The sequence below is a fragment of the Sceloporus occidentalis genome, unplaced genomic scaffold, assembly GCF_023333645.1.
Source record: "Sceloporus occidentalis isolate IW3139 unplaced genomic scaffold, rSceOcc1.0.p SCAF_37, whole genome shotgun sequence".
Lineage (NCBI taxonomy): Eukaryota > Metazoa > Chordata > Lepidosauria > Squamata > Phrynosomatidae > Sceloporus > Sceloporus occidentalis.
The window spans coordinates 470,742-542,830 of NW_028317017.1; the positions used below are offsets into that span (position 1 = coordinate 470,742).

Below are 72,089 nucleotides of genomic sequence, written 5' to 3' on the forward strand. Positions count from 1 at the left end.
ACAATATATAACTTATGTGGGTACACTAAATGGGTGAGGAGAAAATTACAGCTGAACACAAGCACCACAAAAGTGTCAAAACAGCCTCGGTCCCACAGGGTACAAAACGAAAAATGTGCCCGGTCCTTAAGGGGTTAATACAGCTTGCTAACGTTTGCATTTTTTTGGTTCCAAATTGAAATCCTGTATTTAAGGTTGTCAAACACTGGGGAATATGACATTATAATCTCTGAACACGCATCATGGCAAGATAGAATAGGTCCTATTATCAAAATGAGTATTCTGATTTCAAAAGCGTCGGGTAGCAGTGGAGATTGTGTGCGCGCATCGCGCAGACGGTCACCGGCTGCCAGAGGAGGATCCAGGTCTCCTGTAGTGCTGCGGGGGATCCTCCTCTCTGGCAGCCAGTGAACGTATGCGCAGGCTGGTACTTCTGCAGGGGCTTCTATGGTGGAGCACCAGAAGGTCATGTCATGCCTGCACTCCATCATAGAAGCCCCGGCAGCAGCGGAGGTTGCCTGCGTGCATCGTGCAGACGTCTACTGGCTGCCAAATAGGAGGATCCTGGTCCTCCTAGCCTTACCGAGTAACTATGGTATTTAGATCTGTTAGAGGTTCACCACTGAGGCCATCCATTTTCTAGTTTGGAGGTGGGGGTTTGGACAATTCTACAGGAGCCTACAAAACAATTACTATACTATACATTTGGCAGGGCAAATACTTACAGGGCTGGTTTAGTTTGTATTCCGTTGCCTCAAATTTTTATCTTTGTGGTTGTTTGTAGAATTGCTTTTCCTGCAACAGGCAGAAGCACAATTAAAATGTAACCATGAGAATTTGTTTTCTGATAGGTAGGGCATTGCACATACACGTTTAAAAACTCCCTAACAAAACCTGTTTACTCAAAGTAAAAAACAGACTGAAAATATACAACCAAGGAAATCTTTATTTGGGGGGGAAAAGGATGCTGCATGGAAACAAGGAACTTAAATTGTCATATCAATTTAATTTTTTCATGTAGGGCAGCTAATGGAATGCCTTCATGTTGTGTACATATGTCATGTACTGGCAGTATGTAGCTTATCTAGGCTTTCATAGCCCTTAAGACTATTAGGAGTTGCAAATAGTTGATTTGCTTTTTAAGTTTTCTTTGCTGCTGTCCCTCAGATAAGTGCATGAAAAATTTGCTGCTGTGAATTGTGTTCTCACTTGTTTTATTAAATGTGTGCATTATTTTGCTGCTGTTACATTGTGGGGTGGTCTTATCGCTAAAAAAACATGTGAAAAAAATGTGCATGGCTGGAGGCTGCTGTTGAGAGTTCTATTTCGGGTGACTCTGAGCCGAATGTTTATGGCAATGCTAATGAAGTCCATTTCTCAGACTTTCATGAGTGTGTCTGGGCGATGAAAACTGAGTCACTGCATTGTGTGCCACAGGCAGTATGATACAGAGTCAGGTTGCTTCTCTACTAGATTGGGCTGAGATAAGAGCTAAAACCCATTATGCAAGAACTAGACTATTAAAGTCACCATATAATCTGATATTAGTAGGGGAAATTTGTGAATCCTCTTTAAATAGGATGTATTCAAAGCTGAAAAAAAAGTTCAATGTAAATTAGCAGGTATACTCACATTGGTCCAGCTGGTTCATCATCTGCAGCACAGCAATGCAAGAATAAAAGAGACAGTTGTCAATACAAGATAATAATCTACATAGGAGTATCTGACACTTGCTTTGTGGAGGCTTCAGTCACTTGAACTTTAATAAATGGCTGGTTATGCAATTTAAAATGAAATTTAAGCCAGATATCAACCATGAAGTACTGCAACTGTAGCGGACAGATTGTTGTCCTCTAGTTCCAGTGGTTCACTCAGAAGATTAATGATAAGACAAACCCAATACTTCAGTTGTAAAATCCTGCTGGTTGTTTTCTTGCAGTGGGGTTGCGGGTGTAATTGTTCACCCACTATTTTGGAGAATCCAATCTACGCAACACTTCTGGTTACTAGACATCACTACTTAGGCATCCTACTTAAACATGAGTGGAGGGTTTAGTCTAAGGTACAGAGTTGATTAATAATTTAATGTAATGTACCATCCCACTTCTTTCCCCGCCAGACTTCAGCTACTTCTTCTCTTGTACCTGCACAGCTTATGGCATGTCTCGATTATTTTGGAGTTCCTATAGTTGAAGGACCCACAAATACTCAAACCTATTTTTTTCTTCATACACTCCCATCTTAAGTTTGGAATCCCTAAAGATTGCTAGCATTTCTACCGCTGTAAAATTTAGGGGATTTTCACTGAAGTCTTGAAGAAATTTACAGCAGGATTCCACAAGGAGACCAGTGCACATGAAGCAAAATGATGAAGGTTACAGTATCCGAAACTGTTGGCACCTACATAAGCAGGGGAGTAATATGATCAAAAATCAGTATTACTCCCTATTGGCAACGCATGGAGTCAACAGGTAGCCAAAAAGAACAAGTATCTTGGCGAAAAACAAAATACAAAAATGATAAATTTTATATATAAAAAGGAAAAGCTATGAACAAATCAACAACTGCATAAACAGTCAACAAATCTTTGCCCACAGATGTCTGCCAAAATTGGCAAATGCATTTGAAAACGGACAGTAAAGTCAGACTGGGAAAGCTACAACGTGCTGTATTGATGCACAGGAATACTACACTTACACAAAGGGCCTGAAAACACACAGCAACCATATTCCTGTACACACAAACAGGCAAAAGACCCAAACCATTCACTGGTAGAAAATGTATTACTTCAGGGGAGAGGGCGTTAACTCACAAAGAGGTGCAAAATCAACACATTTGACATGGGTACAGTACCACATATGTGAAAGCTACCCTTCTTGCCTCTTCCTCACCCAGCCACCTTTGCTCCCACAGAACGCTAACTATGGATCAATACATTTATTTATGCGTTTCTACACCATAGATTCCCAAACCGCTCACACATGGGACATATATCTTATGATGTCCCTTCTTAATTTAGACTCTACCATGTTGGAAGAGTCTTCGGTCCTCAGCAGTATGATGCTAAAATCTGTCCTGATGGTAGTAATTAAAGGACTAGTTTGGAAATGTCCGCTTCGTGGGGTGTGACAAACTATATAAACTGTGGACATTTGTTAAAGTTTTGTGAAGAACTGTTATTTATGCTTTCACAATAGTGAGAGTGAATTACTATAAAATTGCCATACAAAAAAAAATACATGTTCTACACAAGTCAGAACAATTTATCAACGTTAAATGTATGACCTATTAAAAGGCAGACATGCATGCTATACTTAAAATTGCTGTATAATGCGGTTAAAACATTCCTAGAAGTCTACACAGCATTACTATGCATTTCCAACAAACCATGAAGGGATTCACTTAATTGTAAAGAGATGAGAGCAAGGTATTAAGATACCTGGCATATATTTTAGTACAAGCAAACACAAAAATTCAAAGCATTGGGAAGTACATAAATCCATATTAAATAATCGGGTAATGAAGTGTTTAAGAATATAAGACTAGGGTCAACTGGTCCATTTTTCATCACATCAGTATCTATAACAAAGTAAGTAACGGATTATATAAGAACTTATTACCATGGTGTAAAGACATTTAAAGTGGCATTCCATAGTTAAGTTATACAATATACTTCTTCCAGTTACAACCTTATGGCTAAAGAATTCTATTAAAGTGCATTAGGAGGAATCTATTTTTTGTACAGTTTTGTCCTAAAGGCTCCAATCCTCTTAACCTGACCTTTATTTATGTTGAATATCACATATACAATTGTATTCAGTTTTAACATTAAATGCTGCCCAAACAATTCAGTTTCATTGAGGACATCACCTAAATTTAGATTGTATTAGTGCCTTGGTGTATTGCTGCTCATTGCTAGAACGACAAAATTCTGAGTGACATGAGGAGGGAAGAGAGAGGAAGCGGAAGTTAGAGAAACTTTTCGTTTTAAGAAACACAAAATTATCAAAATAAAATAAACACCCCAAACAGAAAATTAGTTGTGATAAGTGGATGAGGGAAACTCAGTGTTCACATTATGGGATTGAGCAGTCCCAACAACGGAAGCAAGATTAGACAAACTGAAAAGCATGCAGAACTCTCACTTACCACCATATAATTTAGGGTTTGATGCAATTGAAGGGGGAAAAAAAAAAACAAAACAAAAAAAAAAGTCACAGTAACCAACAAATATTTGAGAACCTGGTGTCCTGGATTCCCCCTCCCAACCAGGAAAACAAACACCCCTTGAAAGGGAAAACAGAGTTTCTGATCCAATCTGTGCTGCAGAGAGAAGGCAAGCAGAATGTGAAGCAGAAAGGAAACAATGGTGAAAAAGGGTCTGTGTTATAAGGAGTGTGTTCTCTGACCAGTAGGACTCAAATGATTACCCATCTAGCAAGCAGAACAGTCAAAAAGTAGAATGTCATCTTACATATACAAACACAATGTTTCAATAAATGCGCAAACTATCATACAGTACTGTATAAAAGTTTTAGGTAGGTGTTAAATGCTTCAAAAAATTTAGACATTTAACAAAATGCAAAACAGAAGAAAAATCTAAATCCCACCAATATTTTGTGCGACCACCCCTTGCCTTCAAAGTAGCATCAATTATTCTAGGTACACTTGCACACAGTTTAACCCCTTCAATCCCAGGGTTTTTTGGTACCTCAAAGCCCAGAGCAATTTTGCCATTTTTGGGGTATGTCGGTTTAGCGATGATTCTCTTTTCCTGTGAATAGTGTACCCATATAAACTATATATTTTTTCAAGGAGAGATAGAGCTTTCGTTTGATACCATAGTTGGATGATTAGCTGAAAATTTTGAATGAGAAATTTAGTAAAAACTAGCGAAGATTAGAAAAAAACTAATTTTTTTTTTACATTTTCCCTCTGAATCCTCACAAAATTAGGTAAAGTGATGGAAAATCCCCTCCAAGTTTATCAATTCAGGTGTCCTGATTTCAGAAATACCTAATTTATATAGATTTCCCAGACTTTCCCAGCACCAGGGAGCATACTATAAGGTGTACAATTTTGTATAATTTTTATGCCTATGGCTTAACGGGTTTGGGGGTTGTGAACGGGGGCAGGAGGGTTATACTGGCTAGATGTTATGCTAGGGCAATGGGATGTAAGGTTTTTTTTTTTAATTTTTTTTTTATATATTTTAAAAATTTTTTTTTTTTTTTAATTTTTTTACATTTTTTTTATTTTATATATATATATATTTTTTTACACAGTAATGGTTAGAGGTCCTCCTAAGGACCTCCTGAACATGCCAGTGATGTCACAGTGACATCACAGCTCACAATTTTTTTTTAGTATTTATATTGTTTAATGATTTATTTAATATTTTTAAATGCCTAACGTTTTTTTTTTCCCCCCAGCTTTTCTGTTACAGGCCGGGAGGGGGAGTGAGAGAGATGTTTTCTCACTCCCCTCCCCGCGATCCCCCTGCACCGATCACACTGTGATCTCTATGCAGAAAGCAGCGTCTCTGTGCCTCATCGGAGGGCAGGATATCCCCGCAGGGGATATCCTGTCCTCCGATGACCTTCCGGGTTACGTCGGCAGTGACGCAACCCGGAAGGGAATGCCCGATCGCGCGTTTGAAACTGCGCGATCGGGCAGTTTACCGGTAACAGCTTACCGGCTTTCATGCCGGAAGCTGTTAAAGGCGATCGGACAGCAGAAAGCCGGCAAAGCCGGCTTCTGCTGTCAGTGGGGAGTCCAGGCTGTCAAACGACAGCCTGGTCTCCCGTGCAGCGGCAGGGATGTGTCCCTGACGCTGCACGAAGGGCTGGACGTACCGGGACGTCCATAGGGGTTTCTTTGTGGGCGTTTTTTGGACGTCCCGGTACGTCTATAGGGGATTGAAGGGGTTAAAGAACTCAACAGATTGTGCTTCTTAAAGATGTGTAGAACAACAGACAGATTCGATAATGTTGACGTTGGGGCTCTGCGGGGGTCATACCATCCCTTCCACTACTCCTTGTTCTTTATGCTGAAGATGATTCTTAATGACTTAATGGCTGCATGTTTGGGGTCATTGTCATGCTGCAGAATAAATCTGGAGTCAATCACATGCCTCCCTGATGGTATTGCACAATAGACAAGTATCTGCCTGTAGTTTGCAACATTGAGGAGACCATAAACTCTGACCAAATACCCATCTCTATTAGGAGAAATGCAGCCCCAAAATTGTGAGGAACTTCAATGCTTCTCTGTTCCCTGCAAACACTTACCGTATTTGCTCGATTATAAGACGACCCTGATTATAAGACGACCCCCCAAAATCTGAATATTAACTTAGGAAAAAAAGAAAAAGCCTGAATATAAGACGACCCTAAAGGAAAAAAGTTTTACCAGTAAATGTTAATTCATGTAAACTATTTTTTTAAATAAAAGCTATGATTGAGAAAAATATTTTTTTTGTTTTTATTTCCTTGTATTTTCCAACCTGTCCCCCAGTTACGCACATCTGCCCCCAGGCTTGCCACACCAATATGGCACTGTGGCCCATGATATGCCTTTTAACCCTCTATATGTCACTGTGCCCCATGGTATGCCTTTTGACCCCCTATGTGCCACTCTGCCTCCAGAAATGCCTTATACCCCTATATCCCATTCTGGCATTTAGGGGGTTAAAATGCATATTATGGGGCAGAGTGGCATATAGGGAGGTATAAGGCATTCCAGGAGGCAGTGGCATTAAGGGAGTTAAAAGGCATTGTATAGAGCACTCTATAAGGCATTTCAGGAGGCAGAGTGCTCTATTAAATGCCCCCTTAACGCCACTCTGCTTCCTGAAATGCCTTATAACTCCCTATATGCCACTCTGCCCCATAATATGCCTTTTAACCCCCTAAGTGCCAGAGTGGCATATAGGGGTATAAGGCATTCCAGAAATGCCCTATGTCCCCCATTTAACACACACACGCACACACACTTACCGGTGCTTCCAAATTCCTGCTGTATTGCCGGGGCAGCGGGTTGACGTCTCCTTCCGCTGCAGCCGGAAGGAGGTGGAGTTGGCAGCGGGGGGTTGTCTGCGTCCGTCGCGGATACCTTTCCCGGCTGTCAGAGATCAGAGTTCCGGCACCTGTGCGGGGAACTCTGATTTCTGACAGTCGGGGAAGGTATCCGCGACGGACGCAGACAACCCCCGCTGCTAGCCACACCTCCTTCCGGCTGCAGCGGACGTTGTCTACGCGGATCGCGTAGACGTCAACCTGCTGCCCCGGCAATACAGCAGGAAGCACCGGTAAGTAAGTGTGGGGGGGGGAGACAGGAGGATCCAGGTCCCCTGCAGCGGTGCGGGGGATCTGGATCTTAGTCTCCTAATCAGACCTCTATTTGAGGTCTGATTAGAAGACGACCCCGATTAGAAGACGAGGGGTATTTTTCAGAGCATTTGCTCTGAAAAAAACCTCGTCTTATAATCGAGCAAATACGGTATTCCTGTACTGCTCGCTAACCCTTTGGCTAACTGCCTTCTGTTACATCCAAATATTTCAAATTTTCCAAGGTACATGCTGCCATTTTCTGTACCCCAGTTCCTGTGTTTCCATGAATAGTTGAGTCCCTTGGCCTTGCTGACATGTCAGTGTATGGCTTTTTGGCAAAAAGTCTTCCATGGAGACCACTTCTGCTCAGGCTTTTCCAGATGAGTGTTACCAGGGTGTGTTTTTCTGCCAATGCTAGGCTGATGGTACAGCTGGACATCTTCTGATTGTGAACAGAAGCAAGCATGATGCGCTTTCCATCTGCTGCACCAAGTTTTCTTGGTTGGCCACTGGGTCTATGGTCATCAACATTGCCAGTTTCTGGTGGTGCTTTAAAAAAAGCTTGGATAGGACATCTGGAAACCCCTGTCTGCACTGGAAATTCTACCTGGGAGACACCTTGCTAATGCAGTATAACTACCTTGTTACTGAGTTTGGCTGTTCCCCACCCAGTTTTATTCCTCCTACAAGCATTATTTCTTAGATTAATGATTGTGTTTCAACCTACATATTAAATTGATGATTAGCACCTGTCTGGTATAATTGTTTAATCATACACCTAACTATATGCCTACAAAATCCATGACTATGCAATTGCACCTAGAAGAATTGATGCTGTTTTAAAGGCAAATATTCACATTTTTCTGTTGTTCAGTTACATTTTGTTTTAATTATAAAAATAAGCTTATTTACACACGTTTCTGAAAGCACTTATTTTACAGCATTTTTCACGCCTGTCTTTTTACTTTTGCTGTATTTAGTCCCCAGGTCTTTAGATTAGTTACTATGCTGTTATACAACCTTTTTAAAAACTAAAAAAAAGGGTTACTAGTCATCTGAGGTATAGTCTTCAATTGCATCCTGCTAGAGTTTTGTAAAAAACCTTAAGAAAAAAAAATGCACATATGGAACAGACCTCCCAGATTCTAGAGATAATTCTCAGATATAAACTATGTCAATCTCTGTGAAATTGCCAAACTTTGTAAAGTAAAAAAAAAACAAAACGCAAAAAAAGTAAAACTGTGTAAGTTAATGTTATCTTGCACTTCTGAGATCTCCTAAAGTCAAGCAATTAGAGCATTCATATTTGATAACTTAGATCATCTACTGGTTACATGCAATTAGTATGTCGTGCACAGTCCAAGGCCAGGCACAATCCAATAAACAATCACCTACTTCAAGGCCTAGCTTGAACCAGCAAATTAAATTGCACCCAATTACATAGAAAGCTGTAGCTAAGTGTGATGGCAAGAAGTTAAGAATCAAAGCATTTAATATTAGAGCTACAGTCCAGCTCTCTTTTTGCATGGGGTAACTAGGTTAAGCCAAAAGAAAACTTAACATGATCCTTGATGAAAATGCACTGCTGTGGTTTTCTATTTTGTCAGAGGCCCCAGAGCCAGTCAGGTTAACAGAATGAAACTATGCATGCTTAATTCTGTGTATATTCCAATGACAAATAAAATCCAGAAAATGATTTTGGTAACAAAGTGTTAGTTTTACAATGCATTCAGTAAATCCTGCAAACATCCTACTTTTTACACAATGCAAAAGCTATATCTTGATTAGTCAAGATACTTTAGCTGTGTGTCCCATGCCCACAGCAAGATGACATAGGCTCAGTCTTAAAGAAGGAATCATACAAACCTCAATGTGAAAAATTAGAAAACCGTTCATCAAGTTATTCCAGAAGGAACAACTTAATTTCATACAAAGAAATTAAGAACTTACCTGAAATGTGAAAGTGAAAAAAAATGTGCAGATAAGGTTTGCTAGAAATTTTCTGTAAAATTTGAATCAGGCATTCTTAATAGATTCAAAAGAGTTATACTGGATTTTACAATTTTACTTGTTATTGCTTTTGAATAACCAAAATGAAAGCCATGTATGTCAACTTCCCATCTTCCTAGTAAGAAGAGGTCTTTTTTTTTTTTTTTTCTTCAGTTTGCTTTGTCCTCTCCAAGCCTAGGGGTCATTCACTAAAATGGGAGTTGGTTCATGGGTTTGCTTCTCTCAAGAAAAGCTAGAAGTATAACTTTAAATCAACTCTTCGGATATATACCGTATTTGCTCGATCATAAGACGAGGTTTTTTTCAGAGCAAATGCTCTGAAAAATACCCCTCGTCTTCTAATCGGGGTCGTCTTCTAATCAGACCTCAAATAGAGGTCTGATTAGGAGACTAAGATCCAGATCCCCCGCACCGCTGCAGGGGACCTGGATCCTCCTGTCTCACCCGACTTCCCCCCCCCCCCATCATACACACACTTACCGGTGCTTCCTGCTGTGTTGCCGGGGCAGCGGGTTGACGTCTACGCGATCCGCGTAGACAACGTCCGCTGCAGCCGGAAGGAGGTGTGGCTAGCAGCGGGGGTTGTCTGCGTCCGTCGCATAGACCTTCCCCGACTGTCAGAGATCAGAGTTCCCCGCACCGGTGCGGGGAACTCTGATCTCTGACAGCCGGGGAAAGTATACGCGACGGACGCATACAAACCCCCGCTGCTAGCCACACCTCCTTCTGGCTGCAGCAGAAGGCGACGTCAACCCGCTGCCCCGGCTGGAAGCACCGGTAAGAGATGGGGGAGAGCGTGTGTGTGTGTGTGTGTGTGTTAGTTAGTTAAATGGGGGTATAGGGTGTGTGTGTGTGTTAAATGGGGGCATAGGGCATTTCTGGAGTGGCGTTAAGGGGGCATTTAATAGAGCACTCTGCCTCCTGAAATGCCTTATACCTCCCTATATGCCACTCTGCCCCATAATATGCCTTTTAACCCCCTAAATGGCAGAGTGGCATATAGTGGTATAAGGCATTTCTGGAGGCAGAGTGCTCTGTACAATGCCTTTTAACTCCCTTAATGCCACTCTGCCTCCTGAAATGCCTTATACCTCCCTATATGCCACTCTGCCCCATAATATGCATTTTAACCCCCTAAATGCCAGAATGGGATATAGGGGTATAAGGCATTTCTGGACGCAGAGTGGCACATAGGGGGTCAAAAGGCATACCATGGGGCACAGTGGCATATAGAGGGTTAAAAGGCATATCATGGGCCACAGTGCCATATTGGAGTGGCAAGCCTGGGGGCAGATGTGCGTAACTGGGGGACAGGTTGGAAAATACAAGAAATAAAAACAAAAAAAATCTTTTTCTCAATCATAGCTTTTATTAAAAAAAATAGTTTACATGAATTAACATTTACTGGTAAAACTTTTTTCCTTTGGGGTCGTCTTATATTCAGGCTTTTCCTTTGTTTCCTAAGTTAATATTCAGATTTTGGGGGGGTCGTCTTATAATCAGGGTCGTCTTATAATCGAGCAAATACGGTACTATACATTATGAAAGACCAACTGTTGCCAGTTAACCTTTCAATGTGAATAATGTTGAACAGACTTGCAAACTCACACTTTAGTGAATATATAATTAAGCCTCCGTGATAGCCAGTTTGACAGCTCATAACCAACCCTTATTCGCTTCATTTCCTGCAGACACCCTGTTGGTGTTAATGCATTCCCCCACGCCAGTCCACAATGCTAAAACAAACCTTGGAGATAACAAATAGTCTGTGTTCTGCAGCTTAACACACATGCACTCTCATTAAGTAGGCCGATAATCAAGGCAGCAAATACCAACAACATTTCCTGACATGACCATCAGGTTTAGTGTTGGATTCAACACTGCCTACAGTAAAGCACATTCACATTTCAGGTGCAAACGACCATTAGGCAAACTCATAGGTAAGTAGAGAAAGGGTATTATCTGCAGACCTGTTATGACACCTTTAAACAAATAAATAAAGACCACCTAGCATTTTCCATGAGTGAACCAATAGGAGTATCTGAGTGCTACACTCATAGCAGCAAATTACTTCAGAAGACGCCAGTACAAGGAAGGGAGTAGTTATTTTGTTATTTGTTTTTATGTATGCCTTAAACAAATGGTAGTCTTGTATTTCTTTAGTGAAACAGACTCAATTACCTTGGTAGAAAACAGTAACCAAATCAACATGTGGTTGCACAACACTATACTGTGCTTAAATATTTTGCTTCCTTTCCAATACACAGTGTCAATGTCAACCTAGACCAAGTTTAATATGAGGACCCCATAGATGTACATCTACAGATAAGTCCCTTTTAGTCAGAATCCCCACATTTTTGTGCCACCTGTGGCAAAATGTCCATGCAGGTGCATGAATTGGGGAGACGGCATGGACTTCCCCTGCCAGCAACAGCTAGCATGACTTCATGCTGATTGCACCAGTGCTCACTGCACTCTAGCTCACCTGCACTCTTTGAATACCTGAAAACATTGTGAGACCTTCCCTTCCAGCTGTGTCACAGGTGACCCCACCTGGAGTGGGGGAGTAGAGGTATTACTGTAATTGGGGGAATGTTGAACATAGATATAGTTCATTTTTTGCAGTGGTACTTTTCCTCTAGAAATGCTAAGGTAAATTGAAAAAAAAAAATGTAGCTTAGGTTTTTTTTTTGCTAATATTGCGTAGCACATAGGAACATAGTTATCAAAGGTGGCCCCAACTTCCAGAGAAAAATGAAATTTGTGTCTTAAAAAAAAAAAAATCATGGTTGAACATATGGGGAAATGGCCAGAAAACATCTGGTCATAAAGGAGTTAGAGAACTGACAAATGTCTGTCATCGGCAGTTTAATTTTTTGCTTAATGAGTGCTGTATTTAGTATTTATGAATCTACAAAATAAACTTGTAGGACTTTACTCCACTTTTCCATATATAAATCTACCAACTCTTTGTACCTCAGCTCTTTTGGAGACCCCCATCTATTCCTAACCAGGGTTTAGTAAATGCTAAAGGTTCAAGCTAGCTTTAAATTAAACAGTTGTCGTATAGCCCCCCTTACGTACCATCTGGCACCTCATCCGGCCTCTTGCGCTTCTCATAAACCACAATGATGACCGCCAAAATGACTATTTCTGCCACAATTCCAAGGAAGGGCCAAACAGGAGCTAAATGGCTGCGCACACGCAAGATGGTGGTACTGCTGCTCCACCCAACTGAACTGCTTGCATTACACACGTACTGGCCTGGATCTTCATTAATATCTAGGTTGATTATCTTCATCTCGGTGAAGCTATCACTGCTGTTGATAAAGATGCGCCCACTTGCATTATTTAGCTCCTAAAAATGAAAAAGCATTGAGTATCTTCATTAACAAACTCACTTCTCAGGTCAGCAATAATCAAGTTAACAGAACAATAGAATAACGCAAAGTAAATGTGTATTACATCATTTTACATGATCAGTAGCCTTTAACTATGCATTTTGCGGTTATTTTAGAATTTAAAAAATGTCTCAAAGCAGAATAGCACAATATAAACTCACAGGCAGAAAATACTTTTATTAACTGTAAAAAGACAAACAAGCATATGTTATTGATAGGCTCAATAACAAGAGGTATCACCAGGGGCATAACTAGAAGCCTCAGGGCCCCTATGCGAGAATCTGTTAAGGGCCCCCCACACCCCGGACTCCTTGGTGTCTGGCGGGGGCCGGCATTCATGAAATTAAAGAGGCTGGCGTACACTCACCGCGCCGCCCAATGGCCGTGCCTCAGCTCTCCCCCCTACCCCTTTTAAGACATGGGACGAAGTGCTGAGGCATGGCCATTGGGCGGCGCGGTGCGTCCACGCCGGCCCCTTTAATTTCATTAGGCGCCAGAGGAGAAGTTAAATTAGGTATCACGGGGGGCCAGTCCGGCCCTAACAGTTGGCAGCCCCGCGTGCCGCTCATTTGCACCCCGAGTGCCACGCGTGCCGACTCCTGTCCTAGGTGATGGAATACAGCAGCTTGTGCCGGCTGCTGCATTCCATGTGCTTGGGGCCCCCCGTCTGGCAGAACTCCAGGGCCCGGTAGCAGTCGCGACCCTGGATGTTCCGCCACTGGGTATCACTTTGGAGGTCAACCAAGTCAGGTGTCTCTGTAAACTTACATGTAAAATAGCAAACAATCTGCTTTCAAATGTCTCTACAGGACCAATTACATACTCAATATGTCATCGGTTAAACACACTCCCAACACTGATGCAGACCAGATCCTCTGTACTTTCATGCACGTGATCACTTCGAGAGCCAACCGCAGGCATGGATACAGTCACATGACAAAGGCAATGCTTGTAACCACTGCCTTTTTCTCTGTGCTCTGCCTCCCTCCTGCTCGTGATCATGAGATGGAAAGAGACAGAAGAGTAAGAAGACAGCCGTATGCACCAGTGCCCCAGCTGAAACACACATGGTCCATGTACTTATAAATAGGAATGTGGATTTAGTGATTACCAATACCTGGAAATTAAAATGACTGGGGTACTCTGTAAACAGAAATTATAGTAAGAAGGAAGTTGCCTTTTATGTGAAAAAGTTAATCTGGTACATGGTAAGAATACGAATAGTTTTTATTCCTTTAAAAATAAGTGAAGTGGTAGCTTGTATAGGATGATATATAGACTCCCAAAGCAACCAGAGTTTTAGCATCTGCTATTTGACGAAAGTAGCCTGACTTTCTCACTGTAATCTTGATTAGCAATATGTGGTGCTTTAATCTCCATAATGCGAGCTGGAAAAAAAAAAGAAAAACAAGCAACTGGTTCAACTAGAAGTGGAGATATTCAATATTCTTTCTGGGATTCTCTCAAACAATTTGTATACAACCCAACAAGAAAGGAGGGCATGCTAGATTTTTTTTTTTTGTAGACTGTCAGATATCAATATAAAGGCAGGCTGGGGCTCCAATCAGAGTGGTTTTATATATGGACAGGGGTAGATAGAGGAAGATCTTTAGAATGGCGGCTTTTTCTAAAACAAACAAAAAAAAGGCCTGGGCATCTTTAGATGGAGTCGAGGGGAAATTTAAAGGAATGTTTTACTGAAATCACAACACTGCATTGAGTAGTAAGGATTGTCATTCTACAAATATGTTACAAAATTTAGTTTAGGAATTCTAAGCAGACCCTGAATATTGTAAAGATGACTAAATACTAAGCTAGGCGTAAGGAAAAAATGCATCATTAAATGCACAAAAGATTAAATAAGCAATAGTTGGGCTGAAGACAAAACATAGATGTGTAAATGCCGATAAAGTTCCAGTAGTGGTAAAAACCATCAACACAAGGTGCCACTATTGACAGGATATATTCCAGAAGATTGCAAATCGGCAATCGTAGTACCACTTCACAAATAGCAGAGATGGCTATACTAAAACACACACCCTTAAGTCTTGCATAGCAGTAGGGAAACTATAAAGGAAAAGATTGTTAAATATCTGGATGTAAATGATTTGTAAGATCAGAAACAGCATGTGTTAACTGCAGGGATATCCTGTCAAACCTACAGTTGTGTGAAGAAAGAACACCCTCTTTGAATTTTATGGTTTTACACATCAGGACATAATCTGTTCCTTAGCAGGTCTAAAAAAAAATAAAAAAAAAAAATAGGTAAAGCAATATGTGAAAAACAAAAGTACACCCTAAGGTTCAATAGCTTGAAGAACCACCTTTAGCACCAATAACTTGAAGTCCTACAAAAAAGGATTACTTCTGTCTCTTACATAGTTGTGAAGGAATTTTGGCCCACTATTCTTTACAACATTGCTTCAGTTAATTAAGGTTTGCGAGGGTCAGTTTTTTTTGCACAGCTCTCTTAAATTCAATTTCAATTGGGTTAAGGTCTGGACTTTGACTCGGATTACAACACCTTGATGCTTTTTCCCAGCCATTCTGATGTACTTGTGTTTTGGATTATTGTCCTGTCATTGGCTTTATAACTCTTCCTAGATTGATGGGCAGCATCAATTGCTTTTGTAAGATCATTGCTGATGTCTTTCCTCCTTGTCATTGTGTTCACACACACAAACACACAATTGAATGAGTCAGACCAGCAAACTGCTAAAACTTCTGCTTTTATAGAGGTGGCCACACTTGCTGATGATCAATTTATCAATTGCATTTGCTTAGCAGCACCTGTCTACTACTTAGCTTATTAATTCCTATGGGAGCAGTAAGGGTGTACTTCATATTTCACACATGGCTTCTCCATCTTAGCTTTATTTTTGTTGAATAAATCATGTTTATCTGTGGTTGAATTTACCTAATTGTTAGACCTGCTAAGGAACAGATTGTGTTTATGTCCTAAAATGAAAACCATAAAATTCACACACAATTTTTCACACAACTGTAACCGCTTTAGCCAACAGGGTTGGGAAAATAAAGCATGTGGGTGCAATAGATGTAGCATATCTAGATTTTAGTAAGGCACCTGACACCTTGCCTTACGGGAGACTCAAATAGGACTGCAGCATTTTGGTTTGGGTATTCAAATAGGTGAATGAATAAGGCAATGATTGAGTGACAGTATACATAAGGTTGCAGTTAATAGAAAATACTCCGAGCAATGTCTTATTACTAGTGGAAGACCTGAGAGACTGGTACTGGGGACCCACTGGGAGTCATTATTGAGGAATTAAGTGTAATAGAACGTAAAAGAACAAAAACAAAATAGTTGGAAAATGCAAGCAGGATGCTTTAGTGGCAGAAACAGGATAGCAGTTCTACAGACCTCTGGTCAGATATCACCTAGAGTTTTGTGTACAGTCAGCACATCACATTTGAAAACATCAAAAGGGTTTTCTCAAAGTACAAGAGGGAGGTATAGTACAAAAGAGGAGAAATGTTAGGACAAGAGATCACAGTTTTAAACTAGAAAGTCAGAGGCTTAGATGTAATGTAATGAAGTCTTGCTTTACTGAGGTGGTAGACAAGTGGAACAGACTAGGGAGAGGGTATGTATGTGGGCATGTATAAGTTTGTGTGAGCATGACTGTGTATATGAAAGAGTTTGTATGCACCAGGATGAATGTGTAAGTGTTCATGTGTTAGGATAGATGTGTGTGAGCATGAATGTGTAAGTGTTGCAAGATGGGGAGTGTGTAAGCATGGATGTGTATATATAAGTGGTGTCAGTGTTAGAATGAGTGTGTGTGTGTTGGAATGAGTGTTAGCATGTGTACATTTGTGTAAGCGTGTTTACTTGTGTGCACAGGAGTGCACCTTTCAAGGGACAAAGGTGGCAACTCACAAGCTATTTGGGAGCAATGGTGGCACAAACAAGCTGCTTGGGGACAATGATGGCACTGATAAGTTGCTTGGAGTCAAAGGTGGCACATGCTTGGTGATGATGAGGGAACCTGGGACAGTTTTCACACCGGGGCCCCATGGTTTCTAGTTACACTTCTGGTAAATCCACTAGAATCTTCCATCTAAGTCATATACAATAGGTTATTTCCAAACATAACAGTTTGCAGTAAAGCAGGAATTGGTTGAGGAACTACATAGAATGTATAATAGTAAGATTTTAATACAAGAAGCCTTGCAAAAATGTACCAGTCACTGCAGGCTCCTTACCACAATTTGCGTGTCATCCTTTTTATACCAGGACCACTCCGGGTGAGGATATCCTACACATTTGCAGTGCAATGTTGCTTCCTGTCCCTCGTTCTTGTTTTCACTTTTTTTGTGGCCAGTAATTTCAGGGGCCGCTGTTGGTATTATAATAAAATAAAGTTAAGCACATTTTACTAAAAATATGTATTTTTCATCCAGTTACCATAAACACGCTAAACTTTTGGTCTGACACATGTACAAAGAAATTAACCCCTTTGCTTGCCATTGCTGCCAATTGTGAAAGTTGTGCAATAGTCTTAATATTTTGAGGCCCACTCATGTAGCTTCTTAATTCCTATGGAATTGTGTGCATAAAACAAAATAAAAGTGCTGCATAAATGTGGAAACATTTTACACTTATACTACTCACCTTTAACTTCAATTGTAGCATTGGCAGGAGGAGAGCTGTTGGGGAAGGTAAAGACACATAGGTATTCCCCAGAATCCTCAGCCTTTGGTTTTCCAATCCTATAAAACCACAATAGGAAAAAATAAGACATGCCTTGACTGAAGCTTTAACAACAACAAAAAAATGACACATACATACATGTTATATATACACACACACATACATATATATATATACACACACACACATGAAGTTAAACAGTTCCATGGTATAGACAAGAGGGTTACTATCACTTTAATCTGCATTATGTAATAAACTGTAGTATTCGATGATAGATAAACTTTAACCATACATGCTACTAGAGGTGATATTGCTCTACTCTGGTCACCATTTTTAACAAAGCACTGTTAATCCTTGATGCATAAACTATAGTAAGCCATGTTTACAACTTTTTGCAGGCGCTATGCTTTAGGTATAATCACACCTAACAAGGTTTCTGATGTCCTTGTGTTCCCCATCTCACTACCTGGTCAAATTCATTTCAATCTCCTACCTTTCCATTCCAGTGTCTTTACAGCTACCCTAAACCACCTATTTAACCTACACTACATGGACAAAAGTATTGGGACATCTGACCATTACACCAGCAGGTACTTTTATGACAATGTATTTTAAATATTTAGCTGTTAATATGAAGTTTGCCCCCCCTCCCCCCATTTGCAGCTATAGTAGTTTCCACTCTTCTGGGAAGGCTTTCCAACCCCCCCCCCCCCCATTGGGCCCAACCGATGAAAAACAGCTCAATACCAGGAGGTGTGTCTCAATACTTTTGTCCATATAGTGCATTTCCGCTGGCATGTTCCCATACCTCTTTAAACATGCACTCATAGCTCCCATAAAAAAAAAAAAAACCCACTGCATTCTACCCTACAGCCTCATCTAACTGCAGTTCTGTTTCCTCCCCTTCAGCAGCCTCCAAACTACTAGAATGTTTAACATAAAATAAATAAAAAATTAAAAAAAAATAGCCTTAACCAACACATTTTTCCAAACCAGCTTATCTTTTGGAAACCAATAACCCCATTTGGATTCAAGCCCCACCACTTTGCCTAACTGCTCTTGACTGCTTGCCCGCTCCCATAAATTTATCCTTCATAAAAGTCTCTGAAATTGCATCCTGGATGTTGTCCCACTATCTGAAGGTTTAAAATCACCAGCTGAGCTTCTGGTTATACATAGTCTCCAGTATTCACAATCCCAGATGTTTTAGTAACATAATTCTATGATCTACCCAACAATCTATCTAGGTGTTACATTTTATAATATACCATTTGGATTATTGTACCACCCCACTAAACTGGTCTCCCAGCTCTGCCACTTCTCATGGCAGGAAGGATTCAGAACACCTGCCAAGCTATTTTTTTTTAATCTCATAACCTCATCCGATACTACTGTATTAGTCCCACCAGCGCCTGCCCATACCATCTAAAATTAAACTAAATCCCCTGACCCATAGTTGCTTAGCCCTTTATACTGTTGCCCCTTAAAATCTCTGTTTATCTAACAAAAAAAAAACCCAAAAAAAACTTTGCTCTTCCTGTGACTTGTGTCTCACTTCAACCATTATTGCTTCATCCTGGTTATGTATCCAGGATTTCACTCATGCTGTACTCTGGAATTCCCTACCTTGTTCTGTCAGACTTGCTCCTATTTAAAATTCCACCTCTTCAGAGAAGCAATCTAGCCTCCCAATACCCTTACCTGCATCATGAAAAGAAACCATCTGTTCACCCCAACTTTAAGATGTCCACCCCATCTACTTCTTCAGATGACCCCTGCTACAGATAAATCATTCTCGTTCGCTATTCTACTTTCTCATTTCCCATCAACCTCATAGATCGTATGCTGCAAGGGCAGGGCCCTGATCGACTTCTTTACCAGTATGTATTTGCATTTTTATCAGTTTTAATGAGATTGTTAATTCTCACTGACCTACTAATATATACTCACTGGCCACTATTAGATATACCTTGCTAGCACTAGGTTGGAACCCCTTTGCCTTCATTCTACATGGCATACTTTCTACAAGGTGCTGTAAACATTCCTCAGAGATTTTGATCCATATGGACATGATGGCATCACGCAGTTGCTGCAGCTTTGTCAGCTGCACATCCATAATGCGAATCTCCCAATCTCAAATCTAATGGATTGAGATCTGGTGACTGGAGGCCATTTGAGTACAGAGAACTCATTGTCATATTCAAGAAACCAGTTTGAGATTATGGGAGCTTTGTGACATGGTACATTATCCTGCTGGAAGTAGCCATCAGAACATGGGTACTCTGTGGTCATAAAGGGATGGACGTGGTCAGCAACAATACTTAGGTAGGCTGTCTAGTTTTAAATGATGCTCAATTGGTACTAAGGGGCTCAAAGTGTGCCAAGAAAATGTCCCCCACACCATTACACCAGCAGCAGCCTGAACCGTTGATACAAGGCAGGACGGATCCATGCTTTCATGTTATTTACGCCAAAGTCTGACCCTGCCATCTGAATGTCGCAGCAGGAATCGAGACTCAGACTTCCAGTCTTCCATTGTCAAATTTTGGTGAGCCTGTGCAAATTGTGGCCCAAGTTTCCTGTTCAGGAGTGGCACCCGGTGTGGTCTTCTGCTGCTGTAACCCATCTTCTTCAAGGTTCGACATGTTGTGCATTCAGAGGTGGCATTCTGCATACCTTGGTTGTAACGAGTGGTTATTTGATATACTGTTACCTTTCTGTCATCTCGAACCAGTCTGCCCATTCTCCTCTGACCTCAACAATGCATTTTAGTCTACACAACTGGCAATCACTGGATATTTTCTATTTTTTGGAGCATTCTCTGTAAACCCTAGAAATGGTTTGCGTGAAAATCCCAGTAGATCAGCAGTTTCTGAAATACTCAGACCAGCTTGTCTGGCACCAACAACCATGCCACGTTAAAAGTCACTTAGGTCCCCATTCTTCAGCAAGTTGCCTTGCCCACGTCTACATGCCTAAATGCATTGCCTTGCTGCCAAGTGATTGGTTGATTAGCTATTTGTGTTAACAAGCAATTGAACAGGTGTACCTATACAGTGGCCAGTGAGTGTACATGGTGCTAGAGAATGTACAGAGTACTATAAATTAAGTGTAATGACATGATTTGTTCTGTTGGAATGACTGTTTGAGCTTTTGGTGGGCTACATGGCTTCTCTGTGGCAGACCTGAATCTGCAGAAAACATTCCACATTACAGCATAGGATGGATTACTTTTAAAAGCAGAGGCAGGTAAGGATGAGAAGCCAAGCCAATCTAACAATGAGCAATCTAACAATAGATTGCCTTACACCGAGTCCTTCTTTGGGAGAATCCTAATGCAAAGACATAGTATGTGCTGCCAAAAACAAAGAAGGGAAAGGATTTGGGAGTAATTTCTGGGAAATTAATACAAAATAAAAGGTAGGCAAGCAAAGTAACAATAAGATAATTGGAAGGTCTTCCAGCAAAAGTGATAGAGATTAATATAGTAAAAGGAATTTAACCATTCATGGGGCAGGCATACAGGTGTCCTAGAGATAAGACAAGACAAAGGACAAAACTAGGTTTGTGATTTTAGGCACACTAGATGGTTATGAAATTCTGTTTTATTTTTTTGTCAACATTAAGAGGATGCAATTATATACCTTCCACACTGGGCACCAACGGATCTGATGGAAGGTTTAGACTTTGTCCGTTAGCGTATTTCTCACATACCTCAACTCCATGTAGTAATCATTTAAGGCATTCTTCCGGCTGTCGGGAATTTCTACTCCATTCTTAGTCCAGTGACTGCTCTCTGGTGCAACCATGCTGCCAGTCAGTGTGAGGTTGCATTGTAACAAAATAGGGCCACCATCTTTCCTTATAGTAACCTCTTCACTGGCATTGATTTTTGGCTCTGTAAGCACAAAAGTGTACATTGGTAAAAAGTCCACACTTACTTTGCTCTAACCACCACTTTAATATGAAGCAGTAGTTTGACATGTACATTGGGTAGCGATCAGAATGTAGAACAGGAAAATATGACTCATTAAATTGACAATTACTCATGATTATGTGTCAATGATACACATGACAATGATACACAAATCATGGGAATAGTCAAAATACAAAACAAAACTGTGTGGAGTCATGTCACAACAAACCAACTTACATCATGTTCCTAATACATTTGTAGAGCATTTGACATATTTAAAAGGGACACTTCAGCCATCACACGCACTTTAATGCATATGATAGCTGTGTGGTCCCTTTAAATTCACGTGGTGGCACTTTTGCAAATTCATTGGGGTAATTCTGCAGAATACCCCATATGAATTTGCCCCCCTCCACACACCCCAGCTAATATGTCTTGCAGAAAAATGCTTCGAGTGGCCTTTTCAGACTCCAGTAAGCATGCATGAAAAGCCCTCACCTTCCCTGTAACTTGACAGATTCCATATAAATTACCTCAAGTCAACTTTATCAGATGATCTGAGTGATGACATAATTGTTGCGGTAATGTCTGTACATTTAGGGGAATTACACAGGACATTCAACATGTTTAATTAGTCCTGTTCCTCATCTATGAAATTTAGCACACTAGCTATACAGCGGTCAGACACAAACAGTTAAAATGTATACACCTACTGTATAATAAGAGCCCCAAATTACTACATGTTGTTTCTTACTGTTTAGGTAATAGTATTTATACTTGCAGCAGTTGTATAAATAATAATAAAAAAAATATGACATGTTACTGCAGTAGTTTCCTTTCAGTATTTTTTTTACGTGATGCCATCAGGTTTTGTATGGGAGGGAGATGAACAACTTCATCTCAAACCCCTCTATATTTCAAGTCCACTACATATTATTGTTAATTTGCAAAAGTTTTTTTTGGTTAAGAAATTAAAAACATAACATATATACATATAGACACAACAATGTTACAACAGCGATGTATGGATATGTACCTGTACTAGTGTATAGTATACTCACATACACATTTTTTTTTCCCCTTCTCCAACCCTTACTTATTTCTGTCCATGTGGCATCAAAAGGCATGTAGGGTCTCTATTCTTTTGTGAGAAATGTTTACTTTACTGTACTGTTGGGCATTCAAATGTTACTCTCTTAAAATTGTGTAATCACTGCAGGAGTTTATTCACTAAGCAGAACATTGCCTACGGAATTTACACAAGTTACTTTATAAAGAAGCCCAGAGATTTTCTTTATTAAAGGGGACAGTTTACAGTCCTACTAAAGAAAAACACATGGTACTCTGAGTATTTAATATGTATTCAGATAAAAAAAAATACCCAAGGTACAAACTGCAGCTGCTTTTATCTGTGGTCTGAAGATTCTTTCCACTCACTGGCTGCTTGAAGCAGGCAATTAGTGGCAGGAAAGTGTTTCCTTTGAAATGTATTTGAAATTACCACAAATGTGCATGAACTGCCCAAATGAAATTCAAAGCTATATTTAACACTTACTTTCACCTTATGAACTATTTTTATAGTTTATATATATTAACCCCACTAGAAACATGCTACCTCCGCGTGTGTGTGTGTTAATATTATACAGCAAGAAACTAGAGTTGCATGGTATAAACTATATATAGCATATATATATATAGTCGCCACAATCGTGGTGATCGCTGGGGCGCAGCTGCTGTGCAGACCAGCACACCCACTTAGAGCCCGCCCCCCAAGCCTATGATCACTCCCACGGAGTGATTCTGTAGACTGAAACCGCGATTGCTGCTTCAGGAAAGGGGGTTGACACTTGTCCCCACAAGCTTGTGGGGACTAAATATCAGTCGATGCTGTGCTCCAATGGAACATCAGCATTGAAAGAGTGGAAAAAAAAAAAAAAAAAAAAAAAACCAGCACTGACCTGAAAGTCCAGGGTGCTTCCAGGTCAAATGCTGTGAGTTTAGTAAGTGGGCTGATGATGATCAGATCACTCCTGACCAACTGTTAGTTTTAAAAAAATCCTGGCTCCTAGGTTCACAACAAACTTGTAAAGCCCTGGTTTAAATTCCCTTGATGTATTAACCTCTACCACTTCTGAAGCTAGCCATTCCATTTATCTCCCAGCCTCTCAGTAAAGTAAAACTTTCTTATATCACATCTGACCCTCTAGTTTTAAGATCCTTTTTTTTTTTTAAATTACCCTTTTAAATTCTAATTTCCTCATGTACTTTGCTAAATCCCTTTACGTTCTTAAATGTTTCACATCTCCCCCCTTTTCTCCAAGCTTCACACATTGAGACCCCTTAGTCTTTCCTGATATTTTTTTATGCTGCAAATCACTTACCATATTTGTAGCTTTCCTCAGATCGCCCTCTACTATGTGTCAATATCCTTCTGAAGATATCTCCAAACTGTATATAATACTCTAGGTGGGATCTGATCAGAGCTCTGTAAAGTGACAAAACCACCTCCCTCTTCCTGCTAATACTCTTGCTATACAACCCAGCATCTTGCTTCTTATTGTTATTGGTTTTATATAATGGACTAAGTGGGAGATATAAATATGAGCATGGTATAGTATTTATTCTTTATCTTCTTAGTCCAGGATGTGAAGAGGGCTGTATTTTTTTATTTAAAATTATATAATCTAATCATGTAGATGAACCTGTATGAAATGGAGATCTCCCTCAATGAACTGATAGGATTTTGTATCTTCATATCATGTGAACACTATGGAATATGATTGTGGACAATCAGAGGTATAATGAATTGTTATGGCATGAATAATTTGCTTTGTGGGATTCGTTAGAGTATTATGCTCTATTTCCGTGTTAACGTGATTTTACAAAATTACATTTTGACAGACATTGTTAATAAATAATGATGGATCCAGGTTACTTCACCTTTAGACACGTATATACACTTGCTGGGATAATGATACATATGTCTGGTATATGCAACGTAGTAGATATGACATCATACAGCAATCGTGGATGAAACTATTTTCAAAAGGTAAAAGATAAAAATGGCCCCTACAGATGATATTTGATAGGAAAGGTAGCAGAGTCTATTGAAACATTGGGCAATCTCTCGGTCTGCCTTTTTGTTTTATAATTTCTGCTACTATAGAATTTTTTTATACCGATTATGTGAATATGATGAAATTAATACATGCTGTGATTTATATATCTGTGCAGGTCTTATTGTGTGCAGCGCTATATTTAAAAAATAGATTTACTTTAAACCATGTTTATATGTAAACGAAACCATCCCCTGGCTGAATGCCCTGCAGGAAATACATTTGGCGAAATTAATCTCAATGCATGTGATTTACTCACCTCCAATCAGATCCAGTGCTGGCTGCACAGAATACTGCATGCAGGGGATCTGTTTGGACCCCAGGGCACATATGTAAAGTCTTCCCATTGATTTCAATGTGAGCACTTTCCAGTCACTGATTGGCTGCTTAAGCTGTCAATCAGTCACAGGAACATATATGGATTTTGGTGGAAGTAGTTTTTAATGGTAAGAAATTTCAGATCAAAAACAGCAGCATTGTACAGATGATAAACATTAGATCAAACCTTACAATATTTAGCTGTAATGACTTATTCACTTAAGTTGAAATAGGTTCATTGTATAAAAACAGAGGATTTCACTTCTTTAAGTTGTGCTATCTGAGGGATTTGTATGGTCTAGCTACAACCCGTAGCCAACAGTGCAGGGAACATAAAATGAGTGCTTTGGTGATAGCACAGAGCTGTAAAAAGAACTACAAGTATTATTGCTGCTATTAAAAGGTATGTCCCAAAGTGGTGTGGTGTTCTTGTTACACAGGAAGGCAGCAAAAGTGACTGTAGTGAAGAGCAGAAAAAGAGAGAAATAGAAATTAGAGAAAACACAATAAAAACGGGTTAAGGTGTAACAGTGAGGATACAATGTCAATGAGGTGGGACAAACAAGTCATACCTGGGGAAGGGACAACGGAAATTAACTATTAAAAAGCAGAGAAAATTAGAGCTGCAGAATAAAAAGGCTAAGGAGGTAATATACTGCCAACAAGACAGGATGAGGAAAGTTACGCATGGTGAAGGAATGACAAGGGGGAAAAGGTACATCATTTGTTTTAAAACACAGTATATGGGAGTGACTGTTAAGAAATAAGCGCAATAATACCAAACTTTAGTAAATTTTTTACAGAATTCCATGCTTTGGTCCAATGACAAAACGTGGATTACAACATCAATTAATGGAATGCTCAGATATCTAGACAACTATGCATCCAGCTACATAAGACAGACACTGCATAACATAGCAACACTACAAAACTACAGACAATGGGAAAACACAGGACAAGGACAATATTTTAGAGCATTGGTCAGACAGGTACTGGCTCACACTACTGCTTTTTTACTAAATGTCATTGCTCATGACACAAGTCTTCAACTGCAGGGAGGGCAATCCCTACTTGCCCCGAGGACTATTGCCAAGGATATATCGGCCAAATAAGCACTGCATTCTACTGATCTGGCAGAAGACGGTAAGGCACCATTTCTGATTCTAAACAAATCAGAGTGAGGAGTATGTGTGTGCCAATAAATTTGCTCTGGTTGGTTTAACCACTAATTGAAGCAGATATGATTTGCGAAAGACCATCCAATTCTTCTTCCTCTTTCCTCTACGTAGTCATGTTCTTCCATGATCCAAATTGTCAAGCAAATACATTGGAGGTGGCCATCAGTCATCTGCAGGAAAATGTCTGTTCTGACAAACATCTTCAAAACTACCTACTCCAACGTATGTAACGGGAAGTGATTATTTTTAATGGCACAGGAAACATCACTGCTGCCACCATCTGGGCAAACCAAACATTCTTGGCAAGGTTTAGGAGGATAGTGAAGAGCTGGAATGTATTCTCTGCAATTGATGCAAAGAATTAGGGGCTGAATCTTGTACCAATGAGGAAACAGAGGGCACCAAAATTATTTTTGAACCGGATTAAAATTAGAGGCCTGGCTTTTAAACTATACATTGACATCAGTAAAGAATGTATCGACATCTCTATGGTTCTTCCACTTTGCATCTTCAGGTATTTTATCATTAAAAAAAAAAAAAGTCTTCAATGAACAAACGCACACTTAAATAGATGAATGCATTAATGCTTTCTTTGTACCAAAGCACTAGCATTGTTGAATATCTTAAAAGTCCTTTATTATCTTCTGTTGGCATAATCTTTATTCACTTCAAAGGGAAAATCTCTTCGGACACAGGCAAGGAAAAAATATGCCCAAGGCAATCATTGTGTTTGGCATTTTTCTGTGTGAGTTGGTAATGCACCAAATGTAGAATGATGACAGAGAACAAACTAAAAATGCCTTACAAGGGAATACTGAACAGTTTTGGCTTGTGTACACAAACTGTAGCTAGCAGGATGCATCATGTGGCTTCAGGCTCAACCAGAATTTCATCCTTAGCTGAGCACAAGTGCTGGCAGGTGCCCGACAAAGACCGTTCTGCATGATCCCGCGCTGCCTAAACATGGAACAGGCTGCTTAATATTCTGACCACTCGCTCCTGCAGCGCAATCTACTCAGAGTTCAGCTTTCACCTTTCTGCTGCGCACAAGAGGAGGAGGAGGGGGCACAATCTGTCGCATTTATAAAAGAGGGGAGGGGAATGAGAAGATGAGACTCCAATCACTTTACACACCAGGGGATTTGTGAAGTAAAAACAAATCATATCTTCATTTTCCCCACAAACACAGTTGATAAATCAGTGACAACCAGCCAGCTTAAACTTGCTTGGCAAAATATTTGCCAACCTATTATAAAATCTTACTTAATAAGAAGGCCATTCTTCTACATTAGTCTATATCTCACTAGATCACTTAATGAGATATTCACATGGTGATTTAAAGCTCAAAAAAAAAAAAAAAAAAGATCCAGTAACACTGTTCCCAAACCATTACTACCGCAAAAGTAGCAATATCCGTATGCAAATAGAGAAGAAAAATCACTAATTGATCTTGTCAGATAATGGGGGGAAAATTCCAGAGACCTACAAACACACAAAACAATCATTGCTGATGAAAAACAAGCTGAAATTAATACAGGAAAAGCAAAGCCATTCTCTAAAAACAACAAGACAAAGATGTCTGACTGCTGTAAAGACACTGCTCACAACAAACATGAGACAGAGGAATTTAATGCTTTTATTGCCGTGTGGGAAATCAGAACGGCATTGCAAGATGGAACAAAAATGTGTCAGATCCATAAGGTGAAAGCCAATAAACAAAAATATACTTAAACAATGTTGTAAAAAAAGACAGAATACACACATTTGAAAATAAACCTGGGAAGTAGGAAACCTGGGGAAAAAAAAACACACGCACACACAAATATGGGGAGCTTGTGTGTTATAACGCCAAGACCTTCTTTTGCAATTCCTAGGGTAAGAAGTAGAAAAAGAAAAGAAAAAAACCACTGGGAGCTTCTAAGATCTACTCATGGAGGAAGAACCGGAGGGTCAAAGTGACGAGACAACACGATGGTTTACCAAGGATCTCAGGAGGTGGGTTGGTGAGGGAAGTGGGGCACACACAGGTTCACTAGAGCTCATCTAGTTACTACAATCCCACTACGATATGGGAGGAGGGTGAACTCACTCTGCAGGACGCTTATGGTGGCCTGTGCCCGGATCCAAGTTATAGATGGGTTTTGCCTCAGGTCATTCCGCCGGGGGTCGTTGCTTGCCCGGCACTCGTAGGTCCCAGAATCCTCCAGGGTGAGACGAGTTATTCGCAGCACACTCACCCCATTTGTGCCGTATGCCGTGTTTATGGTGACGCGGCGCTTCCGTGCACCATCCCACAGCTGTTTGAAAGACTCAGCCCGGTTGACTTCAGCATACCACCACTGGATCTCTGGGGTGGGGATCCCGACCACATCACAGTACAGCTCAAATGCATCCCCTGTTAGTTTTGTCTCTGACATGGGCGACTTCACAAACCCAGCTATGATTTGTGGGGGCAGCGGTGAGGCAGTGAGCCAGTGAAGAGGGGGGAAAGAAAATACGTAGAAGAAAGAGAACAGCGAATAAGAATGCATATAACAGAAAGGGTTAAAATAGAAGAAAAGACAATATTGCCCTTGTTTAATTAATGTTAAATATTAAACAAATTTGTTCAAAAGCTTGCATTCATACACACATACATGTTCCATTTCACTCACTAATTCAATTCCAGAATATCTATATCCGCAATTAAATCTCCAACGTACAGCCTACGTGCACAGCAATACATATGCAATTTATGGAAGAGAAAGGTCATTGGATACAGACTATAGTCTTGCATCCCTTCCATTGAGGTTATTATTAAAAATATTTCTAAAGTGACAATCATAAGGATGCGTGGCCCATTCCTTAGGAAAGAGTAGGAGCCGACGACCTTGAGAAGGTGACTTCTACTGTATTGGTGCATTCTGTTTGATGAATACTGCATATGAAATAGCCTCATACCTTTACATGCATGGGTTCTGTTATCCAAAAGTAAAATTATATGCCATAATGAAATCATTGTTGCAGAGGTAATAACTCATAATTCCTAACAAACCAGAAATGGACCAAAAAAATGAAACATGGAAAATTTTGAAACCATATACAAGTACGTTAAACAAGCATATTAAACAACATGTATGCACAGAAACACATACCAAAACCCTGTGTATGACAAGAAACACATAGCTAGCAGGTCTTTCATAGAGCTTTCTATCCATGTTAAGGAGTTTGGAGGGAAATGTCAGGTTTATATAATTCAGTGATAGTCCAGGAAACAAATATATAGAGGTGCCTAGATATTATGGCCACTTTTTATGCACAATTACACTATTCTTCCAACCTGCATTGCAGCAACTCCTGCAGCTGCCAACAACCCTCCCCTGGCTAGGACGCGCATGCACGCACAGTCTTATTGACGCCTTGATTGCCGAGCTGTAATCTGTTAATGAGCGGGTGGCAGATTGAGAGTGATCCCGTAGGACACTTATTAAATAAAGCACTCACCACCCAACGAATCAAACAAAAACAGCAATTATACTAAAACGCCACAATACAGCATCAAGCAAGCTACCCTTTAGAATACATACATGGAACAGACCGATTTCACACTGGGTGCGTCTTTTCAACCACCGCCAACAAATCTATGATCTATTTAACTCTTGTGCTCACAATCTTTCAGCCATGTAGCATTTAAAATTTGGAAAATAGCCAATAACCGTATTTTGTAAATTCTCAGGGAGAATGTTTTACATGCATTTCAGTTACTTTGGGTTTTGCTCCTTCCCTACCTGTTTACTTTCTACTGCAAGGGTATTTTTAGCAAAGTTCTGTGGGCTGCAGTAAAGATGATTAGCTTGTCAAAAACCTCATGTTGCTATAGCAACTGTCTCGCATATGGATCAGAGTGGCCTAATTTTAAAATGGCTTAGTTTTTTCTCTAGTAAACCAATTCTAATGATATGTGCCTTTTAAATTCGCTCAACAAGAAATTAAACCAAACAACACAGTGTTTTTCAGCTTCAAAATAGTTGGAATAATGCAAAGAATACATACGCTATAGGGAGGAAAAGAAAAAAAATAATTTTTAAACCGCAAACGTCTATTAACCACTACACTACTGCGGCAAGCACAGCCCAATTCGTTACCTAGCTTAAAACACAAAACGGTCTTGGGCCAAGTCACAAATGACACGGAGTTTCTCAGTGTAGAGAATAGGTTAAGTACATTTTTTTTACTGTATTTCTCTAGCATAGATGGGTTAATCGTTCTTGTGACTATGGAAATTAGCAAATCTCCACACATGGCTTCATTGGCCAGGCAACCCTGAATGCCAGCTGTGTAGGTCTAACTAGTCTAACAGAGTGCAACAAGGAAGAGCTAGTGCGCGCTCTGCAGGTCTCCGACAGGGCTGGCTCACCCTCAACATTCCCGATTTTGGTGAGAAGTTTGTCTCAACCAAACATTCCCTGTGCGAGAGACCAAGCACTTCATCCGTCTGCACAGAAAATTACATTAGGGCTGTGTAGTGATGGCGAGACTTTGGAAATGACACACTAAGGACAGTGAATGAAGTAATATGGCAAATTGTGCCAACGCCCTTAGAGCAAGGAGGACGGATGAAAGTCTAAATAGAACTGATCAAGCCCAATGGACCCCAAACCAATATTTTTCTCATGTTTTACAACAGTAAACACGTCAAGATTTACACTATACATTTGAGGGTATTTCACTACATTTTGTACATCTTAAAACAGGGTAATGTGAAAGTCTTTCACTGGGATATCCAAAATGTCATTGCTGGGAGTCTGATCCTTTTATATAGTCATGTGAGGGCTTCCTAGCAGTAACACAGCAAAATGTTAGTCAGGGTCAAAGGCTTAAGTGATTGGATTCTCTTACCGCAGATCAGAGTCAAAGCCTTTTCTCTCTAAGCTCACAAAAAGTTAAAAGATCGAGGATTCCTGGCAGGCAGCTTGAGTATGGATAATACATTGTGTTTCACCTTCCAACTTCAGAATCAGGCCAAATGAGCAGCCGACTTATCGGACACCTTGTCTGTCCTTGACAGACAACAGGGTGGGAGGCTGTGGGGATGCTTATAGAATTTGTGCTTATCTGGAATAATCTGAAAATCCAATACATTTCCTGTTATTTCACCTGCTCAGCACCAACCCTTTAAAAGACCAGTAACACCACTTGCTGTCTTCATATGAAGTGTAGTGATCATTCTGCCAGTAACAGAGACAATGTTTTTATACTGCAGGATCTTTATCTTTAGCCAAACGAGCCCAACTGTTCAAAGATCCCCTGTACATAGTGATAATTACCAGAGTTCCACATATGACAACTATTAGGGTTCACATAACGTGCAGTTGAACAGTGGACTTCTAGTACTATTGTGCAACACCATAAGCTCTTACGGATACGTGTCTGTTCAGACACCCATGCTCATGATATCAAGGCATGACAGCAACACCACTTGACTGAAGAAAGCAGATCAACTGTCAACTGGATAAATTTCTGTAACGTGCATGGCATGTTAATTGTCACTAAGTACTTTAATAGGGACTCTTCTATAGTTGGAGTGTCTGGGTCACTAAGCTGTCCCTTTGAATTTTATCTATGCATTAATTATATCACCATCATTCAGGTTGTAAGTTTGTGAGCAGGTCTTTACCTAATGAATTGGTTGGTCAATTCTACCTATATAATACCCTTATGGACTATATAAATTGTTGGTGGTATATAAATAAAAAGATATTAGAGAATCCATCAACTAAGCCAACCTCCAGTTTACTTTGATTAATTTCATGAAAGAGGGGATCCGTTTTACTAGCCTAAAAGGGGAACAGTTAGCTTTACAGATTTTTAGCTTAACTTATTAAACTTTAATTTTAGTTCTTTCAGTATAGTTGTTTGACACCTGCGACACTTAATTATGTCAGGAGTTTTTGACAAGGCTGTTCATTTATTCTTCATATATCCCCCAATTTCACATACCTTGTGGAATGTTTGAAGGGAAAGTATTCTGTAGAGTCACTTGATTGCCCCCAACCCTCCATTTTAGCTTGACATCACTTTACTCACAGTGGAGACAATAGTATTCCCCTTTAATGCAAACACCCATTTCACTGCCTGGTTACTTTAGTGGCAGTAGCTGTTGTCAAGTTTGAACAACTTAACAGCTACTGCTACTAAAGTAACCAGGCAGTGAAATAGGTGTTTACATTAAAGGGGGATTCTATTGTCTCAGTTATGAGACAGCACACAAGCAGGCAAGTTAGACCACCTATCCCAGAGATGTGGATGTATTTTGTCCCTTAGCATTTATGATTTCAAACTAATAATTGAAAGCTTGAAAAGCTAGTAAATCCAGTGGGCTCAATACTGTTTATATTTGGGACACATTACATTTTATTCTATTCTAATCTACTCAAAGGTGCACTTTAAGAGGACCAAACTATGTTTAGGTAAAGCTGACAAAGTGTCAGGCAAGGACTGATCAACCAGGAATTTCTGTGTTTTTCTAGGAAGAGAAGCTTCACGACTTTAAAAAAATAAAAATAAAAAAAAGTGTTTTCTAGTGTGATCCCAACCGGAAACAATTTGAGAAAATGTTGGTTTCACGGTTCATACAAGCATCTCACCAGCGGGTTTTGTGACCACACCTGGGCTGGGGTTATTTTGAGATATTATACAAGAAACATATGGCTTAGAAGCAGACATTTATTCTGAAAATCGAACAGATCAAGCATGGCTATATTGCCTACCAAGGATGTGCCTAGGATGGGATGTGCCTAATTTATTTTCTTTTTTAATAGTGTCTCTTTTTTGGATAATAAGGAATGTTGGTCATCCAATGCACTCTGGTTCCACAAACCTTAAATCATAATATAAGAAGAATGAGGAACATGTTATAGGAACATTATAGCCAGCACCTACCATGTATGGTAATGCTTCCACTATAGCATCAAGAGTAATACGGAAAATCTATTATGCATTAAGCTGCTGAGAACAAAAAGGCTGGTATTTAAATTACCCCAATAGCAAAAGTTCAAGCTAGGGCCTCCTGCAGTAATGATCTTTTCATAAATAATGATAACCTAGGGAGACCTTAAAAAAAATCTAGCATGACGATTCAGCTTTTCTGTTACCCAATATAATACAATACCCAAGCTCCTTCCTGTTTGAGCCGTTCTATCTGATTGCAGGTCAGGGTCACCTCTCCACTGCACTGGGATCTTAGATTATAGTATGTGCAAAATGGGGGGGGTTGCAAGTAAGGCAGCAGTGATGTATGGGCATAACTGAATTGCTAGAAATAAATCAACGTTGGGTAAACTATAGCAGGCAAGTTATACATTTAAAACATGTTGAAGGTCACAGGCAGCATTAATGGGAAACCGCACAAATGAGAAAATTTTAAAAATGGCATTTTTTTTTTTTAATTCACATTAGGTAAGAAATATTCAGTTGTTTTGAGGTTTATATTTATCCGTTAAAGAATGGCTAGATACAAGAACTTACTTTGTCATGAGTGGGACTTTTTTTTTTTTTTTTTTTTTTTTATAGTTCAGTAAACAAAATATGTTTTTTACAGGTTAAAATTAGTATGTAAGAGGAAAAAATAGGTTACATATGTATACCATCCATATATAACATCCATACTTACCTTCCTGTTCAGATCTGCATAATTGCTCATTCCAATTAAAATATTCCTCCCCACTTTAAATTTACTGCCCCTTGTAGGTGGCAGATGGATTAGATTGCCTTTTTCATGGATTGTATGAAGCTAAGCTGTTAGCTGCTAATCTTTAGTAAAAGATGCCAAACAAATACGGCAAGAAAAAAGTAAATTAACCCTTTAGAATTACCTGGTTTTCTGCATGAAATGTTAAAATTTGATCTGATCTATATCTAAGTCACAACTATAGACAAACACAATGTGCTTAACCCATTCAGGCCCATGGGCTTTCATAACCAAAAAGGCCAACACATTTTTTATATGTTTGTTAAACCATGATTCCCAGTTTTCCATGTTTGATAAACCTGCACAAATTATACATTTTGTACAGGAAAAGTAAGGCCTCCTTTTAAAATCATAGAAATACATACACAAATATTAGTGATAAATTAAGCAAGGTTGTAAAAAAACTTATCTTCTATACTGTAAGTGCCACAGTTGAACAATTACCCAATTAACAGTCATACCCCACATACATTTTTTTTTTATGTTCCAGAGCGCCACATCCATGCTAATATTATGCATATTAGTCCATATTAAATATTTTTAATACTATTGGCTTGAGGGTAGTGATTTTGTGTGTGTTATATATATATATATATATATATATAAATAAATAGTTTATATTTTTGTTTTTCCAATGTTCACAGCGAAGTGTAAGTTTCTTCTCCCTTCTCCTCTTCCTGACCAGTCTGTGCTAATCACAAAGTGATCAGCAAACAGGGCTCCATGATTATTTAGAATCATGGGAAAATACCGAAAAGAAAAAAATAACTGTAGTAGTGGTAGATATATATTGTAAATGTTAAAATAAAAATCAGGCCAGCTCCTGATGGATAGATGATTTGAAGAGGAGAATTATTTCACAAAATTCTCCTTAATTCTATCAAGGCCTATTTTACAATGCAAACAGATGGCACATAGGGCTAGCTTACTATTAAAGGTACTGCTTCACTTTACAAAACATTAACAGCATTTTAAGAAAATAAGCCTTGGCAGAAGAGTCATTTTTTCCTTTCCTCTAAAGAGTTAATCACATGATGTCATTGAGTCACATGACCATTAACCTTCCTGGGAAAAACCTGAAACTTGCATAATTTTCCAATAACATTTTTATTAACGTGTTTCGTAATTCCTGGAAAGGTTTGGCCATTCAACCATTTTAGTTGCTAAAGTAGTAGAAGTGGGGAAAACTGCACCTTTAAGTAGTGTAGCCTACTTAAAGTCCCAGTGTAAATGAAAAATGAGCTGGGTTCACATCCTCGCTGACAGGCCTATGAGTAGATGGGCTGTAAACCACATATTTACAACAATGCCACAGTGTGTCTAGACACTCAACATGGATGTCAACCGAGTAGCTTTCCAGGTTGTGTAGTTGTAGCAGAATACTGGCATGTCTGATTGGCCAAGACATCCATTATTTTAATAAATGCTTATCTTCTCTGAACTACTTATGTGGATTTAATGAACTGCATCTACATACTCACTTTAGAAAATGCATTATATTACACACACGAAGCATTGCCTTGCTTGTGTACATGCATCTTGTACACATGGATGATGCATTCATAAACAGCCAAAGTGATTACATCTATGCAGATACAAAATACCTTATACCTTTCATTCGGTGAAAAATATGTAACCAAAGCCTTTCCAGAAGCATTTGAATCTACAATAATCACATTTTAATAGCCTTGACCCCAAAACGAAGGCCACAGTAGTTTTTTTCCCCTCTTTAACATGTCCCTGCTCAGGAAGCCTCTTTGTCAAATTTGCCTCCTAGCCAACAGTGGGTTTAATAAATAATTCCTGTCTTGCATCAGGTTTACAAACACATTAATAATTCAGTGTCCCTGCTTTAGGTTACCACTAGCAAAGTATGATGGACTGTTACAGTATGATGGACTGTTACCAGGTATCCTTGTATAACTATATATTTCACGTGGCTTTCCAAGAGGTTAATTGTGTAGACCATAACAGGGGCACATGGAATATTTCTATTTCATAAAGGCAGAAATATAGTTACATGTATGCCAGCTCGTATTGAGACACAAATCAAACAAGCTTAAAGTCTACGCTAAATGCAAATCATGCTTTCTGGTAATTCCATCAATTCATAATCATACTGACCAGCACCTCAACCAGTCAAATCTCAGACATCACAATGATGATGCAAATCTACATCATTTGTATCACTAAGGTTATAAGCTTGTTTAATAAATAATTCCTTTACAGTATCATTAATTTAGAGGTGGAGTCTGATCTTCGTTAGGCATACACTAACTGTAAAATCTTATTCACCAGGTCAAAAAACCCATTAAGCAAATGTGTCTTGCAAAGGCAAGACATCATACTAGTTCATGGTATCTATAAAACTGCATATACACTATACAGACACACATATTTACACGTATATATGCTGCTCTACATGTGCGCCTAGATCATGCATGTACAGATAGAGACGCATCTCTGAACGGAAAGGCACACAATATTTTTGGAATTCTGCATTACTACAAAAAACAGACAGCAATGAAAACAGACTAAAAAAACAGTAGCTATTCAGGCAGACACACTGAAAAACAGACACATATATACATTGTAACAAGAAAGTGGAGCACAGACAGATCAGATCAATGGACACTTAATAAGCTTCCATTGGTCCTTTTGATATTGCTAGTGTTTTTATTTTCTCATGAAATTGTTATGTTGTATTCCTTTCTGTCACCTGTGATAACACTTAAACTGTAAATAAGGAGAGAAGATTGTTGCTAAGTAAATATATTTACTTGTGGTATAATTTGGAAAATGGAAACACGAGTCACAAAATAAATAACTCCAAAGTGAGGCGATTACATGCATGTCAGTACTTCTTAGCCATTAGCACCCCTAGCAACGATTCAACTGGCATAAATCAGACACGCATATTAATGGGGTGCAGGTGCAAAGCTATACATCTACACGCAGATCCACAACACATACAGCTTTCACCAGCAGGCCTGTGCATGTATACACTACCCAGATAGCACCGAGCTACATATATATACAGCCCGTATGTGCAGCCCTGATCACAGGTGTCTTATTACCTCTCTTTGGCCCACGTAAACAGCAGGCACAGCTGCGCGAGGTGTCGCCATACTGCAAGGTCGTGAACCGCTGGCCGGGTGCACTTACGCTCACATCATATACAGGGTGAGCGCATTATCGAGCCTCAGCACAATACATACCTTCTAAAAAGATATTTCATCCCGAGTAAAGGATAAATGTAACCTACTGCCGCCGAGAAGTATCGGGGTCGCCCAGTACATCATGGGGTATACATACCCATAGAGCACATTAGTCAGCATCTCGGGCGCCTCCATATTCTATACTAACCATCACCCCCACTATATAATTCATATGCCTCCTGTGCTAGTCGGCGCCGCAGCGAGCAGACTATAAATACACTGCCAGCGCATACGGCCCTCGGATTTCCCCTATAGCCTTTTACCATAATAACGCAACTTAACGCATTCAGCTATACGCTACGGCCATTGGCATTCACCTTGTGCCTCAGCGCGGACCCCAACCCATGTCTCCACTGGGCACTCCGTACTCCTTACCGTTCTGGGCGGCGGCCGGCGCCGGTACGAGCCCGCAGCAGCCGAGAAGCAGCCCTATGAGGACGGAAGCGGGCACGGAAGGATAGTTGTAGCGGGCCATGGGCTCTCAGAGGGGGAGGCGCAGGCAGCGGGTTCAGTGTTTTTCGGGCCTATGGTCGGGTATCCGCAACTCCCCCTCACTCTTCTTCCGCAGCTAGAAGCAGAATCTCGCGAGTGCCGCCTGTCTTGTGGGCAGAGGAGGGCGGAGCATCCCGTGACACTCCGCCGGAAGGGGGCGGCCTGGCTCTGCGCCCCCTGCTCAGTAATATTGTGTTATTATTGCCGTATTATCTTATCACACGTAGTGATGGGAAGTTCGGATCATTAAAGTGAATCGGATCATTTCGATTCGTTCACTGAAATGATCCGATTCATGATCCGGATCTTCGGATCACTCAGTGTGCCTGCACGGAGTTACTGTTTTCCAGTAACTCCATGCAGGCACACTAACGATTGGCCCCGCCCCTTTCATTATGAATCCTCCCCCCTGCCTCCAGTGATGTCAATGAAGGCAGAGAGTCGTTCAAAGATTCGGATCTTACAGGGATCCGAATCTTACAGTGATCCGGATCACTGTAAGATCCGGATCATTGTAAGATCCGGATCATTGTAAGATCCGGATCTTTGAACGACTCTCTGCCTTCATTGGCATTCTAATCATTCAGAGAATGTCACCATACTGTTATAAATAATACATTAATAATCACTGCCCCCAGGATTTACATTCCCCTTTACCTGCAACTGCACCTTAAGCTAACTTTATTAAATTAATTAAATTAACCCTCACCATTAAATTAACCCTAAACACCCCATCAACCATGACTGCCCCTAAAATTAACCCTTAACACCCCATCAACCATGACTGCCCCTAAAATTAACCCTTAACACCCCATTAACCATAACTGCCCCCAAATTCACCCTAAACACCCCATTAAGCATAACTGCCCCCAAATTAACCCTAAACACCTCATTAAGCATAAATGCCCCTAAATTAACACTAAAGACCCCAATAAGCATAACTGCCCCCAAATTAACCCTAAACACCTCATTAAGCATAACTGCCCCTAAATTAACACTAAAGACCCCATTAAGCATAACTACCCCCAAATTAACCCTAAACACCTCATTAAGCATAACTGCCCCTAAATTAACACTAAAGACCCCATTAAGCATAACTGCCCCCAAATTAACCCTAAACACCTCATTAAGCATAACTGCCCCTAAATTAACACTAAAGACCCCATTAAGCATAGCTGCCCCTAAATTATCCCTAAACACCCAATTAAGCATAACTGCCCCCAAATTAACACTAAAGACCCCATCAACCATACCAATTTATTAGGTAATTTATCTGGAGTACATGCAATTAATTTAGGGGCAGTCATGGTTAATGGAGTATTTAGGGTTAATTTCAGGGGCCGTTATGGTTAATGGGGTCTTTAGGGTTAATTTCAGGGGCCGTTATGGTTAATGGGATCTTTACGGTTAATTTCAGGGGCAGTTATGGTTGATGGGGTATAAGGGTTAATTTTATGCTGATGACTGAGGGTTAATTTAATTAATTTAATAAAGTTAACTGTAGGTGCAGTTATAGGTAAAGGGGGGCAAACTCAGGGGAATCTAAATCCTGGGGCCAGTGTGAACATTATTAATGTATTTATTTAGAAAAGTATGGTATCAGTAATATTCTCTGAATGATTTGAATCTCTGTAAGATTCGGATCCTTGTAAGATCCGGATCCCTGTAAGATTCGAATCATTCGACTCTTCGGATCATTCGACTCTTCGGATCATTCGACTCTTCGGATCATTCGACTCTTCGGATCATTCGACTCTTTGAACGACTCTCTGACTCTATGAGTCATCGTTCCTGTGTGAATTGATGAGCTGTAACCTGACCCCAGAGTCTGTGTCTGAGTGCTCTGCAGATGACTCACAGCTCTAGGATCAGGTTACAGCTGCATGATTCACAGACTGAACCGCTATAAATGAATCGTTCAGTCTAGTGAACCGATTCATCCGGATCACTAAAAAGAACCGGATCAAATGAACGATTCGTTCATGATCCGGACATCACTAATCACACGGTGAAGGTATGCGGGAGGAGGGCGGTATACGCGCGTCCCTTCCGCCGTTACACATCATGCTACGTTTACTCTATTATGTAATTCCCCTACACGTAGGAGGTCGTTTTATAGTCACCGGAACAGCTTACAGCTGGCATATAGAGCGCACAGAGATATATACGTTGCATTAGAACTGCAGTCAGATCTAAAGGCGCATGCCGTGGTGGGGGGAGAAGTCTAAGGGAGCCCCAAGGCTTCTTCTTAGAGCAGGTTGGCACTGTGGATATTTTCTGGTGATAAACAAGGTGGTTTCTTTTAATTTTTTATTAACTCAATTATTTAGATGTTTGCTCCATTACATAACTGGAAAACGTAAATGGGGGCTGGTGTCAACAGAGCCTGTTTTTTTGTTATGTCAGCAAATACAAGTGGTAATTTATGGCCACCATCTGTCGCTTATTATTGTGCAGCACCATGTGTGGCTGGGTGAACCCAACCCTTGGCTCTTCCAAATTGGAGAAGCATGTGAGTCAGGGATGAATTGCTCAAACACCCACTTCTCCTTATGGATTATGATCCTTGAATTGGTACAGACTGGTATTCAGTGGGCGAGTCTGGAGCAGCTCCTCAGCCGAATCCAGGGTCTTGCTGGATTCGAGCCCCGCCATTACCAGCTCATTCATTTCTAAAGCCTAATGAATGCAGATCCATTATTCAGGGTTGTTTCATTTAGTGTTTTTGCTATTTGTCAATATGCGTGAAAGTAGCGTGTAGGTAACATAATATTACCTATTGCTCCAACATTGAGTGTTATGCTTGAGTTCAGTTGTCTAGACCATGGGCTTTTCTTTGGGCATGGTCAGTGTGCATACCATGCCAGATCATTTATCTAATCCAGTGTCCCATGCAGCTTTGCCAACAAAAAATCCACATGTAAGTACACTCTCTTCAAAATCAGTGGCACTCTTCCTGCTCTGAACTATCCCCGAGCCAGTGTTGCAGCTGAATGTTAGTGAGTCTAGTCTACTGTGTGAATGCAGAAAAAGATGTGTGCAACTGAGCACATCTCCTGCAAGAATGAATAATATTTTACCTGTGATCAGTGGCGACTCTAGAAACAATATATAGGGGGGCACACAAGATACCACAGTCAAACTGGGGGGGCATTAATAATTTCCAAAAGTAATGTGCTATGGAATTATACTTTTGTTATTGGGCTAAAATAATACTTGATCATTCAACATGGGAAGCCTGAAGCCACAATTGAGTGCGACTAATCCTTGAAATAAATATTATAACACAATAAATAACTTTTCCACTAAATGATTTCAGGGCCTTGAACGTTTTGTCCCCTGAAGTCACTACAACTTCAGGAGGGCATTTTATCTCTGGATAAATATAAATTAAATAATTCCTACTGTAAGTTAAGTGCCAGGAAACAGATGGCCAAACACACACACCAGGACAGGCTCTGCCACACCGACAACCAAACACACACACCAGGACAGGCTCTGCCACACCGACAACCAAACACACACACCAGGACAGGCTCTGCCACACCGACAACCAAACACACACACCAGGACAGGCTCTGCCACACTGACAACTGAACACACACACCAGGACAGGCTCTGCCACACAGACACCCAGACACACACCAGGACAGGCTCTGCCACACTGACAACTGAACACACACACCAGGACAGGCTCTGTCACACCGACACCCAGACACACACACCAGGACAGGCTCTGTGACACAGACACACACACCAGGACAGGCTCTGTCACACCGACACCCAGACACACACACCAGGACAGGCTCTGCCACACCGACAACCAAACACACACCAGGACAGGCTCTGCCACACAGACACCCAGACACACACACCAGGACAGGCTCTGCCACACCAACAACCAAACACACACACACACCAGGACAGGCTCTGCCACACAGACACCCACACACATCAGGACAGGCTCTGCCACACCTACATCCAAACACACACACACCAGGACAGGCTCTGACACACTGACAACCGAACACACACCAAGACAGGCTCTGCCACACCAACACCTATACACATACACCAAGGACAGGCTCTGCTACACTGATAACCAAAAACACACAAACAGCAGGACACAATCTACGTCACAGACATCTACATCAGGATGGATTTTTCACACTGCATTGTCGTTTATACCCCCCTTAGTGTTTTTGCCCCCTGTGTATTGATGCCCCTGCTGCCCATATATATTAACATTAGCCCCAGTTGCCGATAGCAGGTATAGATCAACACATTAACACACAAACCAAGCTTTGCATGTATAGATCAACTGAAATTCACTTGTGATCTCAAATAAACGGAATCAGACATACAAATCCTGTATTTGCAGGTATACAATAGTATATGAAACGTAGCATTGCAGGTATAGATCAAATAAATACATGGAAACAGCATTGCAGGTATTAATCAACTGAATAAGACATATTAACCCTGTATTTGCAGGTATACATAAATAATGTATGGAAACATAGCATAGCAGATATGGATCTACAGAATAACATCAAAGAATCTACACAACCCCAGCTTTGCAGGTATAGATCAATTGGAATTCACAAAAAAACACGTAATTAAAAGGTATATTTAAAACCCCCTAAATTACAGGCATAGATCACAGGTTGCATACCCCAAAGCCAGCCCTGGCGTCCACACTGCAATCACACTCCTATCATACCCAGGCAACCAGTAAATGCTGGTACCTAGGCATGATGGGACTGTGCTTGCTGTGGTTGCTGTTAGCAATCACACTCCTATCATTCCAAGTCAGCCAGTACATGCTGGTACAGGGTGGCTGTAAGTGATGTGTAGACCCCATATTGCTGGCAGCATCAATACACAAGGGGGGCAGCTAGCTAGGTTTCAGCATGTACTGGCTGACTTGGCATGATAGGAGTGTGATTGCTAACAGCAATCAAAGTCCCATCATGCCTAGGTTCCAGCACTTACACATCCAACCAGTAAATGCTGGAACCTAAGCATGATGGGACTGTGATTGTTGTTAGCTGTTAGCAATCACACTCCTATCATGCCAAGTCAGCCAGTACATGCTCGAGGTGCGGCCTGCGTAAGATCGGTTGCACTGGCTGGCGATCTTACGCGGGCCGCACCTCGAGGTCTCGCGGGCCGCATTTGGCCTGCGGGCCGCATGTTGGACGCCCCTTCCTTATCACTTTCTAACCCCCTCTCCCTCCCTTATCACTTTCTAACCCCCTCTCCCTACTCACTATCTACCCTCCCCCTTTGTAGTTCTCTCACCTTTAGGTCCAGCGACGGGAGCACGAGGCTTCTGTCTTCGATCTCTGCTGCGGTGGCCGCTGCTTCACTGCTGAATGATGAAATGCCGGCACCGCGACGGAGGTAGAGGCCTCGTGGAGGAGAATGCGGGGCGCCGAGCGGTTACTAGGCACCCCTCTCTCTCCTCCGCATTAAAAAAAAAAAAAAGACAGGATTTAAAGTCGCATTGCAACTTTTTTCCAAATTCGGCAGGGGGGCAACAGGGGGGGGGCAAGGATTAACTGCCCCCCTGTAGCGACGCCACTGCCTGTGATATATTGTATCTGTAATATAGCTTACCAGAAATAAAATAATGTGACTTTTCCTTGTCTTTGAATAGGTCACACAGTTGTTTTTTTTAAAAAAGCCTTGTGTTATGAAAAGTATTTTAGAAATGAGCTAGAGTTGCTTACCATCACTGACATCACTGGGGAATCCCAGTGATGTATCAGCGACTCTTGGAGTCCATAGAAAGCCCAATCAAATCAAGTATTCAGCACATGCCTAGTGAGTACCATTGAAAAAACACCTAAGGCATACATATTGGGGATTCCATAACCCTGTATTACATAGCCCACCTCTAAGTGCCTCACGTTTGGCACGGCAATATTGCTTACCAAGAAGCTGAGTCAATGGAACTGTGTCAGGATTCCACCCTGTCAGACTGAACTCTGTATTTGTTATCTGTAATCTCTGTTGCAGCCTCTAGAGGTCACCTGTAAGAACAATCATTACTTATATGCTAATGACCTGAACAGCTGCATCTGCTTCCTTCTCAAATACTTGCTCATTCCAGGCCTATGCATTGCAGTTTATCTGCCTGCTTCCTGGCCTTGGTCTCCTGTTAGCAGCATTTCTGATTTACCCACTGTGGCCTGGCTTGCTTTTGACTTTGTTCCTTGGTTCCTGATTTGGCTCTTGTACTACCCATGTTGACCTAGCTTATTCTCACTGCTCCTGGATTCTGATTTGGCATTGATATAGTTTTTCTGGTTCTGACCCGGTTGCCCTCCTTAAGGGTGCCCTGCCGCGTGCCCTCCCTGTTCCAAGTTGAAAAATGCACACATCCCAAATGTAACCTTTGAGCCCCCAAACAACCTGACAAACCTATGTGTGGGTGACTGAGATTTTTCTGTATTGGGGTGTTGTTTGGCAGTGACATATACCAGGTGCTATACATTTGTACCTTAAGTACAATGTGTGTGGGGGAAAAAAACACAAAAAAATCACTTTGACAAAGGCTAGTGGTAGAATTAGTGTATGGAAAGTGTTTTAAAATACCACCATTTGAAATACCCTGGGGTGTCTAGTTTGATGGAATACATTGAATTGACTAGCTACAATTACCATATTTGCTCAATTATAAGACGACCCTGATTATAAAATGACCCCCCCAAAATTTGAATATTGAATATAAGACTACCCTATAGGAGAAAAAAGTTTTACTAGCAAACACTAATTCACATGTAAACTATTAATAAAAACTATGATTGAAAAAAATTTTGTTTTTATTTCCTTTTATTTGCCGCTCTGCCCTAGTTATGCACCTCTGCCCCGGATATGCCTTATACCCCCTTATATGCCACTCTGCCTCCCTGACATGCATTTTAAGCCCCTATATGCCACTCTGCCTCCAGAAAACCACTGAACCCTGCCCCCATGCCACTCTTAACACCCCCCCTCACTGGCTGCGGATGTGCACAGACAACCTCCGCTGCTGCCGCCGAGGCTTCTATAGTGGAGCACTGGAAGGTCATGTGATGCTGGCGCTCCGTCGTAGAAGCCCCCAGAGGAAGTGCTGACAGCAGCAGAGGCTGCCAGAGAGGAGGATCCATGTCCCCTGCAGCGCTGCGGGGGAATCTGGATCTTAGTCATGTAATCAGACCTCTATTTGAGGATATTTTTTCAGAGCAAATACGGTATGTCCCAAATAAGACATGGGCGCAGGATGACCAGATCTGGAAAAAAAATAGCAAAATGCTACTTGTACTTGTGGCCCTATAACAAAAAATATAAAAACATTTTGTATGTCTAAACTCAGGACAAATATTAAAATCTATTTAGTAGGTGACTAAATCATGGAAACAATCATACATGAGTGGTGATCTACCTATTGCACCTCTTTCCTGTGCTTTGTTTAGATGCTGCATAGTACAGCTGACATTTGCACTAAAGGGGTTTTCCATTACACTTTTTTTGTATTTAGGATATATTCATCTATTCATAAATAACTAAAGTAAACTGTGCATCACAGCATCTAATACAGATGCAAAGCTTTGTATTTTGAAGAATAAGAAGGGTAAATGTTATTAAGGAGTCGTACCCTTTTACAATAGGGTACCATGTGAATCTCATTTACTAATGCATTTTGTTTTATCCAAGTGATGAAGCAATTATTTCCCTGTATGTCGGGAAATGGGACATGTAGAGGAACTGAAAAGCATGGGGCTGTTTAATTTACTATAGAGCCTTGTGGTAATTACTATACACACATTCATGATTTTACAGCACTACATATCTTATGCCAAAAACATAACATTACCCATTTGGGATTAGTTATATAAAGAGTGACCTTGGATTGAGGAGAGATAAGCTAAAAACTGACAATAAGGATGATTTTAAATACAGATAGACATTCACACTCTCTTAATATATTCCCTAGCTGAGTAGGATATTTTGTTCCTGTATATGCCAAAACAACAAACCAGGATTACATAAATTAAATATTTTTCTTAACCACTTAATACATTTCCACAGCATAATGTCATAGTACATATATTTAATTCCCACACCAAGCCTGTGTAGGTCACTATGCACATTGCAACTATTATACTATAGAAATACATATAAAAACTAATTTCCACAAATTTTGCATCTCTAGTACACCTGTTTTTGTTGATTATGGCTCCAATGACTCTCATTATCATCCTACTAAGGGGCCATTGGAGTAGTCCATAGAACTTCATCTGTCTGTTGTTTTGTTTAAAAAATAAATATGTTTAAGAAAATTAGTATCTGTGTGTGTTTGGTTTTTAAAATGTTGATTACAAATACAAGGTGTGGACAATTGCCTGCTGATCAGCAGCATTTTCCCTTTCTCCATTGGAGCGTCCTCATTTAAATGTAAATGAAGGAAGGAGAAATTACTATTGATTGGTTTAGCAGTTGATGCCCATCCCTATACACACAGATAATGTCCTCCCTCTCAGATCATTACCACTTGTGCAGGTCTATTCCAAATATTGTATGTATATGTGTATTTCAAAAACATTCTTTTTGTCAGCTGTTTGGTTCTCTCTTGAACCCAGAGTTACTCCTGATATAACAACCCCCCTTCCATCTTTTTGTAAGGATCAATTGTCTCTTGACCTGGGCCTGAGCAGCATCTATTTATTGATTTTTTTTTTTTTTTGGAACATAGAAGTTTTATTGAGATTAGTACGGTCAAAGAAACACCACAGCGCCAGATGACAAAGACACGTGTACAAACAATCCAATAGTCCACCGAACATCATGACCAATAGGCACCAAATACAGGCAGAGGTGGAGTGTCAGAGATGTGAGAGCCGCCCGTAAGCTGCCAAGGAAATCTCAAAATTTTAACAATTTAATAACATATGTCAACTCAAATAAAGCACAGTGGCAAAGAAGAAGAGGAAAAAAAAAAAAAAAGAAAGGATAGAGGGGGGGGGGACATATCCAATAATAGTACCCTCACGAGTCAGTAACCGCTTTCGTGTACCAGGGAGTACGCATGTTCCCTAGGATGAAACCTCCAGGCGCAGGGGTGAACGTGTGCCTATAATAATCATCCCAAGTCTCCCAGGTAGACTGAAAGAGATGGAGGGAGTTAGAGGCCGTGTGCGCCATCTGTTCGTAAATACATGTGGTAGTGAGGGAGTAGAGAACCTCTTGGATCGTGGGAGGGGAGGAGTTTTTCCATTTACGAGCAATGCAGATCTTAGCTGCAAATAACACATGCGCCAAAAGTTTCCTGCAAGGAGTATCTAACGGGGGTGGAAACATGTCTAATAGAGCCACCTCCACCTCCATGTCAACTGGAATGTGCAACAGGCGAGTAAGGAGATGAAAAACATGTTGCCAAAAAGACCGAATGACAGGACATTCCCACCATACGTGTAGCATAGTGCCTAAAACACCACACTGTCTCCAACAGAGCGGTGACGTAGAAGGATACATTTTAGCCAGCGTAGCCGGGACATAGTACCACCGAAACAAAAGTAGAGTAGTTTCAAAATGAGTGGCATTCCGGGAGACACCCTGAAAGTTGGCAAGGGCGTCATACCACACAGCAACATCATAGGAACGACCAATTTCCTTTTCCCATTGTAGCATATACATTAGCTTGGTCCCAGACCCATGACCCAGCAGAGCCGCATAACAGAGGGAGATGGCTTTCGGAACAGCAGGCGCCCTCCGGCAAAGTGTAGGAATCGACGAGGAGGTAGAGGGAGGGGCAGAATGACCCAAATGCGCACGAAGAACATTGCGAAGTTGCAGATATTTAAAGAAGTCCTGACGAGGCAGCGAATAGCGAGACTGTAAAGATTGAAAAGACTGCATCTGACCCCGGGAGAGAAGGTGGGAGATGGAGGTGATACCCCCCCGAATCCACTCGTCCAAGGAAACGTGCGGCAGCAGAGGCCGCAGTGATGACAACGGTGCTGAACCATGGAGTCCAGGGGAAAAGCCCAGCTGAAGACGGTGAGCATCCCATATCCGCAGAGACAGCAAAGTTGTGTCCAACAGGTCCGACAACAGAGGCCGAAGGACCCTGGGGAGCCAAAGGATGTCGCTGAGCAAAAACGGAGAAGCATACGAAGACTCTTGGTCCACCCACGCCACCTTGTCACAAGGCGAGAAGAGCAGAAGAGATTGAGCCAGGTTTGCAGCCAAGTGATATTTCTTGATGTCCGGGACCCCCAGACCTCCAAGTAGCTTAGAACGTTGGACGACCCCCAGTTGGAGCCTGGGCCTCTTGTTGAGCCAGATGAACTTGGACAGTCTCGATTGCATCCGTCGAAAAAAGGCCACCGGTAGCATAATGGGGATTGTGCGGAACAGATATAGCAACTTCGGAAGCGAGTTCATTTTAAAGGAGACAATGCGACCCAGCCACGAAATTTCCATCTGAGACCACCTGTTAAAATCCTCACTGATCGAATTCCACAATGGTAGAAAGTTGGCACGAAACAGATCGGCCGGAGTTTTGGTAAGACGAATCCCCAGGTACGTAATATAGTCAGATCTCCAGGAACAGTGGAAGGACAAAGACAAGGTCGCAATCATAGACTCTTGGTAGCCGATGCTGAGGGCTTGTGTCTTAGACCAGTTCACCTTGTAATAGGAGAGACGTCCAAAGAGTTCCAGGAGAAGGAACAGATTCGGCAACGTAATCAGAGGCTCCGTAAGGGTCAAAAGGACGTCATCCGCGTATAAGCAGAGCTTCGTTTCAACAGAGCGCATAGTGAATCCATGGATGTTGGGATCAGCACGAATCGCAATAGCCAACGGTTCCATGGTGTTGTGGACATGGATTGCATCGTCCATTATTAGTGATTCACGTCACAGACGCAATATCTGTATCTCCCTTTGGATAAACCACTCCCCTAACTGTGGCATACATTACAATACCAATTAGTTCTATTGTTTAAGAAGTGCCTTACCTCTACCACCAGGTAGCACTAGAGAGTGAGTGATGTGTACATCTATTGTTTATCTAAGACCATAGATAATGGCTACCTACATGAAAAGCCATGTGGGCTATGCCAGGAACAATGGGATATCAGGAACTCCAGGAAGAAGGGGGAGGGGCAGAGGAGACTGGAAGGACAGGAAGGAAGCAGCATGGCAGAAGCTAAGGGAGCTGTGAAAGTTTGCCAGAGAAAAAGTGTGAAATAGAAAGCTGCTCTTCCATCTTGGGCTAGTTAAGTGCCAAGAAGCTAGGACTAGTTTAGTGCCTAGTATTGTAACTAAGAATTAGAAAATAACTACTGAAAGAATCCTTTAAAGTCTTCTATATGATCCTGGTATCTAGAGCCATTTTGGAAACTGAACACCAAAGGAGTCATTTGATATGCTGATACTCTCTGAAGTTAAGTACATATGTTATTACAATGTTATTAGAATATAATTGTTGACTGTCTGTAACTTTGTTATGGTAACCTTTTTCGATATATTGTTTGTACCGCTAGAGGTATTAATAAAGTATATCATTATATATCATAACATCTGTTGGTATTAGTCTTTACATAATTTAACTGTATTACTGAATCAAATTTATTGTTGTATTGTTAGATGTGTTTTGTCTAAATTGTGTATTTAAATAGCATAATTTTGCATAAAACAGGCCACGACCACAACAATTGGCGTAGTCGGCAGGATACAGTAAAGATTATTAATGAGAATACCGTGTATTTACTGTGCATTTATCGCATAAAGTTACAGATTTGTATGTTTATGCTCTAGTGCTCTAAAGCCATGTGTTTGTGTGTTTAAACTCTAGTGCATAACCCCTATATTACAGTAGAGAGTCTAGTGCATAGAACTCGCTTGTAATAGTGTGTAAAGATGTTCAGAACACTCAAACAGAAAGCAGCTGTAGCAGGGCAAGAAAGATCAAAATATGGAACAATTCCTGTATGGGCAGAATTTGGTAGTTGGAAAGCCATTGCTGAGGAACTGATAAAATATGCAGCTCCAGTCTATCCTGATGCTGGTACTGAACTTGGTGTGCAGGCATTACATTTAGACCTAGGAGTTTACTCCAAGAAAGAGCGGAAAGCCGCTGCCACCACAGGCTGGATAGTTGTGCAGGCCCTTAGCCGCGAGGTGCAGAGAAATGAAGCATTGAAGACAGAGTTGCAGGAAGTCAAAGATTCTTTAGTTATGACAAAAAAATGTATGCGTAGTAATGCGTGCCATTTGGCTGCTCTAGAAGAGAAATGTACTAACTTAATGGTAAGCAAGATCAAGCACAGGAGGTTGCAGAGATGTAGAAAACTAGAACCTGTAAGTAAGGTGCGAGCAATGGTGGCAGATCCCACATGGGATCCTGCAGAGACTCTCCGGTCATCCGATGATGCGTATGTGTCCTTTTCTGAAGATGATAATGAACTGGACCGGCGACAGGCCTGTCCTATCATTATACAACAGCAGAAAAGGAGAAATGGTGCACGTGATGAGATGAAGGAAGTGGTAAAGAGTTACACACATATGGAGCTCATTGAGCTGGCTAAGACACATGAACAGCAAGTGGGTGAAAATGTGGGCGAGTGGTTACTACGCATGTGGGATGGAGGAGCTGACAGTGTGCTGTTGAGTGCAAGGGAAGCCATAAGTATGGGGCAGCTGACACTGAATCTGCAGCTCATGCAGGCATTACGGAGGGTGAGAGAGATTAGGGGGAACTTTTCATTGCTAGACATGGTTCGCCATGCTTTATTACAAGTTTATCCATCACACTCAGATATTGAGCCATCGACCCCATGGGTAACAATTAAAGATGCCATAAATCATGTAAGGATTATGGGGTGTGTTGCAGGATTGAACAAGGGTAATTGGGAAGGCCCTGATATGGAGGATTTTACAGCTAGCATGCGGTCAAAGCTTCTAAAGACTGCACCGCCATATCTAAAAGTTCCCCTGCTATCTCTGCTCCATGGAATGGGAAACAATAGAAAAATACACCATGTAACCACCCTATTGGCTGAGATGGAAGAGTTAAACATGGAAACCAAGGACACTAAGAGGGTTTATAAATCAGAAAAGGCTAGAGTGCAATTTTCAGCACAAAAGTCGGATGGGAATCCGAGTAGGATGACTAGAAGGCAAATGTGGCATGACTTGTTACAGAATGGTGTACCCAGAGAAGAGATAAATGGTATTTCTACTGCAGAGATGTTTAAAAAGTGGAAATCGGTAGTGAGAAGGCTTAGGCAGGTACACAAAGTTGCTTACAACCCTTGTAGTATTAGTGGGTCACTGACAAAGACTTCTCCACATTTAAACATACATACCAATGTACATTTAGAAGAGCCACCCCTACCTAATGATAAAGATGGCAGGACGATTAACAGGGCCATGACCTCCCCATTATTACAAGATGGTGTGCTCCCAGTGGTAAATGTGGCAACAGTATCAACTAGAGATCGGTGCCAACAGGTTGCTGGGGGGAGGGATAAGGCAAGGAAACAGAATGGGGTATGGATAAGGGGGGCAGAAACTAAAGAGGTGTTGCAGGACAGCCCTTTGACAATTGAAGTGCCTGCAGGTGTTTTAACTCTTTCCAAATTTGCAAGTCAGAAGTCAGGGTTTAATCATATGAAGCGGGACAGTACGGAAACTATTAGTGAGGGGTGTTTGTTTTCGTGCGTCCCTAGTAAAAACCACTTAAGGGAACATGTAAAACCTGTAAATGTTTCTTCCTCAGCCATGCCGGTTTGCCATGTGCAGAACCGACAGCCTGGAGGACAGAAAAGAGGTAGATATTCGACCAGCTGACAGCTCTATTAACACGTTTGTCTTGCCTGTTTTAAAAGTCGGATGACTCTGAGTTGACTGCTGACGATCTGGATGTGGATGCAGCAGCACCATTAGTGAGTGCTGCGGTTCAGAGTAAGTCAATGCAGATGAATGTATATGTAAACAGGCAGACACGTGGCAGGCTGGGATTGAATAAGCGAATGCTCTCTTTAATTCTCATTGCACCAGTGGTGAACAAACAAGTTGGCTCTGCCTGGAAGAAGAAATTGTATACATACAGGTAGTGCATCAAGACACAGTGGACTGAGTATATTTGAGCATAATGCAAGAACAATTAACAGTGGCAGATTATAAAGATACAAAGAAGAAACATCGAGCAAGGTTGCCAGTCACAGAGTACATTGTAATTCCGTACTCCTGCAGCTGCAAACCTGTTAAAAAATGGCTCACAGAACATGTGAATTTACTCAGAGAAAGAGAATGAGTAGTTGATTCCTCATGAAGAGGGTGGCCGCACAAAGTAGCCCTAAAGAAAAAAAGATGGGCAGATTAGGCAGTTCAGCTGTGGAGACTGAAGACCTAGAGGTGGATTGAATTGCCAGAAGAGTTGCGGCTTGTTGTGGATCCAGCAAGAAGAGACTGTTAAAAGAATTCAAGGAAGAACCAAAAGAGATGAACGTTTGCATATATGGACTTTTGTATTATCCAATTACCACTAAGCATATAGTGGTCCCTTGCCTACCACCTAAAGCTACTAGGATGGTAGAGTGGTGCAAAGAGTTTTTAGGAGAGCTCATTCGAGTACTGTCCCCAGTAGTGATAGAGAGTGGGAAAGGGTTTGCAACCATTATTCTTTAGTAAAGTACTGACTACAAAATATTATAGTGTGGGAATTTGGGTTGAAGAGGATGTCAGAGTATGAAACATGAGGGGTTGATGTAAAGAAATGAAACATTGATGTTTGCTTTGTGGAAGAGGGTTGTATTGTTTTCAGAACCCCGGGAACTGAATTGGATTAGAAATCCATTTGGATATCCAAATCAGCCCTGGTAGTATAAGGATGACCGAGGGATAATGCTGTTCTAGGAAGATGGAGGACTAGGCTTTAGTCAGGAAGGCAGCAAATGTACTGTTGTGCATGATTTGTAGTGCAATGATAAGTGTGATGCTTCACCGTGTCCTCTTTTCTCTTTAGCAGATTGGTGTCCTTTTTAAGAGATCCTGGCTTTCTATTGAGGATAAGACATTTCACGCAGATGGGAGCATGGAGTTCCACTCGCAGGGATTTTATTGGAATTGCTGTCTTGACAGGATCAAGATCGATGAAGAGCAAGAGGAGTGTCACACGAGGGAAAGATTCAGTTGGACAATCTTTTGGGAATAACATTTAGGGTTATTATAACTGTTATGTTTTTTATATGTTTGTATGTACAAGATATCTGTGAAATGAGTGCCATGGTGGGGGGATTATTTTCTGGAGAGATACATTTATGTATTATTACTATATGATGTGAATCAAGAGGTGGAATGTTGTGGACATGGATTGCATCGTCCATTATTAGTGATTCACGTCACAGACGCAATATCTGTATCTCCCTTTGGATAAACCACTCCCCTAACTGTGGCATACATTACAATACCAATTAGTTCTATTGTTTAAGAAGTGCCTTACCTCTACCACCAGGTAGCACTAGAGAGTGAGTGATGTGTACATCTATTGTTTATCTAAGACCATAGATAATGGCTACCTACATGAAAAGCCATGTGGGCTATGCCAGGAACAATGGGATATCAGGAACTCCAGGAAGAAGGGGGAGGGGCAGAGGAGACTGGAAGGACAGGAAGGAAGCAGCATGGCAGAAGCTAAGGGAGCTGTGAAAGTTTGCCAGAGAAAAAGTATGAAATAGAAAGCTGCTCTTCCATCTTGGGCTAGTTAAGTGCCAAGAAGCTAGGACTAGTTTAGTGCCTAGTATTGTAACTAAGAATTAGAAAATAACTACTGAAAGAATCCTTTAAAGTCTTCTATATGATCCTGGTATCTAGAGCCATTTTGGAAACTGAACACCAAAGGAGTCATTTGATATGCTGATACTCTCTGAAGTTAAGTACATATGTTATTACAATGTTATTAGAATATAATTGTTGACTGTCTGTAACTTTGTTATGGTAACCTTTTTCGATATATTGTTTGTACCGCTAGAGGTATTAATAAAGTATATCATTATATATCATAACATCTGTTGGTATTAGTCTTTACATAATTTAACTGTATTACTGAATCAAATTTATTGTTGTATTGTTAGATGTGTTTTGTCTAAATTGTGTATTTAAATAGCATAATTTTGCATAAAACAGGCCACGACCACAACACATGGCCAGAGCGAAGAGGAGAGGGGAGAGTGGGCATCCCTGCCTGGTGCCATTGGAAACGACGAACGGCTTGGAGAGGAACCCGGAGGTGTAGACACGTGCCGTAGGTTGGTGGTAAAGTATGGCCACAGCCGCAACAAAAGCTTCCGGGAAACCAAAAGCACGTAACACCGACAACAAGTAGCCCCAGTGCAAACGATCGAACGCCTTTTCAGCGTCGAGAGAGAGTAGGAGGCACGGAGAGGTTGTTTTCTGAGAGACCGAGGTAAGGTTAAGCAATCTCCTGGTATTATCAGACGGTTGTCTTCCTAGAATGAAGCCGACCTGGTCATTTTTGATCAGGGCCGGAAGCAGGGCATTCAGGCGATTAGCCAATAGTTTGGAGTATAGCTTAGTGTCCGTATTGAGCAGGGAGATGGGCCTATAATTAGCACACTCTGCGGCGGATTTCCCAGGCTTAGGGATGGTGACCACATATGCCTCGGACATTTCTTGAGGTAAGAGACCCGCCGTCATAAAAGTGGAGAAGAGAGCACAAAGCCTCGGGGCAAGTTTGTGCTGAAACTTCCGGTAATACACGTTGGATAAGCCATCCGGGCCAGGAGCCTTGTGCGTCTTGAGGCCGGCAATAGTCCCCTCCACTTCGTCCGTCGTAGGAGGCTGAGTAAGGATATCCCAGGACTGTCGGGGAAGTGTCGGTATTGGTAACGTACTCAGAAAAGCCGCAATATCCGCTAATTGTGGTTGCGGTAGGTCCTTCTGGTCCCGTAGGTTGTAGAGAGTCCCGTAGAAATCTGCGAATTTGTCAGCAATCTCCTTGGGGTTGAACAGTTTGCCCCCTTGAGGGGTCTGAAGATAGTGAGTGGAAGTGTTAGCCTCCTGAAGACGAAGCCGTCGCGCCAGGAGGGAATCAGCCTTGTTGCCTTTAGAGTAGTAAGCCAGGTGTAGACGGCGTAACGCGAACTCGGTGCGTTGAAGTTGGAGCCGGTGTAATTCCGTCCTAATCATCTTGAGTTCCTCATGGGTGGCAGCAGACCAAAAGGTTTTATCAGAACGTTCCAAAATCCCCAGACGGGTGGTCAGATCATTCAGTAACTGCAGCCTTTGTTTCTTTTGTCGGGCAGCAATCTTAAGGAAATGTCCCCGTATAACCGCCTTGTGGGCTAGCCAGAGTGTGGAGGAAGAGACATTAGGGGTGTCATTAGCCTGAAAGTAGTGTGTAAGGGCGTCCTCTATTTCCACACAGGTAGAAGATTGTTGAAGTAGGCTTTCGTTCAAACGCCATCGAGACGGTGAGGAGAGTTGCGGGCCATCCTGTAGAATAATCCACACCGGAGCATGATCAGACCATGAGATATGTCCTATGTCTGCTCGCGTCGCTCCCTGCAAGGAAATCTTATCCACAAGGATCAAGTCAATCCGCGAGTAACTGGAATGTACATTGGAATAAAACGAATAGTCTCTATCCAGGGGGTGCAGGATTCTCCACGTGTCAAAAAGGGAATGTTGATGAAATAGGTGTTGCAATTTCAAGCCGTGAGAGGTCACCAGTTTCAAGTACTTAGGCGCAAGTCGAGCTGAAGAGTCCCGAGAAGGATCGGCCAAAAGATTGAAGTCGCCTCCGACAATCACTCTGCCCTCCCTCACCTTATGTAATTTAGTAAATACGCGATCCAAAAAGGTCAATTGGCCAGAATTCGGGGCATACAAATTCAGAATAGTATAAGAGATCCCATGTATGGAACCCTTCAAAATCAAATAACGGCCCTGGGGGTCACAGGTCTGAGACTGCAGCTGGAAATCAACATTTTTATGAAACAATATCATCACACCACAGGTCTTCCCGGGGGCACGAGCATGATATTCTGAAGGATAGCATTTAGAGGCCAAGAGACGGTGGTTGGACTTAGACAAATGAGTCTCCTGGACCATGACCACCGAAGCCTTCAATGTCTTAAGTTCTCTAAACAACATTTGACGTTTATGCGGAGTATTCAGACCACGCGCATTGATGGAGACCACAGTGAGCGGCATTGGAGAAGAGGGCAAAGGAGCAGGGAAAGAAGGAGAAAGAAGAGAAAAGAAAAGAAAAAAAAAAAAAGGAGGTAGAGAAAAGAAAGAAAAAGAGGGGGGAAGAGAGGAGTGTAAAGAAGAAGCAGAAAAGAGAAAGAGACCAGGAAACGACAGAGAAAGCGGAGAGAACACTTCCACGCCAGACACTACGCCACGGAGCCACAGAACAGACACCGTACCCAGCGGCTGACGGGAGAAAAATACACGTATGAGAGACAGTAGAAAAAGAGGGGAAACGAGGGCAATTCCATGGAATTGCTGCCACACCAGCAACCACAGAGATAAACAGGATCTACCGAAACAAGGCAGATATAGTGTATTTAACAGAAAACCAGTACAACATAACCCCATTATACACATGAATAGAGCAAAGACGATCGGCGGAAGAAGAAGACCCACTTAGCTGCGTAAATGCGTGTAGGCACCACCCCAGAAAGGTATTGGGACTCAAAACCTAAGCAGCTTCGGAGAGTGGCGTAGGCAGATAGTGTAAATGTGAATGCAGAGCCATAGGAGTGTATATGTGTATAACATGCACAGAGAGAAAGAAGGAAAAAGAAAAGAAAAAAAAAAAAAAAGTAAACAGGAGAGGCTAGCGCAAGAAGAGCGTGAGCTACGAGCTGTGCACCTCCAGCTGAACAAGAGAAACTGGCCAGGAGTGCCATAGGCGGTAGGGATGGTGGTAACACACTGCATAGCACCAAGTGTCACATGACCTCTTCCCACCATGCCCAGACTAAAAGAAACATGAGAAGGCTAATGTGTAAAAGTCGAGGTAGTGTGCAATATGGTGAGGGCAGCAAGAAGGCGGCCCAATGTATCAATGGAGCGCAAGTAGGTATACGGAAAATACGAAAGCGAAATAATAAATACAAAAAAAAACCCCAAAAAAAAACAAAACAAAAAAAAAACAACAAAAAACAAAAAAAAACGGCATGCGATAAAACAAGCAAAAACACCGGGAGGTACATGTTACACCCCGTAGCGTTCAAACCCGTAGGGAACGAAGCGGAGCCGACGAGAGTAGTCCCCGCAGCCACTCAGCAGCGGAACAAAGACGAGTCACACCAGTCAAGATACCGCAGGGGACAAGGCCGGAAAAGACGCCGTCTCGGACACCTTCGCCCTGGCCGAGCTGTTTTTAGTGTGGCGCCGCGACGGAATTCGTCGGTCGGATCTCTCCGGTGGTCGTGAGGAGGAAACATCTCGTGGAGAAGGTCGATCAGCCGGATCCTCCGGAACAGTCCCATCGCCGCGCACCAGCTCCCACTGCTGCAGGAGGGAGAGACCATCAGCCGGTCGGTGGATGATATGGAGAACCCCATTCCTGGTGATCAATAGTTTGGTAGGGAAGCCCCAACGATAAGGGATACGGTTTTCCCGTAACACCAGCGTGATGGGGGCAAACGATCTGCGGAGAGCGAGGGTTTCCGCGGAGAGATCAGTAAACAAATGTAGTTGATCATAGGGCGCGGGAAACGTAGAGCAGCGGCGGGCCCGATCCAAAATGGCCTCCTTCGTAGAGAAGTAATGAAAACGGAGGACCACGTCCCTCGGGGTGGAGACCGGCAGGGATCGAGGCTTGGGCACCCTGTGGACACGGTCCACCCTAAGCTCCGAGTCAGGGACGTCAGGCAATAAAGTATGAAAAAAGCCATATACATACGACCGGAGGGTATCACCAGGTACATCTTCCGGAACTCCCCGTATGCGAAGATTGTTCCGTCTGGAACGATCCTCCAAATCGGCCAGCTTCAGAGCGAGTCGATCATACTTGTCCTCCAATAAATCGTGACGGTCCACCATGTCATTAAAAGTCGAGGCAAAATCTTCGAACTTATTTTCCATATGATCAGTGCGGGCCCCAAGCTGCACGATATCATTCTTGAGGTCGGACAGCATCCCCTTGATCGCCTCAGTCATGGAAGCCTGCATGGAGGCCAGCATATCACGGAGGATCTCCGATGTTACCGGTTGCGCCGGGTCAATGTCCTGGTCTTCCCCGTCTGTATCTGGATGGGAAAGCGGGAAAGGTAGGTCGTCGCCATCTTGAGGCCCACCGCCCGGCCGAGCACGTTTAGAAAAATAGTGAGGAAGCTTATGCGGGGTCTTCTTAGAATGTTTAGTCGACATCACCGCCGGTTAAGAGGGTCGAAATATATGCGAAGCTGCAAAATAATTCGGTAAATCAACCGTTTTAGCCGCTTATATGCTCGTGTGGTGGCAGAGCTCTGCACTCACGCGTCCATCGAGCTCCCCTATTTATTGATTTTTTGAGGAAATAAGCGGTCTAGATCAAGATTGCATATAGTTTATATTAATGTATTAATTAGTTGGCAGCCTCTTCCATGGAAGGTCGTTCTATACAATTGGTGTAGTGTATAGAAATGTATACATTCTGTGCGTCGTGCAGTAATTCAGAATATGTTAGGGCATTATTCATCTTCTATCTAGCATTCTTTTTATTATTTCATTCCTGTATAGTTAACACTATTAGTGCTAAGAAATAATAGTTTTATTTGCCCATGAAGCTATCTGTTAATCTAAGGTAGTAGTTTCCTCAGCATGTTCATTATCCAAAGTCGATGTACCATATTTTTACATTTTTAAGGTGCATCTTACTATAAAACAACCAGACTTCCACAAATAATTAATAAAACAATTTTACCGGACGTTTACTTGGATGCTCTCATAACGATCCCTTTTTATATTATTTTTCTTTATTTACTATATCCTGAGCCAACTAAGACCCCAAGTATAAATTGGCATCAAATAATTCCTTCAATAACACTTCTGGTTCTGCAAAAACAGGGAACAATCACTCTGAAATATGTTGCACATCTCACATGTTGTCATGAAAACCCTAAGGCATGAATATATTAATGCCTTTATCTAGAGTATTAATCAATGTTAACACAGTAGATCTACAATTTGCTCAATTATACCATTCTCTGTGTTTTTACTTGGCATCTCTTATCACCCTTCCAGTTGACAGTAGGCTTTGACAGCTATGCACTACCACCTGTTCACTTTAAATCTAACTATGCTGTACTTTTAGGAATAATGATCCCTTAAACATCCTTAGGTTCTTCAGGAGGAATGGCATTCCCGGCCCTAACATTTGGAAAGATCAGATAATTGACAAATGCCAACAACAACAAAAAAATCCTAATTCACAAAAAGGAATAGAATGAGACTCCTCAGTGTAGGTGTGTACTGTGTCAAGAAGATATTTTTCAGTGAAGCTGGATGTCAACAGGAAAATATAGAAGCATGATGGCTCACAAGGGAAACTTGTGAATATCATACAACCCATGCTAATTAGAAAGACACAAAAGGCTTTATTAATAATCAGAGATTATTCATACACACCTACATTAAGTATTTTAGGGGAACAAATGGAAGGAGAAAAACACTCAGTAAACAATAACAGTAGACATTTTAATGTAGAAAAAGAAGTTGGTGAATAAAGAGAAAACATATAATTTTGTTTTGTTATCACAAGGTAACATAGTATCTCAGGACAGAGCACTGACAGATAAAGTTAAGTCTTGTATGAATTATCTGTATCATTGTCCAAATTAAACAAAGTATAGAGTAGTTTAGGTCATGCCTGCACTGGTACAAACTAGTACAAAAGTTAAATGCTTAGTAAACCTCAAGGCCATTAGATGTACACCCAGACATGCCTGGGTTGCTTGGTACAAGGATAGAATTGCATGGACTTATCTGTACTGTAGTTCATGTCCAGGCCTTTATGTTTCATTGCACGGTGCAAAGTCAAATGAAGAGTTTCAGGACAATCACAGTAATTTAGCATAAGAACACAGCCAGTTGGAGTTGGAGTGATAGGCTTTCCACAGGTATTTAGAGAGAAAACATGTAAGTACCAGTCACATATGATGTAGTGGCATGCTTTTTTTCTACCATTATTTTCTACATCTCACAAAATTCACCCCTACAGGCTTGTTCATAAACCAGTTGCAACTAAAAATATTTAAACATTTTTCCATAGCGCTGTCCCAGAAGAAGATGATTGGGGAAACGGGTACACTGTGGCTTAATCATCACACTGGAGAGAAGCTTTTAAAATAAAAAAATGATCTGGTGTACCTTGAGAGAGGAATTAATTTAGTCTGTCTAGAATGCCTGAAAGAACCACACAATGGTGCTACCATGTGATAAATTCTCGGTTCTACTTTGTGTCTTTCTGATTCTCAGGGTCAAAGTCTGCATGCAACTACTCCAGGGAACAATTAGCCCACCCAATCCATCACTATAACAAAACAAATAAAAATTGACCCAAGAGATATAGCTAGGTAAAAGTCCCTCTAGTGGCAAAATAATGAACAGCACCACCCAGCATCATCATTGTTACACCCAGCAGATGACCACTCTGCAGTTGGTACAGTGGAAGAGTCCTCAATACACCAAGAAAAATCTATCCATGCAGAAGTGGGATAGTGTTTTCAAACCATACATTTTTTTTTTTTAAATAACAGTGGTTTGGTAGTCGCAATAGGAATGAGATTTCTGGGGGGTGGTTGAAATGAAAATTTGAAAAAGACATTAACCATAATAGATTTTAGCATGTGAATTAAATAAATTTAATTATAATGCATACCTTTGGTTTCCACTTAGTGTAATTTTTTTAAGATATCTTGTTGAAGAGTCAATTTTTCCCCATGAAAGCAGATATCTAACATAAAAGGTGACAGAAATGACAATCATTTCAGTGAAATTATTGACTTGATGCATAATTATTGCAGATAAGAAGACAAAAAAGAGTTTGAATAAAAACCCATTGGTTATAATACATTTGCAATACAATGTGGCTGAGCAATAGATTCTGCAGACTTCTGTGGTCTTAAGAACAGGAAAAATCTTTATCCTTAAAAAGTAAATAAAATCATAATAACACATGTTCTGATTGATAATCTGCTGCTCTTTGGGGCTATGGGTTTTCTGTTTTAGAGGGAGGAAAGGAGCAGGCTTCCAGATTTGTCTGTCTGGCTTCTAGTTTCTACATAAATTTGTTGAGCCCTACTGTCAACATGGAGTGCGTTTTCATTTTTTGCATTATTAACATTTAGATTTTATGAATTAGCATGAGGTCAGTATTATAACTATACAGTGATCACAACGAAACAATGCAAATGTAGGGCAAGATCAAGTCTAGAAGTATATATTCTAAATCTTAGATTGTTAGGATTATAAAAATAAATGTGTAGAATTGTATGCACCCTACTGAGTGAAGAACCATACCAAACATTAAATCACTTTGCAGAGGCATATTATATGCATGTCAGGATTGCTTTCTGATGCTTGTTTGCATAGAGTTCTTAGCATTAGTCATCAGGGAAACGTTGTGTGCAAAAACAGAGATGTCACTCCAGCAGAATATATCTCATCACTATGGCAACCTCATCTCTGTTATTATCAACACAAGGGGAAACTATACATATATAGTTGCTTCTGCATTCATTGTAATATTATCTTACAAACAGGTGTAATTAAAGATCAATTATAAATAATTAAAATAAATGGGGCACCTAGTAAGAGCTAAACGTAAGCTGTTATTATGCAGACCATTTCACAATTTAAACTTATACTGCAAAAACCAAAGGCCACCTACCATGTCAAGGCAACACCGCACTAACACAATGTAATTGAAAAGACACCCCTGCTAATTAATACCCAGAGGTTCCGCTATAGCTGGAGCTCAGTTCATATTAATGATATAAGGAAACGTTTTTTCCACATATACATTTTACATGTGTGCAGGATACATGATAGTCATTGGTTCCCTTGTGTGAGCTTTCACATCAAATCTACTGCATAGGGGAGAGTAAAAATGAAGAATACTATGAAGACTGACATTATACAGAATTGACAATAACATTAGCTCACGTTAAGTCATACTGGTACAGAAGGAGAAGAGGGCCCTTCAAGCTTACAATCTATTAGTGTTGGTCAGCAGCATGTAAAATGTATTTGTGCCTATCATCAGGGATTTTAGCATTAGCAAATTAATTACATTTTGGGGTCACTTAGCTGTTTTCATGGAAAACAATGTAATTTCCAACTGTGTAACATAATTGCAAAAGGGTTTTCTAATTATCAATTAGGCTTTTAAACTTAAACTTGGATTAGCGAACACAACATACCATTGGAACACAGGAGTGATGGTTGCTGATAAAGGGTCTCTGTACACCAATGAAGATATTCCATTAAAAATCAGCCGTTTCCAGCTACAATAGCCATTTACAACATTAATAACATATACACTGTATTTCTGATCCACTTGATGATTTTTGCCTTCCTTTCAAAAACAATGACATTTCTTAATGACCCCAAACTTTTGAACGTAAAGTATATAATTTAAAAGTTCAAGTCATGGAAGCTGAGATCAGTGAGAGCATGAGGCAGATCCAGCATTATCTGAGCGTGGTCAGTAGCCACAGGGACTGGAGAGACTGGAGCAGCTAGGACAAGTCATGGTTAATAGCTTGAGGGAACAAACCAATATTCAGCAGCCCTGGATAATCCACGTCCACCAGTGACCTGTTCCCACCGAGCGCAGCTCAATGCGGCGGCTCCTTCAACTATTGTAGAAACCTTCACAAATCAAAATGAGCAGATTCATCCGCACCTCATAGGGAACCAATGAATACAAAATAGTGCCAACGTTGTCCGGATACAATTTAAAGCTTTATTACCATATCATAAAAGCACAAGGAGAACACATTCTCAAGCGTTTCACCTTAGCAGGCTCATTCTGATTTGTGTAAGTTTCCAATAGCTGGAGGAACCAAAGAGACTGAAATGTGGTGAGGACAGGCCAGGGTCAGTAACTGGAGAGACTGGAGCGTGGTCAGGACATGCCAAGGACAGTAGTCAGGTCAAGGTAAAAAATGGGCAGGAACCGAACGACTGTGCATGTTCCACTAGTTTGCTTAGCCTTTAAGAAAGGTTCCGCTTCTGCATTGTACATACCTGCTGTCACATACACATTTAAACAAACTGCTGAAGCCCTGCAATATGTATATAACAGAATATAACAAGTTGCCAGTGAGTTGCTACATGGCACAGAGGATACCTGCTGCTGTTGGACCAAATGTGCAGATGAAGAAAGGAAACCCTGCCTAACAGTGACAATCTGCTTTAACGTAACTATTAAGTAGTGCTATTAGATGATGTTAGTAATATGTAATCCAAAGCCATATCTTATTCAATGTAGGAAAACTTAATATTGGGAACTCCTATGCATTGGTAGGAATTTCACTTCACTCACATACTCGCAACTCTACATAGAAGTAATAAGCAGCGTATTCTACTTATCTTTAAGACTGTAAAAGATGAAGTGTTGGCACCTGTAAGGCCCAAATTAGAAAAGCAGAAAAAGATACTTTGATTCATGTCTTTGTCCCTCACCTTCTAAATTGGATGCATTACAGCATGACACTTTATAATGTATAGAGAAAGTAGGTGAGCTGTAATGTTGAGACTCATTTTTTAAGGAAAACAACTGAATTTTTAAGTTGTCCTAAAAGACATTTTAGCAACAAAAAAAACAAATTTTGCCCGTTCTAATAAACTACAGGTACTTGGTTTTCAAAACGCAAAAACTCAACACGAACCAAAACATTTCTGAAGCTTGTAGGACCAAGAGTCGAGAACAAGGCTTAAATATATTAACTTGAAGATCTTGGAATAACTTTATAAGCATCTTTATCGAACCATTTGAACATATACCAAATGTTCCTAAGTGAAACCTCTGTGCATTTGTGCACTGAAAGGTTATGACCCCCCCCCACAAAAAAGTGTCCAGATGGCACTTTAGCTATGGACCCTCATAAAAAGTACTTCACCCAGGGCAGTAAAATACATTGGGCTTCATGCAGAGTAGACTCCCATATGAATTAAACAAATAAACATATAAACATACAGTATGAAAGTCACTATGTGTCTGGAGGAGACAGTGGTGCAGGATAGGACAATGTGTATCCAAAAGAAGCCCGTCTATGCTAGAGTTTTTCACCCTCCAACCAGTTCCACCTGGAATTGATGCTCCAAGAGCGGGAACACCCTCAGGGATGCACACGCAGGATAAACAATCAAGCCATGGTGAGGGAGCCAGACATCAGGATAGGATATATCAAGCCAAGGTCAGTAATCCAGAAATTAGATAGTCGGGGTCAAGCTGGGTCAAATACACGGATAGATAGCAGGAGAATGCACTAGGAGAGGATACACTATAACAAACGCATATATGACCATCAGAGGGCAAGGTGTTGTGGTTAACTAGGGTTTATATAAGACTAGGAGTGATAAAGGGGTGCCAAATTTGGGGCCAAAACTTGAATAGCTGTGACATCACTCTGCTTCAGCCTTTTGTTCCCGGCCATCTTGGTTGTGGCGCGGCTGCATGCGAGACCACAGCCAGCCACTGCAGTGAGCAGACTTTGGAGAGGAGACCACAGAGGAAGCAGGAGTCTATTGATCCTCTGCCCGACGTGGGACAGAGAAGCGGGCACGTCCCTGTTGGCGGATCGGGAGGATGGAACTTGAAACAAGGGAAGAAGGCCTCCCCGCCAGTGAGTTAGAAATATTGAACTTATGGCACAGACGGGAAGCCTCCTTTACTGGCGGACAGGCAGACGAGTAATGTTATTCCACAGGAGGTGAAAAGTTAGAACTAGAGGGTCACAGGCTTTGATGCAATGTCAGAAACATTTCTTTACTAACAGGGTAGTACATAAATGGAACAGCCTCCCAGTAAAAGGAGTAGAGGCCAATTCAGTGGGGTAAGCATAAGCTTTCCTAAATCTAAGACAAGACCAAGTACTAATTAAAGGGAAAGAGTGCAGGAAATAGTACAGACTAGACAGGCCCAATGGTTCTTATCTACTGTCAGATTCTATGTCTTTCTGTGTTAGTGAAATTCCCCTTTATGAGGCTGTAATAGTAAAGAGTTAATAGAAGCAATTCCATAATCTTTCCTTTGCAGCATGTGCAGTCTACCAGCACACTCATATAGTGACTCATATATGTGGTCACCATTTCATCCTGCTGTCTAAACGGAAGCCAGATTTATACTGTGGTTTCCTCCACCTCATGGTATCCCAGGGCATTTTTATCAGAATGGTAAGTTAAAATAGACACTCCAACTCTTGAAATGGCTGAGGTCTGGTCAAATTTTACTCCCTGGGAGGCCAGGACATTTTCAACAATGTTTGCATCCTTTCGTTTGATGATTGCTGGGGAAAATTTTCGGCGGACTTATGGAAAACAAAAATTTTTTGTTATAGAAGAAGTTTAACTTTTCATAGGTAGCTGCCTTGAGGTTCATTTTGCTTCATGGGACATATATAACTTCTTAAGTACAAACAACATCCAAAAGATTAAGTTTTCCATGCAATTTTATCTTATAAAACTACCAAAATGCATGAGATTGGTAAATGCAAATAAATGTGCTTTCAAGCAGGAACAAAATACACAGGTGAACCAACAATCCATACCTCCTGATTTTGGGAGGATAACTACCTCTAAACAGTAAAGTAATCCCCACAGACTATAGATTCCCTGATATCACACCCTACTTCCTCATAAAGGGAGGTTCCCCGGTGCCAGGTCCGCAATTGAGACCCTCGCCTTCTTCGCCAGTACCCCTGACAGCCGCCGACATCGTCTTCAGCGCCCGTCCACACCATTTACCGTGTATGAATCTTGCTACCTGCCTACTGAGACCCATTGGAATTTCGCTATTCCTAATCTGGCCCTTGTGATTTCGCTGCTCTCTATGAGTCTATTTGTTTTATCAGAGTGTGTGGTCAGTGGTGTTCTGCAAGTGGTACCTCTCTGTCTACTAGCTCCAATTCCAGTTGAACCCTAACAATGTGTAAGTGTGTGTAAGAGGGAGTTTGTGTTAACATGAGTGTGTAAGTAAATATGTGTGTTTGTGTCTGTGTAAGTGTTTACATTTGACAAAGCAGTAGAATATATGTGTGTGTAAACTGTGGATTTTGCATTAAGGACAGTAGACTATGCAATTAGATATAGTTTGACGTTCCTGAAAAAGAGGAGGAAAAAGAAAAAAAAATGTTGTAGGGAGGCGCTAATGAAGACACTCAGCCTAGATCTTAACAATATTTACTGCCTGCAGGAACAAATCAGAGGAACATACACAGTAACGCTTCAGAACACTGAAGTGTGCCACAACATCTATAAGACTCTGTAAGAGAGAAGAAAGATGACCCTGGACGGAATCCGCATCATGCTGCTGTATGGCAGTGAGACAATCTCTCTCACCGTTCAAATGTGTAACTCCTAAGTGTCTGACGAAGCCATCATTGCCTGGTTGCATCACTATTTTAACAAAGTAACTAACCCACAGAAGACACTCAATGGGGATTAGGAACGGTGAGTGGAGGTTCATTTTACAGTTACATGCACAAGGAAGTGGTTGGTTGAATAGTGCATCCTGCCCAGAGTTTCTCCATTGGTAGCAACAAAGGACACTGTTACTGCCTAGTGATGCCATTCCTGTAGCGGAGGAGTGACGGCTAAGAGCATACTGGGGCAGCCTGCACAGCCGACTCAAGGCCCCTAAGATGGAACTGTGGAAAAGGGGCCATCTCGCTGGTAACTGTGAGCAGTCAATGCTGTGCAACGTATATGTCGGTCATATTTATAAGGACTGGCCCAGCAGGCCTCGGCGTTCCTCAGCAGATATAGCTGCTCAGCAGCCTGGAAGGTTAGATCCAGGACAAAGTAAACCCTCCTCTACAGTACCCAAAAAGCCTGAGATGGTGATGCAGATGCTGGATAATACTGCTGTGCTGGTCGCGGTGGGATCAGCATGGAATTTAATTGTTTGGGTACAATGGATCCTTCCCCAGCGGTGGGTTCTGCAGATACTCATTTGTTTTTAAATCCCTGTGTAGGTCCTTCTACCAGCCATGAGAATCAGATTCTTAAGTAGGGCCTTATCAGCAGTCCTGATGACAGAGGTAGAGAGTCTTATGATCAGATTTTAGTAAAGTTTCAACCACTGCTGTAAAGGAGGTTGTCTATCCATGGGCGTAGGAAACGGGGGACAGATCCCCCCAGTAGAGTTCACGTGACATCACATCCTGCTTCCTCTGTGCAGTACCAGAGAACGCAGAGGGAGGCCGCACCCCTGCTGAAGTCTGTGAGCTGCATCGAGGAGCTGCAGTGCAGGTAAGGGGGTGGGGAGGGTGTTTGAATCAGTATGCGTGATTGAGGGAATGAATCTGTGAAAGAATGAGTATATGAATGAATGAGTGTGTGTGTGATAGCATGGATGTGTAAGTGCTGGAACCTAGGCATGATGGGACTGTGATTGCTGTTAGCAATCACACTCCTATCATGCCAAGTCAGCCAGTACATGCTGAAACCTCACTAGCTGCCCCCCTTGTCTATTGATGCTGCCAGCAGTAGGAGGTCTGCACATCACTTACAGCCACCCTGTACCAGCATGTATTGGCTGACTTGGCATGATAGGAGTGTGATTGCTAACAGCAATCACAGTCCCATCATGCCTAGGTTCCAGCATTTACTGGTTGGATGTGTAAGTGCTGGAACCTAGGCATGATGGGACTGTGATTGCTGTTAGCAATCACACTCCTATCATGCCAAGTCAGCCAGTACATGCTGAAACCTAGCTAGCTGCCCCCCTTGTGTAGGGAGAGGGTAGATAGTGAGAAGGGGGGTAGGAGAGGGTAGCTAGTGAGAAGGGGGGGTAGGGAGAGGGTAGCTGGTGAGAAGGGGGGGTAGGGAGAGGGTAGCTAGTGAGAAGGGGGCGGTAGGGAGAGGGTAGGTAATGAGAAGGGGGCGATAAGGAGAGGGTAGATAGTGTGAGAAGGGAGGGTAGGGAGGGGGTAGATAGTGTAAGTAGGGAGGGGGTAGATAGTAAGAAAGTGGGGGAGGGGGGTAGATAGTGTGAGAAGGGGGAGAGGGTGTAGATAGTGTGAGAGATGGGGAAAAGTGGGGATCTGATGGGGGAAAATGCTGTCCCCCCAGATTTGTAAGGGTTCCTACGCCCATGTGTCTATCCCATAGTCTCCAGTAACTTTCATGGTAGCTCTGATGGAAGCTAATGTGGAATGTTCAGCTGGTCCAATGCTTAAGAGAGTGAATCTTGTTTGATGCTCCCTCTGGAAGCTAGGAGACAACGCAGAGGAGAAATCCGAAGTAGAAATTCCCAGAAGCCTTGGAGATGACCCCTCATGCTGGATCTCACTGTTGCCTCAATCAATGTGAGGAGTCTGCGGAGCTCTGCCAGGTGTGTGCTATTGATCACAGACTGTTTTATGGACATTTAAAGAAGGACAGGACCGCTGGTCCGGGTCAAATGAGAATAAATCCACTGGGGTTGGAACAAAATGTGGTTTTAAATTCTACCATTAAAATAGCTCCAAGGAGACCATTTTTATTTGATGTTGTTTTTAAGGGTTTTAATGTTCTGATAGGAATCAAAGGGTGGAAATTTTAGAACATGTCTCTTTGCCACAGGTTCCTCTCCTTTAATAGTAGGAGGTGATTTTAATTGTGTGTTACCAGGGAAAAATAGAAGTGGAGGGAATGAGAACCAGAAGGCAGCCAGATCTTCCTGCCAGCTTAAAAATGCTATTATTGATTTTAAATTGCAAGATGTGTGGAGGCAGCTAAAACCTTCTGATCCTGGATAACATGGTCTGATGACTAGGTCAGCTCCCGCATCGGTTTTATGTTTTTCTCTACAGTTTTTAATCTCTAGGACGTGTGTTTTTTAATTAATGTATTCTCAGACTGTAGGCTTAAAACTACCTTTTTAACTGCTAATGAATTAAAAGAATAAAAAACCGCAACCATTTAAATTTTTTTAAATACATAATTATTACAACATAATCACGTATTAGTGACCTCCGTGGCCTCAACCCGTTACTTGGCTGGTTTCACATGGGGAGGGGAGTGTGAAGCCCAGGCACTTTACGACACTCCTAATGAGCTTACTTGTAAAACTTGGCAGCAAACACCTGTCTGATACATCATATTTTAATATTATGGTACCTTGTACATTAATAAATCTGGGGTGATCACATCCCCCTTGTTATGATAAGTGTACAGGTACCAACTACCCCCTATCTACCTGATAGCTAGGTGACCTATTCCTACTTCTCAGGCCCTGTTTAACCTTTGTCTGCCATGCTGTCATCATACATCTTCATGGTATGGATTGATAGGGTTTTAAATCCATTACATCAGGAAATAGACTAGAAAACAGACTAGATGGGCCGAAATTCCATGTTTCTGTGTTATGATTCTGTTATGGAAACATAACTATATTTCTCAAATCATAAATGAAGATGCTAGGTGCTGCGTCCCCTGTGTGACCACAGTGCCGGGTCCCCTGTAGGATTTTATGGCACGCAGAACAGGACATCTGGCATCCTTTAAAGATGCCCTTCTTGGATGTTCTTTCTGCCCCACTGATGTTATGATGAGATATGGCCAGGTTTCCAGATAACATTTATGGCAGATTCTGGCCTAAGAAAAAGCTTATTATTTCTGGTAACCCTTACACATTTTGCATGACAGGGAGTGTTAGCATGAATGTGTTTGCAAAAGTGTGCGTGTGAGCATGAATGTGTAAGTGCGTGAGAGGGAGTGTGCTAGCATTAGTGTGGGTTTTTTTGCATTAATGTGTACATTTGTGTTGGACTGTGTACAAGCATGAGTCTGTAAGTGTGTGAGAGGTAGTGTATCAGCACGCTTGTATAAGTGTATGTGCGATCATTAGTGTGTTTTAGCATAAATGTGTGTTAGAGGGAGTGTGTATGAGCATGACTGTTAGTGTTAGTATATGTATGTGTGTATATGTTAGCCATGTTAATATGTGTGCCAGTGCATATTTTAGTTAAGACGGGGCAAGGTGCTGATGGGCCCACTTGGCTTCCCTGCCCCCTAGCCCAGAAGGTGCCAGCCTTCAACTCCTCAAACCACCCCACCCTAGGGCCGGGCATACCACTTGGCCATTGGGCAGCGTCCCAGCATGCTGAGTCTGAAAGCCTGGATATGCAAGTATGTCAGTATGAGGAGTGGATAATTGCAACTGCAACAAAGGGCTCTGGGTAAGGTAAAGGTGACACTTTGACAGGAGTGAGTTTGGATGTGTGATAGATGTGAGCAAGTGAGTAGTGATGTGTGATAATTGTGAGAGAGTGAAGTGTAATACTGTAGGCAGGCCCGGACTGGGACAAAAAATAGGCCTGGGCATTTAAGACTGAGCAGACCATTTTTATTTATTTATTGCTAAACCAAATTCTGACAAATTTAATATACCATTTCTTGTTGTCTATTAGTTATATTTCAGCATGCTTTTGTCACTGTAATCAAGTAGCATTACATAAATATATAATAAATGAATCATAACGTCATGCAATTTATAAAGCGCTATATCTTTAATGAAAGATTCAAAACAGTAACTAATCTTTGACCATTTAGTTGGTACTTAAAAAAAACTAGCGGCAGTGTGGCACTCCTTGGGCCTTGGCTGGTCAGATCACCCTCACAACGAGTGAGTCTGTCATTCACAGACTCACAGCACAGCAGGGAAGAAACTCAGACCTCAGACCACCCCAACTGAATTGCGGCACTCAGCCAATCCTCTAGGCGGAGCAATGTGACTAAAAAAAGTCATCATACACGGGACCCCTGAAGCCATAAATTAGTGCCACTAATCCTTTTTAATAAGATACGCAGGTTGAAATAGAGTAAATAAGACAATACCTTTACTTTTGCTCTCACTGATTTCTGGACCTAGAATGTTTTGTCCTCTGAAGTGACTACAAATTCAGGAGGGCGTTTTATCTCTGGATAAGTAAAAATTAAATAGTTCAGTTTATTCCTACAGAAAGTAAAGGGCCAGAAAATAGATGACTAAATACACACCAGGACAGGCTCTGCCACACCGACACCCAAACACACACACACACACACACACACACACCAGGAAAGGCTCTACCACCCAGACACACACAACAGGACAGGCTCAGCCACACCGACACCCAAACACACACACCAGGACAGGCTCTGCCACCCGGACACACACACATCAGGACAGGCGCTGCCACCCAGACACACACACAAGGACAGACTCTGCCACACCGACACCCAAACACACACACACACACACACACCAGGACAGGCTCTACCACCCAGACACACACAATAGGACAGGCTCTGCCACACTGACACCCAAACACACACACCAGGACAAGCTCTGCCACCCGGACACACACATCAGGACAGGTTCTGCCACACCGACACACACACACCAGGACAGGCTCTGCCACACCGACATTTCCTTGGGCCCTGCTCCACGCTCCCTAGCATGCAATCACTCCCTCCACTACCACACAAAAAAAATTGCCACACTGACTGCAGATTAGGGGAAGACTGTGATAGTCAGTTCAGTCTTCCCCCTTCTCACCCTGACCATGACTTTGAGAGGTCCTCTCCCCTGAAATCATTCCCAGTCCCTTTGTCCCTCATTCACTAAGCCATACCTCTCCTTTCCTTCCTCCCTGTCAACTATAGATCAAACACATATAAACAGTACTTGCATATATAGCTCACATACAAACCCTATATTTTCAGGAATGCTTAAACATAGCATAACAGGTATAGATCAACAGAATCAACACAAAAACCAAGCTTTGCAGGTATAGATCAATTGAAAATCACGTTAACTCAGCGTTGAAGGTATAGATAAACAGAATCAAAAATACAAACCCTCTTATTTGTAGGTATACAATAATAATGTATGGAGACAGAGCGTACTAGATACAGATCAACAGAATAACACACACCCAGCTTTGCAGCTATAAATCAATTGGGATTCACATGTAAACTCAGCATTAAATGTATAAATAACCCCCTAAATTACAGCATAGATCACAGGTTGCACACCCCAAAGCCAGCCCTGGTGTCCACACTGCCCACATAGAACCTGATCAGCACCCAAATTACACACACATTACAGCCCAGCCTGAGCCAACTTTGTCCCCTAACAGCCCAGTGTAAGACATATTTGTTTGCAAACAGCCCACCCTTCATGTGCCATCTTTGCATTTCCCCAAATCATTTAAACATTCATGACAGACATAAACACTTACACAGTTACTCACTCATTCACACAAATCATTTACACATATTCATTAATGCAGTCTCACAAATCATTCAACCAATTCATCCACACATTAATTAAATTAATTCTCGTATGCATTCACACAATTCATCCACACATTTATTCATTCATTTTCGTACACATTCACACTACCCCCTCTCCCCCTTCCATTCTTAACTGCCCCTTCTCACTATGTACCCCCTCTCCCCTTCTCACTGCCTTCCCCCCTTTCTCACTATG

At 41.5% G+C, this 72,089-nt stretch overlaps 1 protein-coding gene across 1 annotated transcript; it reads right to left on the reverse strand.

Annotated features, from left to right (window-relative positions):
* Nucleotides 1-734: 734 nt before the first annotated feature.
* On the reverse strand, nt 735-37,370 carry LOC149297665 (neuroplastin-like). The gene is made up of 8 exons (XM_089488154.1): nt 37,271-37,370; nt 28,038-28,385; nt 21,135-21,318; nt 17,382-17,479; nt 16,973-17,106; nt 12,426-12,699; nt 1,633-1,654; nt 735-795 (listed from the first exon to the last, which is right to left on the reverse strand). The coding sequence occupies exons 1-8, from the start codon at nt 37,368-37,370 to the stop codon at nt 735-737; spliced, it is 1,221 nt and encodes a 406-aa protein (XP_089344280.1).
* Nucleotides 37,371-72,089: the final 34,719 nt, after the last annotated feature.

Bases quoted from the DNA above. Each gene is read 5' to 3' on its own strand.
- LOC149297665 (XM_089488154.1), bottom strand. From the start codon at position 37,370: ATGGCCCGCTACAACTATCCTTCCGTGCCCGCTTCCGTCCTCATAGGG. The intron at 28,386-37,270 runs GTAAGGAGTACG...CACAAATCATAG, and splicing joins GCCGGCCGCCGCCCAGAACG to CTGGGTTTGTGAAGTCGCCC. The intron at 12,700-16,972 runs GTAAGGAGCCTG...TTTCATTTTTAG, and splicing joins AGGATGACACGCAAATTGTG to GAGCTAAATAATGCAAGTGG.